Source organism: Coregonus lavaretus (assembly GCF_964263955.1).
Source record: "Coregonus lavaretus genome assembly, chromosome: 14".
Classification (NCBI taxonomy): Eukaryota; Metazoa; Chordata; class Actinopteri; order Salmoniformes; family Salmonidae; genus Coregonus; species Coregonus lavaretus.
The window spans coordinates 45,587,074-45,659,162 of record NC_140001.1 but is presented as its reverse complement, the minus strand read 5'-3'; the positions used below and the strand labels follow the sequence as shown (position 1 = coordinate 45,659,162).

The following is a 72,089-nucleotide window of genomic DNA, read 5'->3' as shown; positions in this document are numbered from 1 at the left end:
CTACACACTAGTTATTTTGCTAAAAGGCAAGAAAATATGGATTAAGTAGGTAGTCATTTCCTTTCTTTTTCGGCATCAGACCTGCCCAATTCTCACTTGCAACATCCTTTTAGTGTTTAATACATTTTGTTAACATATGACCCCAAAGTGATATGTTCTTACAATTTGTAGTCTATGACACTTCAGATTTACATTTGAGAATTTTTCATGAAGTAGTTTGGATGTAGTGAACTTCTTTTTTCATTGGATAAGTAAACTATGTTTTTCTTAAAATGATACGTCAGTATTTTCGCAATGAAGCCCTTTATGTATTTACTTAAGTCAAAAGAACACTTGGTTACAATTTGTATGTCTCTGCCTGCAGTTTGAAGGAAGTTGTTAACTAGCGTCAGCACAATGACTGAAATTCTATAGTAACTGCTAGCATGCTAGTAGATAACATATACTTCCAGTCATTGTGCTAACGCTAGTTAGCATTGGCTCGCAAAACTACTTCTAACTTCCTTCATACTGGATGCAGAGACATGAACATGGTATCCGTGAGTTCATCTAAGTCTGGGGAGGTAGATAAATCCCGAACTGGCCCTTTAAGGGTAGCTTAGGTGTAGCTAAACTTCTTCCAGTGTAAAGTAATTGGTAGCTTGGTAAACTATACTGAACAAAAATATAAACGCAACATGCAAGAATTTCATTGATTTTACTGAGTTACAGTTCATATGAGGAAATCAGTCAATTGAAATAAATTCATTACGCCCTAAGCTATGGATTTCACATGACTGGGAATACAGAAATGCATCTGTTGGTCACAGATAACTTTTTAAAAAATGGGCCTCACAATGGGCCTTAGAAATAAGCTTTTTGTGCGTATGGAAAATTTCGTTCAGTGTATCTTTTCAGAGTAGCTTCTCCAACACTGCCCAAAGGATAGTTATTTATTTCCAGTATCACTAGCTAGAGAGCAATTGAAAAAACGGTCCTATTTCATTTCAGCAATCATTTTAACAAAAGTAGCTTTGTATATATTGTATATAAGAAAAAACAAATGGATGGGGATGGCCCTACCCTAACCCTTACCTTAACCCTTAGCTAGGTAACTGTTGTTTGACTTGACATTAAACTAAACTAGAGTTTTTAATGCTAGTGCCCACCCCAGCTGAAATTACGCCCCTGCCTAGAACCACAAGCCTTTTTTCAAGAAGGTTCTGAAAAACCCTCTTGGATGAAAAGGGTTGCATATAGAATCCTTTGTGCCTGTATAGTAGAAAAAAGGGTTCTACATTGCACACCTTTCATCCAAGAGGACTCTTCGGAACCTTGTCTATGGAAAAATAGTTTCTAAAAGGCCTGCAGGCCTACTATGTGTACAGTAACAATGTAAATATGCCTACAGTATACCTGCACTGTAATTATTATGTGTACCTATACTGTAATATTATAATTACAATGTAAATACATTTTACATTGACCCCTTTTTACGCGGAAATGGCTTATCGATGAATAAGTGATGTTATACCCAGATACAAAGACTTGCTGTAGATGTTTGATTACAGTTTATCCACATTACTGTAGACCTACCTCTATGCTAGTTTGTGGTTTATATTTTAAAGGGTTCTCCACTCATGATATAGATTACTTGGCTTGTAGCTAGGCTACTCTGTGTAAAAAAAGTTGGAATATCTCTTCAGCCAAAATGTATTGGTGAAGACATCTTGACATCACTTTACAGAGAATGCTTAGAAACATGGGAGAAACATGGGAGCTCTACAGTACCTTGTCTAATCCATTGTGTCACATATCACATCAGCAGCGTGGGAGACATCTTCAAACAGGATACAAAGAGAGAAAGGGAGATAGAGAGAGAGATTTTTTGTATTGATGTCACAAAATAGGGCGACTATGCTATTAGCTAAAGATGTATAAAATTGAGTTGGATGAATTGCATCGCACAGGACTATGGGTGATTTAAGAAAACTGCGACCACATCTGTCTCTCCTCTAACTAAATGTCAGCGGTAAAAGTCATTTGCCGGGATGTAACAGGATAGGGTGACAACATTTTTTTACATCCTCAAACTAAACTGTCGCATTGAACCCTGACAGTTTGAGAGCTCAAGATAGGGCCCCACGGGACACCGTCCCCCACTCCCCGCACCCTCAACCACCCAGTCCAGAATCACTGGCAGGCTGAACGCAGGCATCGAGCTGAGACCACAACGCACTTGTCGGCCCCGCTATAATGAGCTTCTATTTACAGCAAATAAGCTGGCTAAGAGAACACAGGCCTAAATGAAGTGCCGGTGAAGCCGCCACTCCCCCGAGGGCAGGGCGAAGGGCCTGGCAGGGAGGCAGGCAGGCAGTGAGGGACTGGTTATTCCTTTCCCCGTGGACACACTTCTGAGCTTTAATGGGAGACACTCCCCAATCAATGAAATAGGTTAAAGGAGCCATTGCATTCCAATAAATGTATACTGGGCCCACCCAACTATGGCGATGGAGTGGAGTGAAGCACAGTGTGACATAAGCAATGAAAAGTGCAGCCCCGGAAACATTAGGCTACAATCTAATAGGAAAATAATACATCCAGGGCATGATAAAGAGGTTGAATAATGACTGGCTGTTAGAATAAAGAGGGTTCTCCTTCGATCATTGGGTGCACTTGCGGACATTCTTTCTTCTGTTAAACAAGAACTCATCATTCTATTTTAAAACACTAGATTACCTAGTCTGGTCCCAGATCTGTTTGTGCTATAATGTTAACTCCTTGTCATGGAGCACAAACATATCTGGGACCAGGCTATAGATTACCCTGTGTCCTAGAAACTGAATCATTTCTATTCATAAACCAAGACACAATTTTCACAATCAACTTTGGTAACGGTATATAGTAGGTCAAAGTGGGACTAGGTCAGTGGTTCGCTAACCATATTTCTTGCCACACCCAAACTGGGAGCACCCAAGAGGAATTGCCTGGCTGGCTCCTGACTGATCCAGTCCCACTTTGACCTACTACAGTATATACTGTTACCAAAGTTGATTGTGAAAATTGTGTCTTGGTTTATGAATAGAAATAATTCAGGCTCTAGGCAGCAAATAACTGTCACTTTCACAATAGTTTTTAGAAATATAAGGTGGTGGAACTGTCACCTTTCCTCCGTCAATATAACTCCTGGTTATGGTAAAGGTTGTTATGTTCGTATGCATGATATTGTGTTTGCATATAAAGAGTTGTTTTATAAAACTCAATATTGCAGGACCTCAAGGCTGCACTGCACTTGAAGTCCACTACAAAGGATAGCATTTGTAAAACTACTGGGGCCGATGTCCCGGACCCAGATTAAGCCTATAGTCCTGGATTAAAAATCATTTTCAATGGAGAATCTTCATTGAAAGTGCATTCCAGGACTAGTCTTAATCGGTGTCCGGGAAACCAGCCCTGGAAGTATATAATTAGTCATGCTTTGTTCCTTCATAACTTTTCTTTTAGAAATGGGTGTCTTTCAGGAAGTGGTAATGTAAGGAATCTGTACACACGGCAGATTGAGTCAGCGGGAAGAGTTGTCCTTCTATCTGGAACTGCTTTCATGAAATGACAACATAGAAAGGCATTTGGCTGAATAAAGTGGCTTGCAACACAAATTGAGACAGAGACAGACAGAACAGGATAGATGACAGAAATACTCTTCAAAGGCCCAGTACAGTCAAAATTCTGTTTTTCCTGTAATTTGTATCATATTATACAACAGCTGATGAAACTAAAATGTGTGAAAAATGTGATCAGTGTTATTTCCTGATAGTTGCTGGTTGAAAATACAATTTACACAGGACCTTCTAATCCGGTAGGTTTTGCATGGGTGGAGTTTTGGCTTGCCTGGTAACATCCCCAGGCAGTATAAATTAATAGACCAATAACAAAGAGAATTTGATACCTCTCTGCCAATAACAGCTCGTTATCAGGTTACATATCCCTCCCATTAGGCCCCTCCAATTAGGCCCCTCACTCAGACCACTCCCAGACCCTCCTAGCAAAATTCATGCTTGAGAAATAGACTTTTGCTAAAAAGCTATATGTGTTTATTTTTTTACAATTTGAATGGGAAAGTATAACAGTAAGGAAGGACATTGAGATAAAAACGGCTACAAAGGTTTTTGGGAAATATATATATTTTTTAAGATTGAGTTGTATTGTTTCCAGAATACCTGTCAGCTACTTGTTTGAGAAGGAGTTCTCAGGCAGGGCAAGCAGACTGACAGCAGGTCAAGGGTAATTTCTAGCAGTACAAGAACACCACTCTGTATGGACACTCAGTGGACTGACAGACAGAGGTACCATCTACAAGGAATAATTTGACAATCTCTCTGAATATGACACACCTATTGTTTTCTCTATTCTCTCTAATGGCAGCTGTTGACAGTGATATCAACCAGGTTTGCACTACCTTGGTGGTGGATGAGGTAAATCCCCCCTTACAAAGTAAAGTGCCAAACACTGAAATACACTAAATAAATCCAATCTATTGTTATCATTACAGTAATCTCGGTTAACCCTGAACTAAAGTCTTGCGTAATTGGTCAGCCGCTCGATTAAGTTCTGAGTCAATACATGTTAAGAGAAGAGATGCTAGAACAAGGAGTGGAACTGGAACGAAGAGCTCCACCCTATCTCTTTGTTAAGGGCCGAATGTCCCAATCCGCTTCCGAAATTCGAAAGCTGCTAACACCTGCAAAATCATCATTTGTCCAAATAACTAGTGACGAAAACTCCAAACACCGGAACTACTGCTGCTCGATATCCCATGCATCCCATTCCTTCTCGACATATTCTACCGGTGCCAGTTATGTTTACGTAGATATGTCCATGAGAGATTATCATTACATTATTAAAGAGATACCCACTACACACATATTTCAACACATTCTGGACTTTATACTGTGCTGCTACACAGGCTGTGTACTGTACCTACAGTGGGGGAAAAAAGTATTTAGTCAGCCACCAATTGTGCAAGTTCTCCCACTTAAAAAGATGAGAGAGGCCTGTAATTTTCATCATAGGTACACGTCAACTATGACAGACACATTGAGAGAAAAAAATCCAGAACATCACATTGTAGGATTTTTAATGAATTGATTTGCAAATTATGGTGGAAAATAAGTATTTGGTCACCTACAAACAAGCAAGATTTCTGGCTCTCACAGACCTGTAACTTCTTCTTTAAGAGGCTCCTCTGTCCTCCACTCGTTACCTGTATTAATGGCACCTGTTTGAACTTGTTATCAGTATAAAAGACACCTGTTCACAACCTCAAACAGTCACACTCCAAACTCCACTATGGCCAAGACCAAAGAGCTGTCAAAGGACACCAGAAACAAAATTGTAGACCTGCACCAGGCTGGGAAGACTGAATCTGCAAGAGGTAAGCAGCTTGGTTTGAAGAAATCAACTGTGGGAGCAATTATTAGGAAATGGAAGACATACAAGACCACTGATAATCTCCCTCGATCTGGGGCTCCACGCAAGATCTCACCCCGTGGGGTCAAAATGATCACAAGAACGGTGAGCAAAAATTCCAGAACCACACAGGGGGACCTAGTGAATGACCTGCAGGGAGCTGGGACCAAAGTAACAAAGCCTACCATCAGTAACACACTACGCCGCCAGGGACTCAAATCCTGCAGTGCAATGACGTGTCCCCCTGCTTAAGCCAGTACATGTACAGGCCTGTCTGAAGTTTGCTAGAGTGCATTTGGATGATCCAGAAGAGGATTGGGAGAATGTCATATGGTCAGATGAAACCAAAATATAACTTTTTGGTAAAAACTCAACTCATCGTGTTTGGAGGACAAAGAATGCTGAGTTGCATCCAAAGAACACCATACCTACTGTGAAGCATGGGGGTGGAAACATCATGCTTTGGGGCTGTTTTTCTGCAAAGGGACCAGGACGACTGATCCGTGTAAAGGAAAGAATGAATGGGGCCATGTATCGTGAGATTTTGAGTGAAAACCTCCTTCCATCAGCAAGGGCATTGAAGATGAAACGTGGCTGGGTCTTTCAGCATGACAATGATCCCAAACACACCGCCCGGGCAACGAAGGAGTGGCTTCGTAAGAAGCATTTCAAGGTCCTGGAGTGGCCTAGCCAGTCTCCAGATCTCAACCCCATAGAAAATCTTTGGAGGGAGTTGAAAGTCCGTGTTGCCCAGCGACAGCCCCAAAACATCACTGCTCTAGAGGAGATCTGCATGGAGGAATGGGCCAAAATACCAGCAACAGTGTGTGAAAACCTTGTGAAGACTTACAGAAAACGTTTGACCTGTGTCATTGCCAACAAAGGGTATATAACAAAGTATTGAGAAACTTTTGTTATTGACCAAATACTTATTTTCCACCATAATTTGCAAATAAATTCATTAAAAATCCTACAATGTGATTTTCTGGATTTTTTTTTCTCATTTTGTCTGTCATAGTTGACGTGTACCTATGATGAAAATTACAGGCCTCTCTCATCTTTTTAAGTGGGAGAACTTGCACAATTGGTGGCTGACTAAATACTTTTTCCCCCACTGTACATGTTTTCCTCTCTCTCTCTCTTCCAAAGGGAAAATCCTATGTTGCAACTACCAAGATATGTAAACTGCAATAAAAACCAATTAGTTTATCTTGATCTTTAACTGATGCTATTTTCACATTTCAATCTTTAATTTTTTGGGTGAGAATTATTTGCCCTCTTCTCTCCCCTTATGCTTGACTAGTATTAAAGGGGCAATCTGGGATTGGTAGATACATTTTTGGACGCATAAATTAATTATATATAGCCATAACTTATTAATGCCTCATGAGCTCAGTTCAACTGTCGTACGCCATCAGAACCTAAAATATAAGCTTGTTTTACTGAATCATTTGCAAGTAATGTGATTCAAGAGATGTCTCAATAGCTATGTTTATTCATTTGAGAGTGGTTACATTTCTCCAGCCTCATCCCATGGCTGTTTACCAAAACAAGGGGTGAGGTGCCCGCTTTGTTGTTTTTCAAATCCTGGATTGCCCCTTTGAGATTTTAAATGGAGTGTTTTACTGTTATGGGCTTTTGTCCCAAATGGCACCCTATTCCCTGTGTAGTGCACTACTTTTGACCAGGGCCCATAGGGCTCTCTACTCAAAAGTAGTGCACCATAAAGTGAATAGGGTGCCATTTGGGACAGAGACTATGTTTTGGTCTGGAGCCATCTCCGGGGACTAGGGATTAACAATGAGCTGCTGTGTCTCTAGTGGCTGTGTTGACAGACTTAATGTTGTTATGATTTACAAGGTGCTCTACAAACAAGCATCATTATTAATCCTGTAAAACAGAGAAAGATATGATTCTCTATTATCTATTTCCTCCTCACTAATGCAAATCAAAAAGTTGACATTACAATTTCATGATGTGGTCATGAGGTATTTTCAGACGGTTAAATAGTAGTTGTAATATACATCTGCCAGATGACCCCTGTTTTACAGTATATTGCTAAAACACACTTGATGCATACCAGTCTCATGCCCACATAAGTGAAATATACACTATGTAATGTCTGGTATGTTTATAAGGGGTCCATCAGGAATAACTTAAAAACCCAGGCATTCCAGTCCAAATACGGAGTGTGAATGGTGCTGCTCTCTAATTCCAAAATAGCACTCGCTTAAAAACCAAATGGACATTATTCTTTCTCCCATGAACATGACATTTAAAAAATATATTTATTTACAAAATATGTTTTCTCCTCTCTGGTTATGTATATAAAAATAGTTATAATTATTACCTTATTACAAATCACTTAATGTTTTTAGCATACAGAAATTATAAATTAGGAGGTTTTAATGAGTTTGCATCATATGATGCATCTTGCATCATCATAAAAGTTTTTGCTCTGTAATGAACATGCTCTATATTGAAAACTTGACTGCTTACATGCACATTTTTGGGGGGATTGAATTAACAGTGAACAAAATACTAAAATATACTTTTTGAGTGTAGTATTACTTTAAACATACTATAGCAATAGCAATATACCGGGAATATGTTTAATATGGCACAGAGACAATACCTAACTCGTTTTCTTTGTGGATAACCTTTCCTTAATGACTTCAATATACCAACAGAGAATTAGTCCATGTGACCTACGATTTTCAGAGCCTGATTGAAAATCACTGGACTTTCAGTTTCCACCTAATTTTTAACTTTAACTTTAATTTTAAAAAATAAAAAATAATAGCTTTGAAAAACTACCTGTAAAGATGACAGCTGTTGACAGCACAGGTAAATAATATCAGCAATTAAATGTTGAGATAAACAAAATGGCTTTGGTTTGTGAGTTACAAGATGCAAAACAGTGCTAAGAGAATGAATGCTGCTGTAATTGTGTCTTTTTGCATGTGGTACAACTTGAACAGCAATGCTTCCCTCTTCTGGCACACCGTGGAAGGAACGGTCCACCCTACTGGACACTAAGCATTTCTCTGAATTAATAAATGGCAATTTGCTATCTTAATATAACGCAACAATGAGTAACCATATAAGGTATTAAGTTGCAAATGTCTTATTGTGAGCAAATCTATAAAGATAACAAACTGCATGTAATACAACAATGAGTGAATACTGGATACTTTCATTATTACCAACAAATATTTTTACATGCAAATGTGTTTATTTGTGTATGTACAAAACTGTGTCTTACAAAAATGTGTTTTTCAATTTCAAGTTTTTTCTATGCTATGAATAAATGAATGCGTGGGGCTTTTGAGATGTATCATTGTTTACCGGCCCCCAGGTTCAACCAGCACGCATGTGAGCAATGCAATTACCTTATTTTAAAGGTTGCATTTATTAGTATCCATCATCTCTGCCTGCCATTACATCAATTAATACTGTTGACGGGTGAAAGATTGTCACAGGCCAGGCAGAAACCTTTTCCCATCCTTCACAGGGAGAAGTTTCCTCCTAGCGTTTTTTTCTACTGGCATTTACTGCTGTCATCCCAGAAACAACAGAGCCCAGTGGTGTCAATTATATTTGATTGACTGAGTAAAGCACACACAAATAAGCCAAAACAATGGACACAAAAATCTATATATGACTCCCCTTGTCAAATCAAGTGCTTGTCTCCTCCATTTTCATGTTGCACACCAAGCCTGGCGCCCCATGCTTAAACGTTTCCTCTCACACCATCACCCAATTAAACTCCCTGGGTCTTCAAAGGTGTGGAATGGCTCCCTGGGATATTGACTCAAACTGTTGTCCAATAAATGAGGTCTAATTTATCAGTTTAACTTCACTGAAAAAATTGCTCTTGTTTTTTGGAACATGAACTGCGAGCTGCTCGTGTGGTATAAATTGAAAATGTCTCTCAACCGATTCCCAAACCGATGCATTTTATGAATGTATTCAATTGACACTACTCACATCTGTGAATTATTGTTCGGCTAATTGTGTACCTATGGAAAATGTTTCATATTGTGGACTAAGATTAAAAACTACAATTAGTGAAGATCCATTAGACTCGTTTGGGATACTTACATGTAATAAATATAGGTTGATTTCCTGCAAAAACACAAAACAATTATGTTATGTATAACATTACAGTATATGTGTTTCTGGTAGCATGAAGCCACAAAATGTATAGTGACTATAACAAGCTGACCGTATTCTTGTTTTTAATATTAATTATGATGTCTGAACAAACCATATTGAAAGATTGTCTTAAGTGTCACCCCTTGAAAAATAAATGATCTTATTTAATCAGATCAGTCTGAATGATATATCTCAATAGAATGAACCAGTGATACAGTTGAAGTCGGAAGTTCTCATACACTTAGGATGGAGTCATTAAAACTCGTTTTTCAACCACTCCACAAATTTCTTGTTAACAAACTATAGTTTTGGCAAGTCGGTTAGGACATCTACTTTGTGCATGACACAAGTAATTTTTCCAACAATTGTTTACAGACAGATTATTTCACTTATAATTCACTGTATCACAATTCCGGTGGGTCAGAAGTTTACATACACTAAGTTGACTGTGCCTTTAAACAGCTTGGAAAATTCCAGAAAATGATGTCTTGGCTTTAGAAGCTTCTGATAGGCTAATTGACATCATTTGAGTCAATTGAAGGTGTACCTGTGGATGTATTTCAAGTCCTACCTTCAAACTCAGTGCCTCTTTGCTTGACATCATGGGAAAATCAAAAGAAATCAGCCAAGACCTCAGAAATAAGATTGTAGACCTCCACAAGTCTGGTTCATCCTTGGGAGCAAATTCCAAATGCCTGAAGGTACCACGTTCATCTGTACAAACAATAGTACGCAAGTATAAACACCATGGGACCACGCAGCCGTCATACCGCTCAGGAAGGAGACGCGTTCTGTCTCCTAGAGATGAACGTACTTTGGTGCGAAAAGTGCAAATCAATCCCAGAACAACAGCAAAGGACCTTGTGAAGATGCTGGAGGAAACAGGTACAAAAGTATCTATATTCACAGTAAAACGAGTCCTATATCAACATAACCTGAAAGGCCGCTCAGCAAGGAAGAAGCCACTGGTCCAAAACCGCCATAAAAAAGCCAGACTACGGTTTGCAACTGCACATTGCGACAAAGATCGTACTTTTTGGAGAAATGTACTCAGGTCTAATGAAACAACAATAGAACTGTTTGGCCATAATTACCATCGTTATGTTTGGAGTAAAAAGGGGGTCGCTTGCAAGCCGAAGAACATCATCCCAACCGTGAAGCACCGGGGTGGCAGCATCATGCTGTGGGGGTGCTTTGCTGCAGGAGGGACTGGTGCACTTCACAAAATAGATGGCATCATGAGGAAGGAAAATGATGTGGATATATTGAAGCAACATCTCAAGACATCTGTCAGGGAGTTAAAGCTTGGTTCTTCCAAATGGACAATGACCCCAAGCATACTTCCAAAGTTGTGGCAAAATGGCTTAAGGATAACAAAGTCAAGGTATTGGAGTGGCCATCACAAAGCCCTGACCTCAATCCTATAGAAAATGTGTGGGCAGCACTGACAAAGCGTGTGCGAGCAAGGAGGCCTACAAACCTGACCAAGTTACACCAGCTCTGTCAGGAGGAATGGGCCAAAATTCACCCAATTTATTGTGGGAAGCTTGTGGAATGTACCCGAAACGTTTGACCCAAGTTAAACAATTTAAAGTCAATGCTACCAAATACTAATTGAGTGTATGTAAACTTCTGACCCACTGGGAATGTGATGAAAGAAATAAAAGCTGATATAAATCATTCTCTCTACTATTATTCTGACATTTCGAATTCTTAAAATAATGTGGTGATCCTAACTGACCTAAGACAGAGAATTTTTACTAGGATTAAATGTCAGGAATTGTGAGAACTGAGTTTAAATGTATTTGGCTATGGTCTATATAAACTTACGACTTCAACTCTATATTACACTTAGATACACCCTATCTATTGGTTGAATTGGATTTTTTTTAAACAGCATAAACCCAATGTGTTGTATCTAGCTTTTTGTCAACCTTCATCAGGCTCCATTACGAATAGAGTAGTCATCTTTAACTATGCTTGCTGATAAATGATTGAATGGGCTCAATTTAATGGACTCCTTTATTTCCTGTTCTGATTATTTGTATGTACTGTGTTTTTGTTTTATGAACCCCTCCACACAAGACATTCCCTGCACAGGAAAATAAAGTTATTTGAATTGAATACTTGGCCAATGGCCACATCACTTCAAGGGCCATCAACTTATAATAATAATAATAATAAGCCATTTAGCAGACGCTTTTATCCAAAGCGACTTACAGTCATGCGTGCATACATTTTTTTGTGTATGGGTGGTCCCGGGGATCGAACCCACTACCTTTGCGTTACAAGCGCCGTGCTCTACCAGCTGAGCTACAGAGGACCACTTAAATTACAGTTGTGTAATAACTCTGTATTACCGCATCATGATGGCATTTTATCTTGATTATGGATTGTGGTGAGCCAATACTGACTCATGACTGCATTTGGACTTACATCTGAGAACGACCCAGGTAATGTTTTAAACCGTAACAATTTCAGACTTGTTTTGAATCCACAGAATCATACAGACAACCAGGAGACAGAAGACAAGTAATGGTTTATTTCAGCTCCGAGTTTGACGTAACAACGGTGTAAACAGTGGGAGGGGGCAAAGCATCATCAATATTTGGTTCATTGCGTCTTTGTGCATACAAAACCTGACAACTCTTCTACAAAATGTAAAATACACTTTAGGTTTAACACCTCACATAGACTAGAGCAACTATTGCATTTGTACTGGGGGATGTATCAAATCCATTGTTTGACATTTTGTCAAATGTGTGTTATACCAAAGAAAAAAACAACAACAAAAAAACATGATCAACCATTTATATTCCACCAGAGCCCTAACAATCCTATCATGATTAGAAAAGGACACTTGTCCTCATTCTCAAAGTGTGGGTATATCAAGTCACTTCAAATCTCTCATCAATACATGTCACTGATACAGACAGGAACTCAAATATCGGCAATAACCAATCACTGCATAGATAATGAAACTACGGATGACTAAAAGTGATGTGAATGAAGCTTAAAATATATACAGTGGTTTCAAATACACTGAACTAAAATATAAACGCAACATGTAAAGTGTTTCATGAGTCCCATGTTTCATGAGCTGAAATAAAAGATCCCAGAAATACGCACAAAAAGCGTATCGCAAAAACAAAATTCACTAATTTGTTTACATCCCTGTTAGTGAGCATTTCTCCTTTGCCAAGATTATCCATCTACCTGACAAGGGAGGCATATCAAGAAGCTGATTAAAACAGCATGCTAATTACACAGGTGCACCTTGTGCTGGGGACAATAAAAGGCCACACTAAAATGTACAGTTTTGACAAACAACACAATGCCACAGATGTTTCAAGTTCTGAGGGAGTGTACAATTTGCATGCTGACTGCATGAATGTCCACCAGAGCTGTTCCCAGATAATTTAATGTTAATTTCTCTACCATAAGGTGCCTCCAACGTTGTTTTAGAGAATTTGGCAGTACGTCAACCGGCCTCACAACCACAGACCATGTGTAACCACACCAGGACCTCCACATTCGGCTTCTTCACCTGTGGGATCTTCTGAGACCAGCCTCCCGGACAGGTTTTCTGCACTAACTGTCAGAAACCGTCTCTGGGATGCTCATCTGCGTGCTCGTCGTCCTCACCAGGGACTTGACCGGACTGCAGTTTGGTGACTTAACCGACTTCAGTGGGCAAATGCTCACCTTCGATGGCCACTGGCACACTGGAGAAGTGTGCTCTTCACGGATGATTCCCGGTTTCAACTGTACCAGGCAGATGGCAGACAGCGTGTATGGTGTTGTGTGGGCGAGCAGTTTGCTGATGTCAACGTTGTGCACAGAGTGCACCATGGTTGCGGTGGGGCTATTGTATGGGCAGGCATAAGATACGGACAACGAACACAACTGCATTTTATCGATGGCAATTAGAATGCACAGAGATAGCGTGACGAGATCCTGAGGCCCATTGTCATGTCATTCATCCACTGCCATCACCTCATGTTTCAGCATGATAATGCACGGCCCCATGTCGCAAGAATCTGTACACAATTCCTGGAAGCTGAAAATGTCCCAGTTCTTCCATGGCCTGCATACTCACCAGGCATGTCACCTATTGAGCATGTTTGGATCGACGTGTATGACAGCGTGTTCCAGGTCCCGCCAATTTCCAGCAACTTCGCACAGCCATTGAAGAGGAGTGGGACAACTTTCCACAGGCCACAATCAACTGCCTGATCAACTCTATGCGAAGGAGATGTGTCGCACTGCATGAGGCAAATTGTGGTTACACCAGATACTGACTGGTTTTCTGATCCAGGCTCTCTACCCTTTTTTTTAAAGGTATCTGTGACCAACAGATGCATATCTCTATTCCCAGTCATGTGAAATTAATAGATTAGGGCCTAATGAATTCATTTAAATTGAGTTATTTCCTTATATGAACTGTAACTCAGTAAAATCTTTGAAATTGTTGCATGTTGCGTTTATATTTATATTCAGTGTATATGTTTTGTGCTAGTACACATTGAGTGCATGTGAAAAACCACAGATTGCATTACCAATGGTATAACTGTGTGTGCATAAGTATACATATTCTCTTTTACAATTGTATTGGATACTTCAGAGGACACTTCAGTTACTTCAAAAATACTTGAGTCAAGTTGATCAAATACTGTGAGAGAAGTACAATGCTTTCTGATTTGATCCTTTAAAAAAAGGCCCCTAAACAGCACTAGCTTTGCTCTTGCCCTTGGAGTGCCCACCTGGACTGGTTTTAACCTCAGTTTTCCTGCCAGGCGAGCCCTGGGACACACCACAGCTTGACTGTTTGACAGAGGGAGACGTTTGGGCGTTATTATTATTGCTGTTCTGATTCCCACTCAGCGATTCCATTATGGAGCGGAATGTCCCGAACGGACGCTTCACCGTCTCGGACCCCGTGGGAGTCCTACCTCCTGCTCCTTCTTTACTGTGGGCACCCTTGGGCGGCTCACTCTCTGGTGGCCCCGTCTTGTGAACCACCTGCTCATCAAAGGTCACCCTCAGTTTCAGATTCTGGGAGGTCTTCCTTCGAGAGGTAGGCGATTTGAGTGCACTTTTGGGGCTCGTCGTGATCTTTTGTCCGTTGTTGTAGTCGGGGAAATCTCCACCGGCCTCTGGTTTACCGTCAGCGTCCGGCTCGCTTTTGTCTGACGTGGGCGAGGGGTATCCATCCATGGACTTGGAGGTGCTGAGGGCGAAAGCTGACTTGTGTTCGGTGGTCGAGGTGTGCTTCTTCATCCCCAGATGCAGGCTGCCGACAGGCTCCTCGCTCTCTGCGATGGACAGGTGGCTGGGTCTCTCTAGCCGCACCCCTGGGGGGGGCGCATGTTTGGCCTCTTCGGGGGGGTAGGTGTCCGAGTCGGACTCGCTGAGAGAGCGCTGCATGATCTGCTTGAGTCTGGCCAGCTTCAGCTCCCGTCTCTCCACCACCCCCATCCTGCGCAGGGGCCCGGGGTTGGCCCCGTTCAGATTAGGAGGCCCCGCTCTGGAGCCCTCCTGGAACTCCAGGGACAGCTTCTCCTTGGTGCACACCTTGTCTGAGATGTCTTTACCCAGCAGCTGGCGCAGGACAGTGTCTGAGTCAACGCTCCTCTGCCTCAGGATCCAGTGGCCATCCCCGGGGGTCCCCTCCGCTGTCAGGGTCATCTCAGGCCAAGCCTCCACAGATGGGACATGGGAGCTGATCATCAAAAAGACATAGAAATTACTGAATTGGGTAGATATAATTTACAGTTGAAGTCGGAAGTTTACATATGCCTTAGCCAAATACATTTAATCCTAGTAAAAAGTCCCTGTCTTAGGTCAGTTAGGATAACCACTTTATTTTAAGAATGTGAAATGTCAGAGTAATAGTAGAGAGAATGATTTATTTCAGCTTTTATTTATTTCATCACATTCCCAGTGGGTCAGAAGTTTACATGCACTGAATTAGTATTTGGTAGCATTGCCTTTAAGTTGTTTAACTTGGGTCAAACGTTTCAGGTTGCCTTCCACAAGCTTCCCACAATAAGTTGGGTGAATTTTGGCCCATTCCTCCTGACAGAGCTGGTGTAACTGAGTCAGGTTTGTAGGCCTCCTTGCTCGCACACGCTTTTTCAGTTCTGCCCACACATTTTCTATGGGATTGAGGTCAGGGCTTTGTGATGGCCACTCCAATACCTTGACTTTGTTGTCCTTAAGCCATTTTGCCACAACTTTGGAAGTATGCTTAGGGTCATTGTCCATTTGGAAGACCCATTTGCGACCAAGCTTTAACTTCCTGACTGATGTCTTGAGATGTTGCTTCAATATATCCACATAATTTTCCTTCCTCATGATGCCATCTATTTTGTGAAGTGCACCAGTCCCTCCTGCAGCAAAGCACCCCCACAGCATGATGCTGCCACCCCCGTGCTTCACAGTTGGGATGGTGTTCTTCGGCTTGCAAGCCTTCCCCTTTTTCCTCTCTAGGAGACAGAACGCGTCTCCTTCTTGAGCGGTATGATGGCTGCGTGGTCCCATGGTGTTTATACTTGCGTAATATTGTTTGTACAGATGAACGTGGTACCTTCAGGCGTTTGGAAATTGCTCCCAAGGATGAACCAGACATGTGGAGGTCTACAATTTTATTTCTGAGGTCTTGGCTGACTTCTTTTGATTTTCACATGATGTCAAGCAAAGAGGCACTGAGTTTGAAGGTAGGCCTTGAAATACATCCACAGGTACACCAATTGACTTAGATTATGTCAATTAGCCTATCAGAAGCTTCTAAAGCCATGACATCATTTTCTGGAATTTTCCAAGCTGTTTAAAGGCACAGTCAACTTAGTGTATGTAAACTTCTGACCCACTGGAATTGTGATATAGTGAGTTATAAGTGAAATAATCTGTCTGTAAACAATTGTTGGAAAAATTACTTGCATCATGCACAAAGTAGATGTCCTAACCGACTTACCAAAACTATAGTTTGTTAACAAGAAATTTGTGGAGTGGTTGAAAAACGAGTTTTAATGACTCCAACCTAAGTGTATGTAAACTTCCGACTTCAACTGTACATACACATTTACATGAACATGTTTGTAATCAATGTGTAGACGGTGAATTATACGTTTCTTTGAATGGTGTAGAGTACAGTGGTGGAAGATCAGACCTGGGCGATCGCGACGATGTTCCCTCTGCTTTTGAGGGATCCAGGAGTAGCTGGACTTGATTCTGTACAGCTATCGTCTTTGTTGCTTGTCTGAAAATGTTTTGCACAATATATAATGATAACACTGACATGCAGGCAAGGTAAATTGACCAGCTATGGAAATCTTCATTGTTAACACATTGATTCATTAAAATGTTCCTCCTGAAAATCCTCAGCGCATCTCCATTTCCAAAATGCTACAAAGAAGGGTATTACACCATTTGCATGCTAAAAATTTACATTTTCTGAAATACTGCGGTTATTACACCCTTTTAAATAAAATATTATTTATTTTTATCCACATTGGTGTAAAGACTAGGTTAATATGCATCTGAAATGGCACCCTATTCCCCATGTAGTGCACTACTTTTGGCAAGAGAAGAAGTGCACTAATAGCCAGAGGTTGGACCAAGTCATTATTATTCAAGTCACAAGCATTGTAACATTTATACACTATCGTTCAAAGGTTTGGGGTCACTTAGAAATGTCCTTGTTTTCAAAGGAAAAGCCATTTTTTTGTCCATTAAAATAACATCTAATTGACCAGAAATACAGTGTAGACATTGTTCATGTTGTAAATGGCTATTGTAGCTGGAAACGATTTTTAATGGAATATCTACATAGGCGTACAGAGGCCCATTATCAGCAACCATCAGTCCTGTGTTCCAATGGCACGTTGTGTTTGCTAATCCAATTTTATCATTTTAAAAGGCTAATTGATCATTAGAAAACCGTTTTCATGTTAGCACAGCTGATTAAAGAAGCAATAAAACTGGCCATCTTGAGACTAGTTGAGTATCTGGAGCATCAGCAATTGTGGGTTCGATTACAGGCTCAAAATGGCCAGAAACAAATAACTTTCTTCTGAAACTCGTCAGTCTATTCTTGTTCTGAGAAATGAAGAAATATGCCATATCTTAGACTGGACAATAAAAAGAAAAGATTAAGATGGGCAGTCTGAGTCGCCTCTTCACTGTTGACGTTGAGACTGGTGTTTTGCGGGTACTATTTAATGAAGCTGCCAGTTGAGGACCTGTGAGGCGTCTGTTTCTCAAAACTAGACACTAATGTATTTGTCCTCTTGCTCAGTTGTGCACCGGGGCCTCCCACTCCTCTTTCTATTCTGGTTAGAGCCAGTTTGCGCTGTTCTGTGAAGGGAGTAGTACACAGCGTTGTACGAGATCTTCAGTTTCTTGGCAATTTCTCGCATTGAATAGCCTTCATTTACATTTACGTAATTTAGCAGACGCTCTTATCCAGAGCGACTTACAAATTGGTGCATTCAATTTATGATAGCCAGTGGGACAACCACTTTTATACTATTCCAGGTATTCCTTAAAGAGGTAGGGTTTCAAGTGTCTCCGGAAGATGGTCAGTGACTCCGCTGTCCTGGTGTCGTGGGGGAGCTTGTTCCAATTCTCAGAACAAGACTAGACTGACGAGTTTCAGAAGAAAGTTTTTGTTTCTGGCCATTTTGAGCCTGTAATCGAACCCACAATTGCTGATGCTCCAGATACTCAACTAGTCTCAAGAAGGCCAGTTTTATTGCTTCTTTAATCAGCACAACAATTTTCAGCTGTGCTAACATAATTGCAAAAAGGTTTTCTAATGATCAATTAGCCATTTTAAATGATAAACTTGGATTAGCAAACACAACGTGCCATTGGAACACAGGACTGATGGTTGCTGATACTGGGCCTCTGTACGCCTATGTAGATATTCCATTAAAAATCAGCTGTTTCCAGCTACAATAGCCATTTACAACATTAATGTCTACACTGTATTTCTGATCAATTTGATGTTATTTTAAATGGACACATTTCTTTTTTGCTTTTCTTTCGAAAACAAGGACATTTCTAAGTGACCCCAAACTTTTGAACGGTAGTGTACGTCTTCATCAGACAATGATTATTAATATTTGTTTTATCACCATTCATACATAGAACAATAATCTTCTCTTATGAAACGTACTGACTCCAAAGTATGGCGCGTAGTCCATGTAGCCTAGAATGCGCTCTGAGGTGGGCGCGCTCCTATTACGCACAACCAGAATGACAGAGACATAGGACACAGACACAAGGAACTCCGACATAAACCGTGAAATATGAACAAAGGAAACCATACATTGAATAAAATCAACAGAACATCTACCAGATGAGACTCACAAACATTCATGTGAACAATAAACATCGTGCCCATTCAGAGGCTAAGAAATGGTAAATGAAAATGTATCATATCAAACATGAAACAGAAATGTCCAAGTGTTGCAATAAACAGTACGAGGATGGAATGATGAAACGCTAGCAATTATTGTAGAATTAGATGGAATATAGATTTATGCATTTTAAACATGTGAAAGCAACAGCAAGGAAGCAAAGCGCTCTACACTGGCGAGAATTTCGCCACAGTAATAATTAATTTTAACATAAAATTCCAAATGCAAGATTCATAAGTAAATGATAAATTTCAAGCAATTTTGACATACCAGAAGACCAGTAGGCCTATGCTATTAATTGTTGCTTGATGCCCCATTGCTGGTGAGCTTTCATTTACATTTTAATTACTTAACAGATGCTCTTATCCAGAGCGACTTATGGGAGCAATTTGGGTTAAGTGCCTTGCTCAAGGGCACAGACAGATTTTTCACCTAGTCAACTCGAGGATTCAAACCAGCAACCTTTCTGTTACTGGCCCAATGTTCTTAACCACTAGCCTGCCTGCAGTTAATATTCTTGATTACAATATTTTTTTGGAGCTGCATATTTATTTATTATGGCAAACCTCTCTCACTATTTCACGTTTGCGCTGCACCCGATCCTATAGCTGTACAGCAAATCAGCAATCTGTTCGCTAGCTCACCCGACATGTGTTGATTGACAGTTTGCTGATCCAATCAGAGGGCCGAGTGTTCATTTCACTAGCCAATCTGTTGCACGCTTTTTTTGCAAGGGCGATGCCGCGGCTACTGTCTCTGGCTGCGTGGAGAGTAATCCACGGAGACTCTGTGCCACAAAATGAGTGACAAAACGTTACAAAACCTGGCCAGATAATTTCAAGTCATCAGTCTCAAGTCAAAGTCGAGTCCCGTGTCTTGAGGCTCCAAATCAAGTATTAAGTTATTTTATTTTCTATTACGTTGAGTCTCAAGCCATCAAATTTGAGACTCGAGTCCAAGTCATGACTCAAATCCACAACTCTGCTAATAGTACTATATAAGGAACAGGGAGTAATTTCAGACACAACACAAGCAATCTGAGGTAAGTCAAAGGCTGCGTCACGGATGACACCCTAATCAATATATAGTGCATTACTTTTGACCAGGACCCATAGGCCTCTGGTCAAAGGTAGTGCACTATGTACGTAATAGGATGCTTTTTGGGACAGATCAAAATAGTCAGACAGGAGCCTCCCACTCACTCATTGAGCTGCTTGGTGAGCTTGACCACCTGGGATGCCAGCGACATGCACGTCTCCACCACCACCAGGTAGCGGGCGCAGGTGGTGTGGCCCTGCCGCTCGGCACTCTGGGAAGGCCTCTCGCCGCTCTGGTTCTGCACGGTGACGTTGGAGCCGTACTCCACCAGGGTCTGAGGGAAAGAAAGACCAGGGACATGCTACTCTGTCAGTTCAATCGTTTTCAAATCATGTGGTAGGAGCTTCAAACAAAGACCTATAGACTATGTTAGTAGTGTCTGAAATGGAATTGAAGCCTTACAAAAATAATCAATAGATGTTTAAGAAAATGTTACAGAAAGCATTTTGTGCAAACTGATGGGCAAACATCCACAAACTAAATTCACAAATGTCCTTATCATCCAGTATTCTTCCTCTAAAACAACTTTGTTTTTTATGTTTAACGACAAAACAGGCAAATTAAATCTGTATTCTCTAGCGTACATAGAAGTGCAGAAACAAAGTAAAACAGAGTAGTTTGAATGTTTCCTAGGCCCGCTTGTCTCTCTCAAACATACAGTGCCTTGCAAAAGTATTCATCCCCCTTGGCGTTTTTAAAATTTTGTTGCATTACAACCTGTAATTTAAATATTTTTATTTGGATTTCATGTAATGAACATACACAAAATAGTCCAAATTGGTGAAGTGAAATGAAAAAAATTACTTATTTCAAAAAATTCTCAAAAATAAATAACGGAAAATTGGTGCTATGAAGTCCCTAAATAAGATCTGGTGCAACCAATTACCTTCAGAAATCACATAATTAGTTAAATAAAGTCCACCTGTGTGCAATCTAAGTGTCACATGATCTCATATATATATATATATATATATATATATATATATATATACACACACACACACACACTGCTCAAAAAAATTAAGGGAACACTTAAACAACACAATGTAACTCCAAGTCAATCACACTTCTGTGAAATCAAACTGTCCACTTAGGAAGCAACACTGATTGACAATTAATGTCACATGCTGTTGTGCAAATGGAATAGACAACAGGTGGAAAAAATAGGCAATTAGCAAGTGACCACAGACCACTTCTCAGTTCCTATGCTTCCTGGCTGATGTTTTGGTCACTTTTGAATGCTGGCGGTGCTTTCACTCTAGTGGTAGCATGAGACGGAGTCTACAACCCTCACAAGTGGCTCAGGTAGTGCAGCTCATCCAGGATGGCACATCAATGCGAGCTGTGGCAAGAAGGTTTGCTGTGTCTGTCAGCGTAGTGTCCAGAATATGGAGGCGCTACCAGGAGACAGGCCAGTACATCAGGAGACGTGGAGGAGGCCGTAGGAGGGCAACAACCCAGCAGCAGGACTGCTACCTCCGCCTTTGTGCAAGGAGGAGCAGGAGGAGCACTGCCAGAGCCCTGCAAAATGACCTCCAGCAGGCCACAAATGTGCATGTGTCTGCTCAAACGGTCAGAAACAGACTCCATGAGGGTGGTATGAGGGCCCGACGTCCACAGGTGGGGGTTGTGCTTACAGCCCAACACCGTGCAGGACGTTTGGCATTTGCCAGAGAACACCAAGATTGGCAAATTCGCCACTGGCGCCCTGTGCTCTTCACAGATGAAAGCAGGTTCACACTGAGCACATGTGACAGACGTGACAGAGTCTGGAGACGCCGTGGAGAACGTTCTGCTGCCTGCAACATCCTCCAGCATGACTGGTTTGGCGGTGGGTCAGTCATGGTGTGGGGTGGCATTTCTTTGGGGGGCCGCACAGCCCTCCATGTGCTCGCCAGAGGTAACCTGACTGCCATTAGGTACCGAGATGAGATCCTCAGACCCCTTGTGAGACCATATGCTGGTGCGGTTGGCCCTGGGTTCCTCCTAATGCAAGACAATGCTAGACCTCATGTGGCTGGAGTGTGTCAGCAGTTCCTGCAAGAGGAAGGCATTGATGCTATGGACTGGCCCGCCCGTTCCCCAGACCTGAATCCAATTGAGCACATCTGGGACATCATGTCTCGCTCCATCCACCAACGCCACGTTGCACCACAGACTGTCCAGGAGTTGGCGGATGCTTTAGTCCGCCACCTCATCAGGAGCATGCCCAGGCGTTGTAGGGAGGTCATACAGGCACGTGGAGGCCACACACACTACTGAGCCTCATTTTGACTTGTTTTAAGGACATTACATCAAAGTTGGATCAGCCTGTAGTGTGGTTTTCCACTTTAATTTTGAGGGTGACTCCAAATCCAGACCTCCATGGGTTGATACATTTGATTTCCATTGATAATTTTTGTGTGATTTTGTTGTCAGCACATTCAACTATATAAAGAAAATAGTATTTAATAAGATTATTTCATTCATTCAGATCTAGGATGTGTTATTTTAGTGTTCCCTTAATTTTTTTGAGCAGTGTGTGTGTGTGTGTATATATATACATACACACACACACACACACACACATATACACACACACACACACACACACACACACACCTGTTCTGAAAGGCCCCAGAGTCTGCAGCAACACTAAGCAAGGGGCACCACCAAGCAAGCGGCACCATGAAGACCAAGGAGCTCTCCAAACAGGTCAGGGACAAAGTCGTGGAGCAGTACAGATCAGGGTTGGGTTATAAAAAAAATATCAGAAACTTTGAACATCCCACGGAGCACCATTAAATCCATTATTAAAAAATTGGAACAAACCTGCCAAGAGAGGGCCGCCCATCAAAACTCACAGCAGAGATTGGAGTATCTGTCCATAGGACCACTTTAAGCCGTACACTCCACAGAGCTGGGCTTTACAGAAGAGTGGCCAGAAAAAAGCCATTGCTTAAAGAAAAAAATAAGCAAACACTTTTGGTGTTCACCAAAAGGCATGTGGGAGACTCCCCAAACATATGGAAGAAGGTACTCTCGTCAGATGAGACTAAAATTTAGCTTTTTGGCCATCAAGGAAAATGCTATGTCTGGCGCAAACCCAACAGCTCTCATCACCCCGAGAACACCATCCCCACAGTGAAGCATGGTGGTGGAAGCATCATGCTGTGGGGATGTTTTTCCATTGGCAGGGACTGGGAAACTGGTCAGAATTGAAGGAATGATGGATGGCGCTAAATACAGGGAAATTCTTGAGGGAAACCTGTTTCAGTCTTCCAGAGATTTGAGACTGGGACAGAGGTTCACCTTCCAGCAGGACAATGACCCTAAGCATACTGCTAAAGCAACACTCGAGTGATTTAAGGGGAAACATTTAAATGTCTTGGAATGGCCTAGTCAAAGCCCAGACCTCAATCCAATTGAGAATCTGTGGTATGACTTAAAGATTGCTGTACAACAGCGGAACCCATCCAACTTGAAGGAGCTGGAGCAGGTTTGCCTTGAAGAATGGGCAAAAATCCCAGTGGCTAGATGTGCCAAGCTTATAGAGACAAAGCCGAAGAGACTTGCAGCTGTAATTGCTGCAAAAGGTAGCTCTACAAAAGTGTTGACTTTGGGGGGGTGAATAGTTATGGTTTGTTGTCTTATTACTTCTTTGTTTCTCAAAAAATATATATATATATATATTTTGCATCTTCAAAGTGGTAGGCATGTTGTGTAAATCAAATGATACAAACCCCCCAAAAATCCATTTTAATTCTAGGGTGTAAGGCAACAAAAAAGGATAAATGCCAAGGGGTGTGAATACTTTCACATACCACTATATACAGTGAGGGAAAAAAGTATTTGATCCCCTGCTGATTTTGTACATTTGCTCACTGACAAAGAAATGATCAGTCTATAATTTTAATGGTAGGTTTATTTGAACAGTGAGAGACAGAATAACAACAAAATTATCCAGAAAAACGCATGTAAAAAATGTTATAAATTGATTTGCATTTTAATGAGGGAAATAAGTATTTGACTCCCTCTCAATCACAATGATTTCTGGCTCCCAGGTGTCTTTTATACAGGTATAGAGCTGAGATTAGGAGCACACTCTTAAAGGGAGTGCTCCTAATCTCAGTTTGTTACCTGTATAAAAGACACCTGTCCACAGAAGCAATCAATCAATCAAATTCCAAACTCTCCACCATGATCAAGACCAAAGAGCTCTCCAAGGATGTCAGGGAAAAGATTGTAGACCTACACAAGGCTGGAATGGGCTACAAGACCATTGCCAAGCAGCTTGGCGAGAAGGTGACAACAGTTGGTGTGATTATTCGCAAATGGAAGAAACACAAAAGAACTGTCAATCTCCCTCGGCCTGGGGCTCCATGCATGATCTCACCTCGTGGAGTTGCAACGATCATGAGAACGGTGAGGAATCAGCCCAGAACTACATGGGAGGATCTTGTCAATGATCAAGGCAGCTGGGACCATAGTCACCAAGAAAACAATTGGTAACACACTACGCCGTGAAGGACTGAAATCCTGCAGCGCCCGCAAGGCCCGCAAGGCCCGTCTGAAGTTTGCCAATGAACATCTGAATGATTCAGAGGATAACTGGGTGAGTGTTGTGGTCAGATGAGACCAAAATGGAGCTCTTTGGCATCAACTCAACTCGCCGTGTTTGGAGGAGGAGGAATGCTGCCTATGACCCCAAGAACACCATCCCCACCGTCAAACATGGAGGTGGAAACATTATGCTTTGGGGGTGTTTTTCTGCTAAGGGGACAGGACAACTACACTGCATCAAAGGGACGATGGACGGGGCCATGTACCGTCAAATCTTGGGTGAGAACCTCCTTCCCTCAGCCAGGGCATTGAAAATGGGTCGTGGATGGGTATTCCAGCATGACAATGACCCAAAACACACGGCCAAGGCAACAAAGGAGTGGCTCAAGAAGAAGCACATTAAGATCCTGGAGTGGCCTATCCAGTCTCCAGACCTTATTCCCATAGAAAATCTGTGGAGGGAGCTGAAGGTTTGAGTTGCCAAACGTCAGCCTTGAAACCTTAATGACTTGGAGAAGATCTGCAAAGAGGAGTGGGACAAAATCCCTCCTGAGATGTGTGCAAACCTGGTGGCCAACGACAAGGAACGTCTGATTGCCAACAAGGGTTTTGCCACCAAGTACTAAGTCATGTTTTGCAGTGGGGTCAAATACTTATTTCCCTCAATAAAATGCAAATCAATTTATAACATTTTTGACATGCGTTTTTCAGGATTTTTTGATGTTATTCTGTCTCACTGTTCAAATAAACCTACCATTAAAATTATAGACTGATCATTTCTTTGTCAGTGGGCAAAAGTACAAAAATCAGCAGGGGATCAAATACTTTTTTCCCCTCACTGTACTTCATGTGGTCACTGACCATTCAAAACATACTTTTGATACATCTGGCTTGCTGAATCAACATCAGGAAACAATCAGGAGTAATATATCCGTCCCGCCTCCTTATTATAAGTGTGTTAAAGCACAGTCTAAAGTCCAGTACGGATCCTCTCTTTTATAGAGAAGTGCACAATATATATATATATATATATATATATATATATATATATATATATATATATATATATATATATATATATATATATATATATATATATATATATATATATTTGGGCTGGGAATTGACAGGTACCTCACAATACAACATTGGCACAATACTACTGTGCCCTCCTGAATTATTGGCACCCTAGGTAAATATGAACAAAATGGCTTTGAAAAAATGTAATTGTTGTTTATCAGCTTGATCTTACACTCAAAATATCATATGAATCTTTAAATTAGTGAAAATTATTTTATTCAAAAACATGTGTGCCACAATTATTGGCACCCCTAGAAATTCTTATGAACAAAATCTAATTGATGTACAGTACCAGCCAAAGTTTGGACACACCTACTCATTCAAGGGTTTTTCTTTATATGTACTATTTTCTACATTGTAGTAACCAAAAAAAGTATTAAACTTATCAAAATATATTTTATATTTGAGATTCTTCAAAGTAACCACCCTTTGCCTTGATGACAACTTTGCACACTCTTGGCATTCTCTCAACCAGCTTCACCTGGAATGCTTTTCCAACAGTCTTGAAGGAGTTTCCACATATGCTGAGCACTTGTTGGCTGCTTTTCCTTCACTCTGCGGTCCAACTCATCCCAAACCATCTCAATTGGGTTGAGGTCGGGTGACTGTGGAGGCCAGGACATCTGATGCAGCACTCCATCACTCTCCATCTTGGTCAAATAGCCCTTACACAGCTTGGAGGTATGTTGGGTCATTGTCCTGTTGAAAAACAAATGATAGTCCCTTAGCGCAAACCAGATTTGTTGGCGTAACACTGCAGAATGCGGTGGTAGCCATGCTGGTTAAGTGTGCCTTGAATTCTAAATAAAATCACAGACAGTGTCACCAACAAAGCACCCCCACACCTCTTCCTCCATGCTTCACGGTTGGAACCACACATGCGGAAATCATCATCTCTCAAATTTGGACTCATCAGACCAAAGGACAGATTTCCACAGGTCTAATGTCCATTGCTCGTGTTTCTTGGCCCAAGCAAGTCTCTTCTTCTTATTGGTGTCCTTTAGTAGTGGTTTCTTTGCAGCAATTCGACAATGAAGGCCTGATTCACGCAGTCTCCTCTGAACAGTTGATGTTGAGATGTGACTGTTACTTGAACTCTGTGAAGCATTTATTTGGGCTGCAATTTCTGAGGCTGGTAACTCTAATTAACTTATCCTCTGCAGCAGAGGTAACTCTGGGTCTTCCTTTCCAGTGGCGGTCCTCATGAGAGCCAATTTCATCATAGCGCTTGATGGTTTTCGCGACTGCACTTGAAGAAACTTTCAAAGTTCTTGACATTTTACGGATTGACTGACCTTCATGTCTTAAAGTAATGATGGACTGTCATTTCTCTTTGCTTATTTGAGCTGTTCTTGCCATAATATGGACTTGATCTTTTACCAAATAGGGCTATCTTCTGTATACCACCCCTACCTTGTCAGAACACAACTGATTGGCTCAAACGCATTAAGAAGGAAAGAAATTCCACAAATTAACTTTTAACAAGGCAAACCTGTTAATTAAAATGCATTCCAGGTGACTACCTCTTGAAGCTGGTTGAGAGAATGCCAAGAGTGTGCAAAGCTGTCATCAAGGCAAAGGTTGGATATTTAAAGAATCTTAGATATAAAATATATTTTGATTTGTTTAACACTTTTTTGGTTACTACATGATTCCATATGTGTTATTTAATAGTTTAGATGTCTCCACTATTATTCTACAATGTAGAAAATAGTAAAGATTAAAGAAAAACCCTGGAATGAGTAGGTGTGTCCAAACTTTTGACTGGTACTATATATTCCGATTAAGATTGTACTTTTAAAAGTTCAGCTGAGTCTTTGGGACCTCTTAAGTGGTCATCCATGACTTCCTGTTTCACTGGGGTATAAATATGAGGTGACACAGGCTAAACTCCCTTAGTCATCCATAGGGCTGTGCCAGACACAAAATTTTGTCAGCCGGTGATTGTCAAGCAAATAACTGCCGGTCTCACGGTAATGGACCTTTCATTAACATAAACACATTTAGCATCTCCTGGCTTCCACACATAGCCTACAAGCCACTGATGCAGACCTTTGGAACATCTACATTTAAAAAAGTTTAATAAATCCATGTAATATAGGCTACACCTCCACAATAAATCCATTATTTATTTTAGACAGGTCTAAAGAAACATGATATGAATATAGTCTATTTCAGAAGAACAGAATAGCATACTCTGAGTTGTCCTTAAGTTAGGTCCTGATCTGGCTATGGCATATGGCTGTGGGCTACACTAGTTCATTTAGCAGACAAGATTTGCTTAGAATTCCGTGGCATTATTTTATAGTATGAAGAATACAATTGAATAGAACTGATTAAATAGAAAGGATATTTTCTCCAAACGATGAGGGAGTGCGCACATGTGGCTATTCTGTGTTGAGCAGTTAACAAAGAAACAGGTACTCCTATATGCTTAATTTAGAGTTATTTATGTAACTTTAGTTGTGATATATGTTTTGATTTTTAATACATTCTAAGGCTGCATGATGCGACTAATGATGATTTGAAAAAAGTTTGCATGAAAGGCATGAGCTCTGCTTTGATTTTTGTGCAGGCTGTACACACTTCATCAGTCTCTCATTCACAATTTGACAAGCAAATTATAATGCCTCGAATTTACCGACGGCATCCCCTTTGTGTGGCCGTAATGCCCCCCCACCCAAAAAAAATGCATGCCTTTTGCGGCCAGCAGCCGTTGTGCCCTTGGGCTGAATATAATAATTATAATTCCATTCTCCATGCGTGCTTCGAAGCACCTCTCACTCAAATGGCTCTCCGTCACATGATCGGGTCTTTCTCACAGGCTACAAGTGAAGACAGACACATCATGGACGCAACTGCGTGCATCCATATCCAATTCTGAGGCGGATATTGAAGATATTGGAAGAACTTCCACATTTACTTTCGTCAACCAACAAGATGAGTAGGCCTGGCCTATGTAAATCTACTACCCCCCATAGTACAAAAGTTGACCTATTCTATTCTGTGTGAGAAATAAATATTCCAAACAGTCTGGGACAGCTGTGGGACGCGATAGATCCCAAATTAATATAACCACTAGCATCAAAATAACTTTTTTACGCAATGAGGCTGACGCAACAGATCAGAACGTTTAGCTTAAAATGTTAATAAACTATTCAGCTATTTCTTCACATTATAAGCGTAGCAATGCGCGCACGGCAGTAGGCTATTAGCGCGAAAACACCATTATCAAAAGTGACCGTAAATGTGATTATGCATTTAATGCTTTTAAGGTGCAATTTTATGGTGAAAATTATCTTCCCCAAACTTGAAACTCACATAATAATAATAATAATAATAATAATAATAATAATAATAATAATAATAATAATAATATGCCATTTAGCAGACGCTTTTATCCAAAGCGACTTAGTCATGTGTGCATAAATTTTTACGTATGGGTGGTCCCGGGGATCGAACCCACTACCCTGGCGTTACAAGCGCCATGCTCTACCAATTGAGCTACAGAGGACATGCTGCATATGTATGCCAGTTAGTCTACACCCGCTGTAAAGTGGATTAATGTGCTTAATTTTAAATAGTTATTTGGCCACTTTAGTTGTGATACAAACCTTATTAAAACATATAGGCTAGGCTACATGAGGTGTGCAACTATGATTTGAAAAAGTCACACATACAAAAAAAGGCATGCATTGTTTCTTGCCTTATGTTGGGCATCATTCACAAGTGATAATGTATAATTCACCAGTCATAGGCTAATATTGTCACCCATCAGACTATTCTTGATTTAATCTCGTCTTTACATATACTAAATAATATATGTGTGAAATTTGTTTTGATTTAGAACGGACCATTAACGGGCAGGGTAAAAAATACATGCAATCCATGTACTTAAGTAGCGAATGGAGGACGCTTTTCCCGTGGTTCATTTTCATGCCAGCCAGGTAGGCTATACTCCTGTTGTATAATATTAATATTAGGAAAGTTGAGAAATAAATATAGTAGGCCTAGCCTACAGAAAGCTGATGGGGTCCTCTTTTTAATAGAGGCCATCACTCTGTTTTAACGCAATTGCATAGCCTATAGAAATGTTGCGCAAAATGAGCTCATGGGCTCTCATGAAGTGTTTGATTAGATTTCCGATAACATTTGCATTGATGTCAGAGTGATTAGAGGGACAATAGAGTGCTGAGTACCAGGCAGTTAGCAAGTTTGGTAGGCTACTAATGACCATCAGCAGCATCAGAGCTTGGAGCAGCCTAATTACCGTGACTAAACGGTCACGTGGTATTTGGCTGTCTTAATTACTAGTGATCCCCGGTGTGGCGGTAATACGGTCACTGTAACAGCCGTAGTCATCCATCAACATGGGAAAGGCCAGAGAACACACAAATAAAATGAGACAAAAGGTTTTTGACCATCACAAATCAGACAATGGCTATAAATAAATAGCTACACGTCTGAAAATATCCCTCCATTATAAGGGCAATAATAAAGAAATGTAAAATAGCTAGAGCTGTGATGAACCTACCTGGAAGAGGACGCAAGTGTACTTTGCCTGAACGCACAGTGAGACGGATGGTTCAGGTGGCAAAACAATCTCCAAGGATCACAGTTGGAGAATTGCAGAAGTTGGTTACATCTTGGGGTCACCAAGTCTCCAAAACTACAATTAGACGCCGTCTAAAAGCCAACAGATTATTTGGAAGGGTTGCCAGAAGAAAGCCTCTGCTGTCACCAAACCACAAATGTAAGCGCCTGGAGTTTGCTAAATGTCATTTGAACTTTGATTGGAACCAGGTTCTATGGTCTGATGAGACTAAAATATAGCTTTTTGGCAACAACACCAGAGGTGGGTTTGGCGTAAAAAGAGCCATGGTCATGCAGAAAATAACCTAATCCCAACTGTGAAGTATGGTGGTAGATCTGTGATGTTGTGAGGCTGTTTGTTAGGCCCTGTGAACTTTGTTAGGATACATGGCATCGTGGACTCCATCAAGACCCAGGAGATTTTAGGCCAAAACCTGTCTGCCTCTGCCAGTAGGCTAAAACTGGGTCATCGTTGGAGCTTCCAGCAGGACAAAGATCGAAAGCATACTGTACCTCCAAATCAACAAGAAAATGGTTCACTGACCATAGAATCAAGCTTTTGCGATGGCCATCCCAGTCCCCTGACCTAAACCCGTTGAAAACCTGTGGGGTGAGCTGAAGAGGACAGTCCACAACCGAGGACCAAGGAATCTGAAGGATCTGGAGAAATGGTCTCAAATCCCTTCCTATGTGTTCTCCTACCTCATCAAACATTATAATAATAATAATATAATATGCCATTTAGCAGACGCTTTTATCCAAAGCGACTTACAGTCATGCGTGCATACATTTTTGTGTATGGGTGGTCCCGGGGATTGAACCCACAACCTTGGCGTTACAAGCGCCGTGCTCTACCAGCTGAGCTACAGAGGACCACAGGAGACATTATAGGAGACAACTCACAGCTGTTATCTTGGCAAAGGGAGGGTGCAAAAAGAACTAAATGCAGATAATTGTGACATGCATGTTTTTGAATAAAGTAATTATTTCATGATGACGATTTTATTTTCTTTGAACAATTTTAACTCAATTAAAAGGTTAGATATTATATTTTGATTGTACAATTTTTTCACAGCCTTTTTTGTTCACATTTACCTAGAGTGCAATTAGTTCAGGAGGGCAATGTAGGTGCCGATATGACATGTATCACGATTATATATGTGTTGCGATTCTATACTGCGATTTTATTGCGATTCGATGTTCCAAACATATTGCTCACTACATATCTGCTGCAGAGAGACACGAGAGAGCCATGAGTTTGGATCAATCATGGAAAGAAAGGTGCTGAAGCATGTTGGCTCACTAAAAAGAATACGGAGAACAAGCTATAGGATTAATTAAAGCACTCAGAGTTTCAGCGCAGGTACAGCAGACTAGTGCTAGCTAACGCTACCTAAAAAAATATACACTGAACAAAAGTATAAATGCAACATGTAAAGTGTTGGTCCCATGTTTCATGAGCTGAAATAAAAGATCCCATAAATGTTCCATATGCACAAAAAGCTTATTTCTCTCAAATTGTGCACAAATTTGTTTACATCCTTGTTAGTGAGTATTTCTCCTTTGCAAAGATAAACCATCCACCTGACAGGTGTGGCATATCAAGAAGCTGATTAAACAGCATGATCATTACACAGGTGCACCTTGTGCTGGGGACAATACAATCGTTGAAATTGTTGCATGTTGCGTTTATAATTTTGTTCAGAATGTATATACAGTGGGGGAAAAAAGTATTTAGTCAGCCACCAATTGTGCAAGTTCTCCCACTTAAAAAGATGAGAGAGGCCTGTAATTTTCATCATAGGTACACGTCAACTATGACAGACAAAATGAGGAAAAAAAATCCAGAAAATCACATTGTAGGATTTTTAATGAATTTATTTGCAAATTATGGTGGAAAATAAGTATTTGGTCAATAACAAAAGTTTCTCAATACTTTGTTATATAACCTTTGTTAGCAATGACACAGGTCAAACGTTTTCTGTAAGTCTTCACAAGGTTTTCACACACTGTTGCTGGTATTTTGGCCCATTCCTCCATGCAGATCTCCTCTAGAGCAGTGATGTTTTGGGGCTGTCGCTGGGCAACACGGACTTTCAACTCCCTCCAAAGATTTTCTATGGGGTTGAGATCTGGAGACTGGCTAGGCCACTGCAGGACCTTGAAATGCTTCTTACGAAGCCACTCCTTCGTTGCCCGGGCGGTGTGTTTGGGATCATTGTCATGCTGAAAGACCCAGACACGTTTCATCTTCAATGCCCTTGCTGATGGAAGGAGGTTTTCACTCAAAATCTCACGATACATGGCCCCATTCATTCTTTCCTTTACACGGATCAGTCGTCCTGGTCCCTTTGCAGAAAAACAGCCCCAAAGCATGATGTTTCCACCCCCATGCTTCACAGTAGGTATGGTGTTCTTTGAATGCAACTCCGCATTCTTTGTCCTCCAAACACGACGAGTTGAGTTTTTACCAAAAAGTTATATTTTGGTTTCATCTGACCATATGACATTCTCCCAATCCTCTTCTGGATCATCCAAATGCACTCTAGCAAACTTCAGACGGGCCTGGACATGTACTGGCTTAAGCAGGGGGACACGTCTGGCACTGCAGGATTTGAGTCCCTGGCGGCGTAGTGTGTTACTGATGGTAGGCTTTGTTACTTTGGTCCCAGCTCTCTGCAGGTCATTCACTAGGTCCCTCCGTGTGGTTCTGGGATTTTTGCTCACCGTTCTTGTGATCATTTTGACCCCACGGGGTGAGATCTTGCGTGGAGCCCTAGATCGAGGGAGATTATCAGTGGTCTTGTATGTATTCCATTTCCTAATAATTGCTCCCACAGTTGATTTCTTCAAACCAAGCTGCTTACCTATTGCAGATTCAGTCTTCCCAGCCTGGTGCAGGTCTACAATTTTGTTTCTGGTGTCCTTTGACAGCTCTTTGGTCTTGGCCATAGTGGAGTTTGGAGTGTGACTGTTTGAGGTTGTGGACAGGTGTCTTTTATACTGATAAGTTCAAACAGGTGCCATTAATACAGGTAACGAGTGGAGGACAGAGGAGCCTCTTAAAGAAGAAGTTACAGGTCTGTGAGAGCCAGAAATCTTGCTTGTTTGTAGGTGACCAAATACTTATTTTCCACCATAATTTGCAAATAAATTCATAAAAAATCCTACAATGTGATTTTCTGGAAAAAATTCTCAATTTGTCTGTCATAGTTGACGTGTACCTATGATGAAAATTACAGGCCTCTCATCTTTTTAAGTGGGAGAACTTGCACAATTGGTGGCTGACTAAATACTTTTTTCCCCCACTGTATTACATATATTTTGGGGAGTCAAAGAATCAATATCTCCAATACTTCCCACGTGTGTCAAGTTGGCTGGTTGTCCTATGGCGGGTGAACCATTTTTGATACACACGGGAAACTGTTGAGCGTACAAAACCCGGCAGCATTGCAGTTCTTGACATAAACCGGTTCGCCTAGCAGAGGACCACATACCTGAATGCAAGTGAGATGGCCGTACTGAGCGGCTACATGCACTGCACTGTTTCCGTACTGGTCCACTTCGTCCAGAGAAATGGCTTGCTCTTGCATGAATTGGAGCAGCCACAGCAGAACCTTTTCCTAAAAGAGAGATCATAAACATCCAAAAGGACAAAAAAATAAAATAAAATAAAAAAGACGAAAGAAAATGGGATTCAATAGTCATACTACACAATATTAAGTGTGGATAGATATTGCGGTGACAGAAATGCTGCAGTGGTGACCATACTGCAATATACTGTATATATTTCCACACTTAAAGATGCACTACACAGAAATCGCTCCGCCATTTCCTGCTTGCTAAAATTCTGAGTTAGCTTCCTAGCCTAATTTCAATTTATATTTTACAAAACAAGCAAGTGTAGAGAATCATTACACCATCTAAACAGCTGTGAAATAACTTTTCCATAACCAAAAATATTGTATTTTCAGCTGGTGTACAAAACAGAAAGTAACTCAAAAACTAAACTTAAGCACAGGAAGCATTGAAATAGTGCACATAGAACAGATCTACCACTTCTTAGACTTGCTTTCAATAAGAATGACAGATCTATAACCCACATTTCTATGTGAATTGCTCGGGTCGCCCAAAAAGTTACATATTACAGAATTAATATTGTGTATATATATAGCTCTTATCATGTGTAATTGTTTTGTTTTTACTGTATCTATGTTGTATATACTGTATGTCTAGATTCTGTCTGTATTTTCGGTTATAGCACCAATCCACCAGGTCAAATTCCTGGTACATGTAAATGTACTTGTCGAATAAAGGTGACCGTTGCAGATTTTCCCAATGACAGGGTTATAAGATGGTGTGTGTCTCCCTCACCTGTCCATAGCGGGCTGCGTAGTGGATGAGACTGGGGTGCTCTCGGCTACAGCTCAGCTCTGCGATTGCCTCCGTCTCACTCACCATCCAGCGCACACACTCCAAATGGCCGTTCTGCACGCACACAAACACATGCAAGCACGCAAACACCCACAGGTTATTCTGTAGATCAGTTTGATGCAGACACTGTCCTGATGCTCTTTTATTGAAGACAGGGAATGAAAGAGGGTAAACGTGACTAATACAGCTAAGTATCCAAAACCCAGACTTGCACAGCCAGAGACATGGTGTCATCTTTCCCCACAGGAATATCAAGATCTTAACTAACAACCAACTCTAGTAGGCATGCGTTCCAAATAGCACCCTATTCACTATATAGTGCACTACCTTTGACCAGGGCCCATAGGGTGCCATTTAGAATTAAACCTAGACGTCTGCCTTGGTTGACATGGCAGGTGGACATGATTGGACACGGTTGATTCGCCATGTCCACAAAGTTACGTTTTCTAGAGGCCCTGACCCAACCTCTCACCCCATCACCTACCTTCACCCCGAGCCCAGCAGGTGTAAGCTGGTGGTTGTTGCGCTCGTTGAGGCAGTCCTCTCCCATGAGGGAGGTGAGGTGCTGCAGGCAGTCAGCGTGGCCCTGGGCCGCAGAGATGTGGAGCAGGTTGTTCCCCTCCTCGTCCTGGATCAGCTCCAGGTTATCAGCCGCCAGGTGAGGCTGTGGCCAGAGAACACCAGGAAAAACACTCAGTGACTTGTTGATGCAAAATGGTATTGTTCATATAGCCTACTACTATATTGTTATGGCTAGGTACAGTGAGGGAAAACGGTATTTGATCCCCTGCTGATTTTGTACGTTTGCCCACTGACAAAGACATGATCAGTCTATAATTATAATGGTAGGTTTATTTGAACAGTGAGAGACAGAATAACAACAAAAAAATCCAGAAAAACGCATGTCAAAAATGTTATACATTTATTTGCATTTTAATGAGGGAAATAAGTATTTGACCCCCTCACAATCAGAAAGATTTCTGGCTCCCAGGTGTCTTTTATACAGGTAACGAGCTGAGATTAGGAGCACACTCTTAAAGGGAGTGCTCCTAATCAGCTTGTTACCTGTATAAAAGACACCTGTCCACCGACGCAATCAATCAGATTCCAAACTCTCCACCATGGCCAAGACCAAAGAGCTCTCCAAGGATGTCAGGGAAAAGATTGTAGACCTACACAAGGCTGGAATGGGCTACAAGACCATTGCCAAGCAGCTTGGTGAGAAGGTGACAGTAGTTGGTGTGATTATTTGCAAATGGAAGAAACACCAAAGAATTGTCAATCTCCCTCGGCCTGGGGCTCCCTGCAAGATCTCACCTCGTGGAGTTGCAATGATCATGAGAACGGTGAGGAATCAGCCCAGAACTACACGGGAGGATCTTGTCAATGATCTCAAGGCAGCTGGGACCATAGTCACCAAGAAAACAATTGGTAACACACTACGCCGTGAAGGACTGAAATCCTGCAGCGCCCGCAAGGTCCCCCTGCTCACGAAAGCACATATACAGGGCCGTCTGAAGTTTGCCAATGAACATCTGAATGATTCAGAGGAGAACTGGGTGAAAGTGTTGTGGTCAGATGAGACCAAAATCAAGCTCTTTGGCATCAACTCAACTCGCCGTGTTCGGAGGAGGAGGAATGCTGCCTATGACCCCAAGAACACCATCCCCACCATCAAACATGGAGGAGGAAACATCATGCTTTGGGGGTGTTTTTCTGCTAAGGGGAAAGGACAACTTCACTGCATCAAAGGGACGATGGACGGGGCCATGTACCGTCAAATCTTGGGTGAGAACCTCCTTCCCTCAGCCAGGGCATTGAAAATGGGTTGTGGATGGGTATTCCAGCATGACAATGACCCAAAACACACGGCCAAGGCAACAAAGGAGTGGCTCAAGAAGAAGCACATTAAGGTCCTGGAGTGGCCTAGCCAGTCTCCAAACCTTAATCCCATAGAAAATCTGTGGAGGGAGCTGAAGGTTCGAGTTGCCAAACATCAGCCTCAAAACCTTAATGACTTGGAGAAGATCTGCAAAGAGCAGTGGAACAAAATCCCTCCTGAGATGTGTGCAAACCTGGTGGCCAACTACAAGAAACGTCTGACCTCTGATTGCCAACAAGGGTTTTGCCACCAAGTACTAAGTCATGTTTTGCAGAGGGGTTAAATACTTATTTCCCTCATTAAAATGCAAATCAATTTATAACATTTTTGACATGCGTTTTTCTGGATTTTTTTGTTGTTATTCTGTCTCTCACTGTTCAAGTAAACCTACCATTAAAATTATAGACTGATCATGTCTTTGTCAGTGGGCAAACGTACAAAATCAGCAGGGGATCAAATACTGTTTTCCCCCTCACTGTATATTTTCCCCATACTGTTGACTTACCAACAGAGAAATCTGCCCCTCTCGGATGATATTGATGATGTTCTGGGATTTCTTGGTCTCCTCATCACACTCTCCCTGCAGTCTTGTACTGCTCCAGGTCTTACTGTTGTCCTGCCTGGCCCCAGCGCAGCCCTGGAGGGGGGACATCATAGCCTGGCTGCTCCCAGGGGTGTCACCTCCGGTCTTGTGTGCCTGTGGCTCTGGGTAGGCCCTATTGGCTAAAGGTTTATCCACGTCCGAGGCAGAGGAACAGCTAAGTGAGCTTGGTGTGGAGTGGTCATAGCCCCCAGTTGGTGGCCGGTGATTGTCCGGGTCCAGAGATTTCAACTTCCTCATATCAGACCACTTGACGGGCGAAAGCACACAGTACTGGGTGACACTTGCAAGGCTCTCAGGGTGGGGAAGTGTTGAGGTCTTAACGCTCTGGCACCTGTCAGTGGCACTGCCACCGCCGCCCACCATCCTTTTGTCAGGGGGAACTCTGGGAAGAGTAGAGACATGTTGGCTGGATTTAATGTAAGGCACGTCCAGTATCTCATCCATGTCCAGGTCGTAGTGCTCCAGCTCCCCAAAAAGAGCTCCTCCGGTGCCCAGGCTCTTGGCTTTAAATCCCTGGCCTTCGCAGGCCGCAGGTGTTTTGTCTGAGGCCTCCTCTTTGCTGCTGCCTTCCCCATTGTGAGCCTGAGCCTTGCTGTCGCTCTCATTGTCAGAGGTCTCCGGTTGATGTTTGAGTGGCGAGACCCTCTTCACAGGTCGGAATTTGCTGTGGACGTCGGCGATGCCGGTTGGCTTGATTCCACCGCCACTATGTGACGACACACCACGGCTCCAGTTGATGGCTGGGGCTAAAGATAGGAACGTTTTTTGTTTTATTTAGGCTACCTATAGTGCTACAAAATAATAAGGGCTTCATTTTCATAATGTTTTACATTTGTATATATATATTTTTTACAATAATAGCCTAGACCGGCCACACACACACACACACACACACACCTTGTCTTTCTTCTCCCTGACCATCGTTTCTTCTGGACAGCTCTGGAATGTTCTTCAAGGATGTCACAGAATACTTTTACAGGGAAAAGACCATCAACGTTTGTTTATAAGCGCTTATTACATTGAAATATTCATTTACCCAACTGTAGCCTAGAAAGTACTTCATATAGGGGTGGTTTCCCCAGACTCAGATTAAGACTAGTCCTGGACTAAAAAGCAAATTTACTGGAGAATCTTAAATGATTTTTTGTCCAGGATTAGCCTTAATCTGTGTCCGGGAAACTGCCCCATAGACTATATTACATCCCCTGGCATAGCCAGATGGTGTGACACCATTTCTGGTACAACAACCTGAGTTTTGGACTTCTACTCACCACTGAATCATCAGTGAAGTCAATCTCATCCAAATCCAAGTACTCAGGAGCATCCATCTTCAGTCAGCATTATTCTTGAGACCCTAGTGAGACGCAACCTGTATGATAAAGCCTGATATTAGCATTCCACATTAATTTATAGCCTAAGTAAAGACAACTTTGTGATTTATAGATCTGGACTGTGTCTTAAATAGCACCCTACTCCATATTGAGTGCACTACTTTTGACCAGGGCCCATAGTGCTCTGGTCAAAAGTAGTGTACTATACAGGCAATAGGCTGCCATTTGGGACAGACCCATTGACTATAGGTCACTTCCTGCAAATCTGTGATGACCAAGTTTCTATGACCTGGAGTGGCTGGTTGAAATGGCTTGATCCAAAAGTCACCCAACAAAGCTGATCAATGTCTATTAGCTAATTCCTTTATGTGACTCATTTGGAATGTTCAACGTAATGTGATTAGCTGTGCAGTGTTTAAGGCTGACCCCATTTAGTTGACTGGTCGATTGTTTGGTCAATAGGCTGTTGGTCGACCGAGATTTCTTTAGTCCAGCAGTCGCAATGATAAAAAATGTTTCATGTTGCATAAGACACCCGTCTGATTCGCGCCCATCTCAGTGGACTAATCCATTGGTGAGGCCGCGGGGATGGCACAGTCCATCACTGTACGACATTTGATACTGAAATTGTATATGGTTATATTATGTCAAAATACGGGGCAACACTAATAAATTGAATATTATTTTGGATACGGTCGCTGTCTGCGGTTCTGAAACATAATATTCAGTGCGCCGTAGAATTGCCGCCTTTCCCTATGTTGCTATGTGCATAATAGTAAAGTTGACCAGCATATTGGGATTGAGAACAATGCGGTGGAGGCAGCAGCAGCAGAGACGAGGAAACAGCCCTTCCTTAGCCTAATTGTCTAAGAAAATTGAGGAGAGAGGAAACCAACTTACTTAGGTCTATAATCAATAGCATACCTGTTAAATGTGCCTGGCTTTATAAATCATCCATTTATAGACAGAAATAAGACAGATCTTGCATCTGTTGCCTGTTTGAGTGTTTGTTTAATAGCCTACTGATTCCATGAGCACCAAGCCTCACGCAACGGCAAAATGTTGGATTGAAAGCAATTTCATAGATTCAGCTGTTTTTAATCTGTGCTATGCAGTAATAAAGGCTTTACAATTTGTTTTCGTTAGAACAGACTGGTATTACTTATGATTTATTTTGTGTTGTTAACACTGTTGCAAACAGGCAGAAAAATATGATTGTAATCTAACAGCACCTGTTTGTCACACATAATATGGACACAGCTCTCGCTTCTACAGTGGGGGGAAAAAGTATTTAGTCAGCCACCAATTGTGCAAGTTCTCCCACTTAAAAAGATGAGAGAGGCCTGTAATTTTCATCATAGGTACACGTCAACTATGACAGACAAATTGAGAATTTTTTTTCCAGAAAATCACATTGTAGGATTTTTAATGATTTTTTTTTGCAAATTATGGTGGAAAATAAGTATTTGGTCACCTACAAACAAGCAAGATTTCTGGCTCTCACAGACCTGTAACAACGTCTTTAAGAGGCTCCTCTGTCCTCCACTCGTTACCTGTATTAATGGCACCTGTTTGAACTTGTTATCAGTATAAAAGACACCTGTCCACAACCTCAAACAGTCACACTCCAAACTCCACTATGGCCAAGACCAAAGAGCTGTCAAAGGACACCAGAAACAAAATTGTAGACCTGCACCAGGCTGGGAAGACTGAATCTGCAATAGGTAAGCAGCTTGGTTTGAAGAAATCAACTGTGGGAGCAATTATTAGGAAATGGAAGACATACAAGACCACTGATAATCTCCCTCGATCTGGGGCTCCACGCAAGATCTCACCCCGTAGGGTCAAAATGATCACAAGAACGGTGAGCAAAAATCCCAGAACCACACGGGGGGACCTAGTGAATGACCTGCAGAGAGCTGGGACCAAAGTAACAAAGCCTACCATCAGTAACACACTACGCCGCCAGGGACTCAAATCCTGCAGTGCCAGACGTGTCCCCCTGCTTAAGCCAGTACATGTCCAGGCCCGTCTGAAGTTTGCTAGAGTGCATTTGGATGATCCAGAAGAGGATTGGGAGAATGTCATATGGTCAGATGAAACCAAAATATAACTTTTTGGTAAAAACTCAACTCGTCGTGTTTGAAGGACAAAGAATGCTGAGTTGCATCCAAAGAACACCATACCTACTGTGAAGCATGGGGGTGGAAACATCATGCTTTGGGGCTGTTTTTCTGCAAAGGGACCAGGACGACTGATCTGTGTAAAGGAAAGAATGAATGTGGCCATGTATCGTGAGATTTTGAGTGAAAACCTCCTTCCATCAGCAAGGGCATTGAAGATGAAACGTGGCTGGGTCTTTCAGCATGACAATGATCCCAAACACACTGCCCGGGCAACGAAGGAGTGGCTTCGTAAGAAGCATTTCAAGGTCCTGGAGTGGCCTAGCCAGTCTCCAGATCTCAACCCCATAGAAAATCTTTGGAGGGAGTTGAAAGTCTGTGTTGCCCAGCGACAGCCCCAAAACATCACTGCTCTAGAGGAGATCTGCATGGAGGAATGGGCCAAAATACCAGCAACAGTGTGTGAAAACCTTGTGAAGACTTACAGAAAACGTTTGACCTGTGTCATTGCCAACAAAGGGTATATAACAAAGTATTGAGAAACTTTTGTTATTGACCAAATACTTATTTTCCACCATAATTTGCAAATAAATTCATTAAAAATCCTACAATGTGATTTTCTGGAATTTTTTTTCTCATTTTGTCTGTCATAGTTGATGTGTACCTATGATGAAAATTACAGGCCTCTCTCATCTTTTTAAGTGGGAGAACTTGCACAATTGGTGGCTGACTAAATACTTTTTTTCCCCACTGTATATCCTCCTTTTCCTTGATCTCCTTCTTATTGTTATTATTACAATTATTATTATGATCATCATTATAATCATAATTAATGTTGTTAATGTCATTATCATTAGTAGGCTTTGTATAGTAGCCTTGTATAACCACCATCGAGCTGTAGGCACTACATAGGCTCGGGAATAGGGTGCCATTTGGAATGCAGCTATTGAGGGAAGAATGAACAGCCGCCTTTCCTGTGGAAACTGTATGATTGCCAATATTGTGTCAGGAGCTGCATAATCTGAGAATGTAGGTCTAGAATTATAGTTCATTGGCTGTCGGGAAATCTATAAATAATAGGCTGCCTTTTCATTCGCTACAAGATTAGCCTGTTATCTAAATTAATTTAAAATGAAAATATAGGCTAGATCATGTACAAACTGAAAAGCTTTCTAAAGTCAGTAGCTAGTTAAAGCTACAATCCACCTGTGGTAAAGTCACTTCATTGGACATCATTTGGAAAGGCACACACCTGTCTATATAAAAGGTCCTACAGTTGACAGTGCATGTCAGAGCAAAAACCAAGCCATGAGGTCGAAGGAATTGTCTGTAGAGCTCCGAGACAGGATTGTGTCGAGGCACAGATCTGGGGAAGGGTACCAAAAACAAGAACACAGTGGCCTCCATCATTCTTAAATGGAAGAAGTTTGGAACCACCAAGACTCTTCCTAGAGCTGGCCGCCCGGCCAAACTGAGCAATTGGGGGAGAAGGGCCTTGGTCAGGGAGGTGACCAAGAACCCGATGGTCACTCTGACCTCTGTGGAGATGGGAGAAACTTCCAGAAGGTCAACCATCTTGGCCTGAATGCCAAGCATCACGTCTGGAGGAAACCTGGCACCATCCCTACGGTGAAGGATGGTGTTGGCAGCATCACGCTGTGGGGATGTTTTTCAGCGGCAGGGACTGGGAGACTAGTCAGGATCGAGGGAAAGATGAACGGAGCAAAGTACAGAGAGATCTTTGATGAAAACCTGCTCCAGAGCGCTCTGGACCTCAGACTGGGGCGAAGGTTCACCTTACAACAGGACAACGACCCTAAGCACATAGCCAAGACAATGCAGGAGTGGCTTCGGGACAAGTCTTTGAATGTCCTTGAGTGGCCCAGTCAGAGTCCGGACTTGAACCCGATCGAACATGAAAATAGCTATGCAGCGACGCTCCCCATCCAACCTGACAGAGCTTGAGAGGATCTGCAGAGAAGAATGGGAGAAACTCCCCAAATACAGGTCTACCAACCTTGTAGCGTCATACCCAAGCAGACGAGGCTGTAATCGCTGGTGTTACGGATAAAAAAAAAATATATATGATTGTCATAGCCAGAGGGACATGCCATTAACATTAATTCCCTTTAGTACCTACATTGTATATAACTTACAAGTAATACATATTGTAACCTGGATTCACCTGGTCAGTCTATGTCATGGAAAGAGTAGGTGTTCTTAATTTTTTGTATACTCAGTGTATGTACTATTATTATTACTTGTTACGGATACAGGTATCCTGTGTCTGTATTTGTTTTTCCTCTCCTTCTGCCCTAATCACAGGTGTCCCTTGTTTTCCTGATTGGTGGTCGTTGGTGTGTCCGACATCCGTTCGTCTACTGATTGCCGAGGTGGACCAATCAGTGGACACTCCTCTGTATTGCACCATCTGTTTCTGGTTTTACATTACCATATCACATCCCCTGGTTTTAAAAAGCCAGTCAGTTGTGTTTTCTGGAGAGACTCTTTTTGTTTGGGAGTATGGATACTGTGGTGTCTTGTTTTTTTGTGTACTCACTCATTTGCTGTTTACTCCATATGGTAACTATGTTGTTTGTTTGTTCCTGGGAAAAGGGGATTTTTAGCAAGTTGCCCTTGAACATACACTACCCGTAGGAAAACTTTGTCTAAAAACACTAGTTAGACCTGAGCGGACCACCCACTGTATTTTTGTGTAGTTAGTAGTAAGCTTAGCGGTTCTTGAGGCAGGCAAGATCAGTTTAGGGGTTTTTGACATTATTGTTTCATTCCTTGGGTCCTGCTCAGCCCCTTTTCCCCAAACCTTTACCGTGCGTTTATAATTTTAAAAAATGTGTTTGACGGTAGCTTTTTGGTTGTTGGCGTATTTTTGTTCTCACTGTTCGTTGGCAATATTCTAATTAGCATGAGTTATGTTACAGGTCTCTTTTCCATCCACCCTAGACTTAAAGCCACGGGGTTCGTAACAGCTGGCAAAGGTGCTTCAACAAAGTACTGAGTAAAGAGTCTGAATACTTATGTAAATGTGATATTTTAGTGTTTGTTTATATAAATTAGTTAAAACTTCTAAAAACATGTTTTTGCTTTGTCATTATGAGGTATTGTGTGTAGATTGATGAGGGGGAAAAAACAATTTAATCCATTTTAGAATAAGGCTGTAACGTACAAAATGTGGAAAAAGTCAAGGGGTCTGAATACTTTCCGAATACACTGTATATCAAGAATTTAAAAGATCACTGAATATGAACCCCAGATTGCGCCTTTTATACTTACATTCAATTATGTTTTTTTTTCCTTAACCCAATTAGCAACAATAAATAGCTAGTTTTATGGGCTACAAGCCTCTGATGAGTCCCCAACAATCAGATGTTCCAGGTTTCAGGGGAAATGGAAAGCAAGCCTGTGATGAAACTTCCGTTTTTGGACATTAACAAGGCGACACTCCATCTTAACTCCTCCTCCACATTTACTGGATTGGTTGAACAGTGCAGAAGAGAACCTCCCCTGACAGTTTTTCCCCCTTCTAGTCAAGACCAGTATGTAGGGCATCTAGATTCAGGCGTTTATTTTATGCCTGTTACTTTAGGTTAATGGGCTACAGATACTATACCTAGGCTAGTAGCCTGGGCAGCCGCTAATAGACGCTATGGATCTCCACTATCTATAGCGCACACTAGCGGCTGCTCAGGCTACTACGTTAGCTTGGCTAAGTCTGGTCGTCACTAGTTACCACAGCTACAAAGTCATAATCCCGGTCTATTTCTAAAATGTTGCCTCTTAAAATCGGATTTTAAACCTAACCTTAACCACACTGTTAACTGTATGCCTAACCCTAACTTTAAATTAAGACCAAAAACCTAACGTTTGTTTTTATGAATTTTTACAATATAGCCAATTTTGACTTTGTGGCTGTGGTAACTAGTAATAACCGCAAAGTCCCGCTCCTTAGCTGGAACAGCCTAAAAACACGCCACTTCGATACAGCTATGACCGAAAGCGACTTTTTCATAGCAGGTTAGCAGAGCACACGCAGCAGGTTAGGAGAATTTACGTAGCAGGTTAGGAGAATTAGGCTAAGGTTAGGAAAAAGGGTCACGGAGTGTTGCAATGTTTTTTGTCACAAAAGAGGCGGCTCCTTGTAACACGCTCCGGCATTCAACATACTTTTTTACTAGCTGAAAATTGAGACACGCCATTCCTTCCGCAGCTGCCATTCCTTCTGCAGCTGTGGGGGCAGTGTTGTCGCTTGGTTCCTTGATCTGATCTATAGGCTATTCATCAAAGTAGCCTGTTTTGCATTACTAACCAAATATAATCTCAGAGACTGTTCAAACAGTATACCAAACAACAAGAATCCACCCAAAAAGGTGATTACAGGCTATTGTAAAATGGTAGAACCTGTTGTAGACAACTAGCTAGCCATGTGCCTTTTTCACTCTGTGACCAAAACATGATTACGTTCTATTTTTAGTTGATATAGGAATGAATACACAAGCAGCGAATCAAACTGGGATCATATTTTAGGTTAGCCTAGGAAGCCGATATTGGAGATCTAGCACCCATGCACTATCGTCTCGGCTCGATGTGTATTCCCAGTAATACACTCGTGTCCCCCGTGGGGCATCATATTCCTCGTTAACTAGCTTTAAAAACGGGGAGAATGCAGAGATAAACTGGGAAAATATGCATACTTTCTTTATGAAACACTATTTTCCACCACCATGCTAGTGGCTAATGTCTAGGAATGCTACCTCCTGATGTTGCGCCTTACGTTCAGCCAGGGGTAAACAGAATGTGCGACCTGATTGGCTCAACGCGATATGCAACATCTGGGACTATCATATCTAAGCATTAGCCACTAGAAAGGTGGTGGAAATGGTATCTCGTAAAGAAAGTACACATATTTTCCCCGTTTTTCCCCCGCCTTATCAGAAAATGATGCCTTATCAGCCTGAATGGAGGATGCTTTACGTACAAGACGGTCCACGGGGACACGAGTGTATTACTGGGAATGCAAATCAAAACTAGATGATAGTGCAAATACAGAACCCACCAGATACAGAGCCCACCATCGGCTGCCTAGGCTAGTTTTCGATTACACCGGCAAGTATATGAATATTTTCCAGGGCATATTTTTTCAATTATAAAGCTGATTATTTCACATGTAGATGTGGGAAGCTAAAAAGGCTAGCTAGCTTGCTCTGTTTTTAGCCAGGCTAAAGCCAGCTACCAGGCTGCCAGCTAGCTATTACCAAGCAAGGAGTTTTGTATGGAGGTCAATGAGTGTCGATTTTGGTCAACAAAAAATGTAATGGCTTATTCGCTACGTGAGGTTTATTTGATTGAATATACGTTTTGTAATGGTTAGGTTGTTACGAGTGTACTGATATTAGTAGGTCCCATGACATCCCGGCAACTATGAGAAAAAACCCTATATATATACAGTGGGGAGAACAAGTATTTGATACACTGCCGATTTTGCAGGTTTTCCTACTTGCAAAGCATGTCTGTAATTTTTATCATAGGTACACTTCAACTGTGAGAGACGGAATCTAAAACAAAAATCCAGAAAATCACATTGTACGATTTTTAAGTAATTAATTTGCATTTTATTGCATGACATAAGTATTTGATACATCAGAAAAGCAAAACTTAATATTTGGTACAGAAACCTTTGTTTGCAATTACAGAGATCATACGTTTCCTGTAGGTCTTGACCAGGTTTGCACACACTGCAGCAGGGATTTTGGCCCACTCCTCCATACAGACCTTCTCCAGATCCTTCAGGTTTCGGGGCTGTCGCTGGGCAATACGGACTTTCAGCTCCCTCCAAAGATGTTCTATTGGGTTCAGTTCTGGAGACTGGCTAGGCCACTCCAGGACCTTGACATGCTTCTTATGGAGCCACTCCTTAGTTGCCCTGGCTGTGTGTTTCGGGTCGTTGTCATGCTGGAAGACCCAGCCACGACCCATCTTCAATGCTCTTACTGAGGGAAGGAGGTTGTTGGCCAAGATCTCGCGATACATGGCCCCTTCCATCCTCCCCTCAATACGGTGCAGTCGTCCTGTCCCCTTTGCAGAAAAGCATCCCCAATGATGTTTCCACCTCCATGCTTCACGGTTGGGATGGTGTTCTTGGGGTTGTACTCATCCTTCTTCTTCCTCCAAACACGGCGAGTGGAGTTTAGACCAAAATGCTCTATTTTTGTCTCATCAGACCACATGACCTTCTCCCATTCCTCCTCTGGATCATCCAGATGGTCATTGTCAAACTTCAGACGGGCCTGGACATGCGCTGGCTTTTAATCCATGACGGCGTAGTGTGTTACTAATGGTTTTCTTTGAGACTGTGGTTCCAGCTCTCTTCAGGTCATTGACCAGGTCCTGCCGTGTAGTTCCGGGCTGATCCCTCACCTTCCTCATGATCATTGATGCCCCACGAGGTGAGATCTTGCATGGAGCCCCAGACCGAGGGTGATTGACCGTCATCTTGAACTTCTTCCATTTTCTAATAATTGCGCCAACAGTTGTTGCCTTCTCACCAAGCTGCTTGCCTATTGTCCTGTAGCCCATCCCAGCCTTGTGCAGGTCTACAATTTTATCCCTGATGTCCTTACACAGCTCTCTGGTCTTGGCCATTGTGGAGAGGTTGGTGTCTGTTTGATTGAGTGTGTGGACAGGTGTCTTTTATACAGGTAACGAGTTCAAACAGGTGCAGTTAATACAGGTAATGAGTGGAGAACAGGAGGGCTTCTTAAAGAAAAACTAACAGGTCTGTGAGAGCCGGAATTCTTACTGGTTGGTAGGTGATCAAATACTTATGTCATGCAATAAAATGCAAATTAATTACTTAAAAATCATAGAATGTGATTTTCTGGATTTTTGTGTATCAAATACTTGTTCTCCCCACTGTAGGTGTTCCTCTTGTCCAGGTGGGAAAGGGCAGTGTGGAGCGCAATAGAGATTGCATCATATGTGGATCTGTTGGGGCAGTATGCAAATTGGAGTGGGTCTAGGGTTTCTGGGATAATGGTGCTGATGTGAGCCATGACCAGCCTTTCAAAGTACTTCATGGCTACAGACGTGAGTGCTACGGGTCGGTAGTCATTAAGGCAGGTTATCTTAGTGTCCTTGGGCACAGGGACTATGGTGGTCTGCTTGAAACATGTTGGTATTACAGACTCAGTCAGGGACATGTTGAAAATGTCAGTGAAGACACTTGCCAGTTGGTCAGCACATGCTCGGAGTACACGTCCTGGTAATCCGTCTGGCCCTGCGGCCTTGTGAATGTTGACCTGCTTAAAAAGTCTTACTCACATCGGCTACGGAGAGCGTGATCACATAGTCATCCGGAACAGCTGATGCTTTCATGCATGCTTCAGGTGTTGCTTGCCTCGAAGCGAGCATAGAAGTGATTTAGCTCATCTGGTAGGCATGTGTCACTGGGCAGCTCGCAGCTGTGCTTCCCTTTGTAGTCTGTAATAGTTTTCAAGCCCTGCCACATCCGACGAGCGTCAGAGCCGGTGTAGTACGATTTAATCTTAGTCATGTATTGACTCTTTGCCTGTTTGATGGTTCGTCGGAGGGCACAGCGGGATTTCTTATAAGCATCCGAGTTAGACTCCCGCTCCTTGAAAGCGGCAGCTCTACCCTTTAGCTCAGTGCGGATGTTGCCTATAATCCATGGCTTCTGGTTGGGGTATGTACGTACGGTCACTGTGGGGACGACGTCATCGATGCACTTATTGATGAAGCCAGTGACCGATGTGGTGTACTCCTCAATGCTATCGGAAGAATACCGGAACATATTCCAGTCTGTGCTAGCAAAACAGTCCTGTAGCTTAGCATCTGCGTCATCTGACCACTTTTTTATTAACCGAGTCACTGGTGCTTCCTGCTTTAGTTTTTGCTTATAAGCAGGAATCAGGAGGACAGAGATATGGTCAGATTTGACAAATGGAGGGCGAGGGAGAGCTTTGCAGCGTCTCTGTGTGTGGAGTCAAGATGGTCTAGAGTTGGCTGACGAAAAGTAAATGTGGACAGTTCTTCCAATATCTTCAATATGCACCTTGGAATTGGATAAGGATGCGCGCAGTTGCGTCCCAGATGTGTCCGTCTTCACTTGTAGCCTGTGAGAAAGACCCGATCACATGATGGAGAGCCCTGTGAGTGAGGTGCTACCGAGCGCGCAGCACTCAGGGAGAAGGGCACAACGGCCAATGGGTGCAAAAGGCATGTATTTTTTTTTTTTATAGCCGCATGTGCGCACTCCCTCAAATCGTTTGGAGAAAATATCCTTTCTATTTTATTCAGCTTCGTTCAATTGTATTCTTCATACTATAAAATAATGCCATGGAATTCTAAGCAAATCTTGTCTGCTAAATTAACTAGTTTAGCCCACAGCCATTTGGCATAGCCAGATCAGGACCTAACATAAGGACCACTCATAGTATGCTATTCTGTTCTTATGAAATAGACTACATTTTCTTCATATCATGCTTCTTTAGACCTGTCTAAAATTAATAATGGAAAATGTGTGAAGGTGTAGGCTATATTGCATGGATTTATTAGACTTGTTAAAATGTAGATGTTCCAAAGGTCTTCATCAGTGGCTTGTAGGCTATGTGTGGAAACCAGGAGATGCTAAATTTGTTTATGTTAATTAACCGTCAATTACCTTAAGACTGACAGTTATTTGCTTGACAATCATCGGCTGACTAAATTTAGTGACCGCCACAGCCCTAGGCGGGGGCGCTCCTGTACAGTAGGTGGCGTCAATGCACAATAACAATGGATGCCAGCCGCCGATAAACCCTACATAAGAAGGGGCGGGGGCGACAACTGTAGCTAGCAAGCCATACACCGGTAGACAGTGTCCTTACATGCTGACCAGACCGCACGCGCATCAGCGTGCGCCATCGCGCGCATGTTGATTTTTTCCTCCCACACCAGACACGATCAGGACACGCAGGTTGAAATATCAAAACGAACTCTGAACCAACTATATTAACTTGGGGACAGGTCGAAAAGCATTAAACATTTATGGCAATTTAGCTAGCTAGCTTCCTGTTGCTAGCTAATTTGTCCTGGGATATAAACTTTGGGTTGTTATTTTACCTGAAATGCACAAGGTCCTCTACTCCAACAATTAATTCACAGATAAAATGGTAAACCAAGTTCAGGCTTCCTTCAGGCTGCTTCTTCTTCTTTGGACGTTATATGTCGTTTGGCAACCAACTTTAAGATGCATTACCACCACCAACTGGACTGGAGTGTGGACCTCAGTTAATCTTTCATTCACCCACGTGGGTTTATGCTCCTAAAAACCAATGAGGAGATGGGAGAGGCAGGACTTGCAGCGTGTCGAGCGCCACAAATAGAACCAAGGTCAGCAGCAGTGTGGGTGCAATGATTGAATAACATGTGTAAATCTATTTTGCAACGCTTGTGACGCGTCCGGTCTGGTCAGCATGTTAGGGTGTGGTAGAAGTTAGGGATTTATTTGGTTTAGAATTATATTTTCATGGTAGTACAGAATTGGGCAGATCATGATTGATCGTACATTCCAGCACAGTAGGTGAAGGCATGCACTTAAATTATTATTTGTGGACCGCCATTATAATCATAGAAGAAGGAGTGTAGCCACAGTTATAAACTGTACAGCACAAGTCTCAAAGAAGTCTAAGAAACTGGACATTATTGTGGCTGCGGCAGAAAAGTTTTTGAACTTTAGGATTTTACATCTGAAGACTTGCAAAGGGTACTGGCGCCAGATGACCCACCCTCCCAGGTTCCCCTTGAGCCTGTTTTCTTTTTAACAGAAAACATTTACATTTTAGTCATTTAGCAGACGCTCTTATCCAGAGCAAATTACAGGAGCAATTAGGGTTAAGTGCCTTGCTCAAGGATTTTTCACCTAGTCGGCTCGGGGATTACAACCAGCAACCTTTCGGTTACTGGCACAACGCTCTTAACCACTAAGCTACCTGTCGAAAAGTTGTTTGATTATTTTTTGGGTAGTTTTTTGGTAGTTTGTTACGTTTTGGGGGGGAATCCTGTTTCCCGCATAGTAGGTGGTGGGATGCACATTAAATTGTGTGATCGCCAATATACTATAGAAGAAGAAGACAGTGTCATTCGCCCCCACCTTTCGGTCACTGTTTTCTGTAAACGACAGTGAGGGCAGGTACAGTCCTAGTCTGCTGTGCTAGCGGGAGGCGGAGACGACCGGTAGATAGTGTCCTTCGCCCCAGCCTATTGGGCACGGTTTTCTCTGGTACACAGCAGGCGGGGACTAGTAAGCTAGCACACAGTGTCGCTAATTAGTAAGCTAGCTAATTAGCCCCCCACACACACAAAAAAAAGCTACTAGCACATGGTGTCGCCCTAGCCTCCTGGCATTCATGGAGGAACCAATGGGGTGCTCAATGGTGGGTGTTCATGAAGGAACCAATGGGATGCTCGGGGGGGGCATTCCTGCACATGCAGGAACGCCCCGAATTGCAGGCTGCAGTTGCACACTACCAAAAGGTGTCTGCTACTCCAAAAACCCCACTCCACCCACGCACGTAGATCCAAGTAAGCGAAAACGTTTTCCTAACTTGCTACGAAAATCTCTTCGTGCCAAGTGGCGTGTTTTTAGGGAGTCCCTAGCTAGCTAGCTAGATAGCTAGCTAGATAGCTAGCTTGATGGCTGGCTGGTCCTTGGAAAACAAATAGCTAGCTAGTTACATCAAACGTTAAATGTCTAACTAGCAAGCTAATTAACATGCAGTATATAGGCAGTGAAAATTGGACATGGCGAAGAAAGCTTTCATGAGCGGGTGGGAAAAAAGGTCTGACTGCTAGTTAATTGAGGTTAGCTAGCTAGCTAAGGAGCAAGTATCACCATTCTGTGGTATGACCATCGACCCAAGCATCTCAAGGCAAGCAGGTTAGCCTTTTAGCTAACGTTAGCTAGCGAGCAGTTGGAAACGAATCAGGTCATCAAAAAGAGGGATGCAGATAGCTACACAAGTATTCAACAAACACAACGCTATCTCATATAGCTTAATATATAATATTATAAAAAATAATTGTTTTCGTTTACAATACCGTTTAGCTCAGTTAGCTAATGCCCAGGTTTTGTCTTCGACTGTTTTCTAGGCTCAGTTCCAGATTCCAGCTGTTTTTGAGGTCCCAGACTGGACCAGCGTCTCATCAGCAACATTAAAAAAGTACTTCCGTTCACGGAATTTCGGAAACGTTAAAAATAAAAGTCCCCCACTTAATAATAGAAAAGTGTCATTAACCTGTATTTATTCATGATACTGTATATGAAAAATAATTGTCTAAACATCAACAGTAATTCATATTTGTTCATATTTAAGTGACATTTGCATTAAATGTGGGTTTCAAACCATTTTCCAAAGTTCAATAAATGCCCCCAATGCAATACACTGTGTGTGAAATACATATTGGTTTACAGAGAAACAATTATTCTATGTGCCGATGTAAAAGTGGGATTTGGGAATACCCAGTAGGGTCTGTAGAATCTATACATGGTGTTATTTCATAGGAGACTCTGGTCTAAATACCCAGCAACTCTTTCTACTCCACCCACTCTATAGTGATGGGGGAAAAAAGTAATTTTTCCAACAATTGTTTACAGACAGATTATTTCACTTATAATTCACTGTATCACAATTCCAGTGGGTCAGAAGTTAACATACACTAAGTTGACTGTGACTTTAAACAGCTTGGTATATTCCAGAAAATGATGTCATGGCTTTAGAAGCTTCTGATAAGCTAATTGACATCATTTTAGTCAATTGGAGCTGTGCCTGTGGATGTATTTCAAGGCCTACCTTCAAACTCAGTGCCTCTTTGCTTGACATCATGGGAAAATCAAAAGAAATCAACCAAGACCACAGAAAACAAATTGTAGACCTCCACAAGTCTGGTTCATCCTTGGGAGCAATTTCCAAACGCCTGAAGGTACCACGTTCATCTGTACAAACAATAGTACGCAAGTATAAACACCATGGGACCACACAGCCGTCATACCGCTCAGGAAGGAGACGCGTTCTGTCTCCTAGAGATGAACGTACTTTGGTGCGAAAAGTGCAAATCAATCCCAGAACAACAGCAAAGGACCTTGTGAAGATGCTGGAGGAAACAGGTACAAATGTATCTATATCCACAGTAAAACAAGTCCTATATCGACATAACCTGAAAGGCTGCTCAGCAAGGAAGAAGCCACTGCTCGAAAACCGCCATAAAAAAGCCAGACTATGGTTTGCAACTGCACATGGGGACAAAGATCGTACTTTTTGGAGAAATGTCCTCTGGTCTGATAAAACAAAAATTGAAATGTTTAGCCATAATGACCATCGTTATGTTTGGAGGAAAAAGGGGAATGCTTGCAAGCCGAAGATCACCATCCCAACCGTGAAGCACGGGGGTGGCAGCATCATGCTGTGGGGGTGCTTTGCTGCAGGAGGGACTGGTGCACTTCACAAAATAGATGGCATCATGAGGAAGGAAAATTAGGTGGATATATTGAAGCAACATCTCAAGACATCAGTCAGGAAGTTAAAGCTTGGTCGCAAATGGGTCTTCCAAATGGACAATGACCCCAAGCATACTTCCAAAGTTGTGGCAAAATGGCTTAAGGACAACAAAGTCAAGGTATTGGAGTGGCCATCACAAAGCCCTGACCTCAATCCTATAGAAAATGTGTGGGCAGAACTGAAAAAGCGTATGCAAGCAAGGAGGCCTACAAACCTGACTCAGTTACACCAGCTCTGTCAGGAGGAATGGGCCTAAATTCACCCAACTTATTGTGGGAAGCTTGTGGAAGGCTACCCGAAACGTTTGACCCAAGTTAAACAATTTAAAGGCGATGCTACCAAATACAAATTGAGTGTATGTAAACTTCTGACCCACTGGGAATGTGATGAAATAAATAAAACCTGAAAAGAATCATTCTCTCTTCTATTATTCTGACATTTCACATTCTTAAAATAAAGTGGTGATCCTAACTGACCTAAAACAGGGAATTTTTACTAGGATTAAATGTTTGTGAAAAACTGAGTTTAAATGTATTTGGCTACGGTGTATGTAAACTTCCGACTTCAACTGTATCTGTGCGAGCGGTAATCGGATGTCCTGCTCAGTTTGAGAGGGTAAGCGTGAAGATGAGAAGGAGGACCGGAGGTAAACTTTGATAGTTTGCTACTGATATCATTTATTTTAATTAAAACAATATGTTTCATTGCCCATGGTGAAGCTATTTGTCAGAGTTATTGATCTCACAATAAGCCAGATTCGAGTAGGCCTGACTTACATAACTTACATTTGGCTACATTGAAGCGGTAGCCCTGGCACAATCCATCAGAGATGGACAGTGCATGGGTGCTGAAAGTAGACTAATTTGAGAACGCCTAATTCATTTAAACTTCTCTTCATTTTAATTCGACTTTATAAGAAGAGGGCTTTGTGTTGGAGCCTATTTCTTCCTATTTAAAGGGGAACTGCGCCTGCTGATTTGGCCTAATCTTTGGGCTTGCTCCTCAAGAAATGCTGTTGGCCATGACAGAAGCCAAACGAGAGTTGGCTTGGCGGTGTGGTTTGATGTGGGTGTTTCTTGGGTTTGTCCTTGCCACCACCAAGACACACCCATCTGTCAGAACCTTTCCCGCAGCTGTTTCCCCTCACTCAATCACAACAAATAAACCTCCTTTGTTGTTCTTTTTCTCACACATCTACACACAATACCCCATAATGACAGTGAAAACATGTTTTTAGAAATGTTAGCACATTTATTGAAAATGAAATACAGAAATATTTCATTTACCTAATTATTCACACCCGAGTCAATACATGTTAGAATCACATTTGGCAGCGATTACAGCTGTGAGTCTTTCTAGGTAAGATCTAAGAGCTTTGCACACCTGGATTGTCCAATATTTGCACATTATTCTTTTTTAAATTATTCAAGCTCTGTGAAGTTTGTTTTTGATCATTGCTAGACAGATATGTTCAAGTCTTGCCATAGATTTTCTAGATGATTTAAGTCAAAACTGTAACTAGGCCACTCAGGAACATTTAATGATGTCTTGGTAAGCAACCCCAGTGTATATTTGATCTTGTGTTTTAGGTTATTGTCCTGCTGAAAGGTGAATTTGTCTCCCAGTATCAGTTGGAAAGCAAACTGAACAAGGTTTTTCTCAGGGATTTTGCCTGTGCCTTTAGCTCTATTCTGTTTATTTTTATCCTTAAAAACTCCCCTAGTCCTTGCCGATGACAAGCATACCAATAACATGATGCAGCCACCACCACACTTGGAAAACATGAAGAGTGGTACTCAGTGATGTGTTGTGTTGGATTTGCCCCAAACATAACGCTTTGTATTCAGGACATAAATATTATTTGCCGCATGTGTTGCTGTTTTACTTTAGTGCCTTATTGCAAATAGGATGCATGTTTTGGAATATTTTTATTCTGTACAGGCTTCCTTCTTTTCACTCTGTCATTTAGGTTAGTATTGTGGAGTAACTGCAAAGTTGTTTATCCATTAAACTCTGTAACTGTTTTAAAGTCACCATTGGTCTCATGGTGAAACCCTGAGCAGTTTCCTTCCTCTCCGGCAACTGACTTAGGAAGGATGCCTGTATCTTTGTAGTGACTGGGTGTATTGATACACCATCCAAAGTGTAATTAATTACTTCACCATGCTCAAAGGGATTTTCAATGTCTGCTTTTTAAATTTGTACGCATCTACCATTTGGAAAACCTCCCTGGTCTTTGTGGTTAAATCTGCGTTTGAAATTCACTGCTCGACTACCTAACAGATAATTGTATGTGTGGGGTACAGAAATGAGATAGTCATTCAAAAATAATGTTTAAACACTATTATTGCACACTGAGTGAGTCCATGCAACTTATTATGTGACTTTTAAGCACAATTTTACTCCTGTCTAGGCTTGCCATAACAAAGGGATTGAATACTTATTGAATCAAGACATTCATCTTTTAATTTTTAATTAACTTGTAAAAATGTCTACAAACATAATTAATTTACATTTTTACATTTACGTAATTTAGCAGCCGCTCTTATCCAGAGCGACTTACAAATTGGTGCATTCACCTTATAGCCAGTGGGATAACCACTTTACAATATTTTTTATTTTATTTTTTTTTGGGGGGGGGGGGGTAGAAGGATTACTTTATCCTATCCCAGGTATTCCTTAAAGAGGTGGGGTTTCAAGTGTCTCCGGAAGGTGGTGAGTGACTCCGCTGTCCTGGCGTCGTGAGGGAGCTTGTTCCACAATTGGGGTGCCAGAGCAGCGAACAGTTTTGACTGGGCTGAGCGGGAACTGTGCTTCCGCAGAGGTAGGGGGGCCGCAGAGGTGGATGAACGCAATGCCCTCGTTTGGGTGTAGGGACTGATCAGAGCCTGAAGGTACGGAGGTGCCGTTCCCCTCACAGCTCCGTAGGCAAGCACCATGGTCTTGCACCATGGTCACTTTGACATTATGTGGTATTGTTTGTGGGCCAGTGACACAAAATCTCAATTTAATAAAATGTTTATTCAGGTTATAACACAACAAAATGTGGAAAAAGTCAAGGGGTGTGAATAGTTTCTGAAGGCACTGTACTTGTGTTGACTGGGAGGGCCTGTGACAGGGTGATACAATAGACAGCCAAGTAGTACATTGCATTTAGTTATAAAGAAAGGACAAAGCTTTTTGAAAATGCACTTCACAACCAACATTACTACTACTTGTATCTGCTTGGCTGGGTAATTGACCTACTAGTTTATCAAACAAAGTATTTTTTAATACAACTTTTCCAGAACACACATTACCGTTGTTGGTGAAGCCGTCGGTGTCATCAGGGCAGTAACTCGGGTAAAGCTCATAAAGATCGCCTATTTCTACAATTTATGTGATTTTAAACCTAACCCTAACCACACTGCTAACCTTATGCCTAAACCTAACGTTAAATTAGGACCAAAAAGCTAATTTTAGTTTTCATTAATTTTTACGATATAGCCTATTTAAATTTGTGGCTATGGTAACTAGTGGAAACCCTAATTCTATGCTTTACAGATGTAGACTGACTGTAGCTCCAGATTGGATTAGATTCGGGCTGGTGACATCATTAAGGTTTGTTGCTCCTAGTTCACTGTATTAGTCAGACTCACTCAGACATGAGTTAGCTACCACCATAACTGTAAATGTTGTAATGAGGTAGCTAGCAAGCTAGTTACGCTAACATTAGCTAAAATGTTAGCTAGCCTGCCTCGCTTTATCAAAAGATAGCTACCAACATAATAACAACAATAACGTTATCTAAGGTCGTTAGCTAAATTATACCAGAGAGGTCATTATATTCCAATATCTCTGGTTATACTCACCACCACCGGTCGTTGCACACCAAGCTAGCGTTATTGGTGCAGACTTGAGGACTGACGAACTCCAAGCAGCTATTCCTTTTTTGTTTATTTTTTATAATTCTACACCAGATGCAAACATACACATACGAACAACAACTTACAGATGCACACAAACAACGACTACATCTCATCTGCCCAGACCGGCATGCTCACACCCCCATCCCTAGTGCCTGCTTTTATGTTTTCCACATGGCCTTAAATTGTACCAATTTTAATAAATCATTCAATTTTTCCATTGTGTTAATGATGGCAGATTGATTGATTTCCAAGTTTTTAGTATATGTTTTTTGAAGATGAGTGATGAGAAGAGAATAGTCCAGCCCATTGGGTATCTCACTACACCCCCATATGCCATGTCTTGAAATATACAGACAGATGGATTAAAAGTAAGTTTACATTGTAATACTTCTGACAGACAATTTTCTAGCTCCGCCCATAACTTTTGGACGTTATAGCATTTCCAGAAAGCATGGATTATTGAGTCATTGTTAGTTTTACACTTAAGACATGACTCTGCGGTTGTGCTGTAGAATTTGTGAATTTTGTCTCTTGTATAATACATTCTATACATTAGTTTATACTGAATTAAGTGTACATTTTTGCTAACTGTAATTTCGTTAGTTATGCTCCAACATTCCCTCCATCTTGTGCCAACATCAGTTCTTTTTAAGTCATGGTTCCAATAGTTTATATGTTTTTCTAAGTGATTGCCAGTTGGATATGCTCTCTGCAAGGTTTTGTATATTTTACCTATCATTTGAACATCATTTTTTGACTCAAATTAGATTCCCTCAAGGTTGCTCTGATGTCCAAAAGATTTCAAATCCAAATTCCGTGATATGTAACTTTTAAGTTGCATGTATTTGAAAATATCTACATTGGTCAGTCCAAAATTGCTTTCTAATTCTGTCATGGAAATAAATGTATTTCCAGTTACCAAGTCATTTACGGTTTCTATGCCTTTAGTTTTCCATGTGGACCAATTTATCGGTGAATTCTGAAAAGCTATCCAAGGATTGTGTTTTTAGGGAGTGATATTGGTTCTTGTAGAGTACGTTTCATTTTCTTCCATATTAAATATGAAGTTGTTAATGTTCTTACCTTTATCCTTAGAAAATAGACCTGTAAAAGATTCTGGGGATGAGCATGCACATCTTCAATATGTACCCATTGTTCCTCTATAGTTCATTCAACTACAGCATATGTTGCAAGTAAAAGCCTTGGGTAGCGAGTTGATACAATTCCAAGTCTGGAAGGTTAAAACAACCCTCAGACTTAGGAAGATGTAAAACTTTCCTTTTTATTCTATGAATTTTATTTGGACATATAAAGTCTGTTATGACCGAGTATACTTTTTAAAATAATGTCTTTGGTGTGTTAATTAGCATTACCGAAAATAAATACAAAAACTTTGGGAGCCATGCCATTCTGAAGAGGTTTATTCTATCTGGAAGATTTATGGGAAGATTTTTCCATTTAATTAGATCTGCTTTCATTTTGTTGAGTAATGGAATAAAGTTATCTTTATATATTTGTTGTTTATTGTCACTTATTATGCATTCTATGTATACATTTTTTTTTGTGGTCCACTTAAAGGATTGCTGTAGATTGTGAGTTATTCTTTTCCCTTTTCCTATTGGCATTATTTCGTTTTTTCCACGTAAATGTTATATCCTGAAATTTTAGAGTATTCTGAAAATATTTTTAGCAATATTTTTCAATATTGGTCAGGTATATCAGGAGAACATCTGCAAATAAGTTTAGTTTATATTCATGTTTACAAATACTGATACCTGTTACGTTTGGATCCTATCAATTGCCAGTGCAAATTTGAGGGGGAAGAGGGGGCATCCCTGTCTTGTGCCCCTTTCTAAAGCAATTTCATCAGATACTGTATTATTAGTTTATATTTTTGCTTTACGACATTTATATAATATTTTTATAAAATGTATTATTTCAGCTGGAAAGTTGAAAGCTTCCAACGTTTTGAATAGAAAAGGCCATTCAAGACAGTCCCAAAAAAAAATCAGCATCAACAGGCAATATTGATAAATCTATATTTAGTTTTTTTGCGTATTGTATTAAACTGAAACATGTTCTTGTATTTGTCAGCAACTGGAATAACTGTTTGATACATGGAACTAGGAAGTACTGAACTGAGTGACATGTATGTTGTCATCTGTAAATATGGGCGCTACTTTCCGCAAAATGTTGAATACGGGAAAGCCATCCATTCCTGTTGTTTTTCTCCACGCAAATGTTTTAACAGTATCTAATATTTATTTTTTGGGTGATCTCTGTTTTTAGTGATTATTTTTTGTCTGCTGATAATTGCTTCAGGGTTGTTGAATCTAAGAAGGCAGTTTAATTCTGATTTATATAGATTTTCATAGAAGCTTTTAAAATGGTCATTAATCGCGTTGTTGTTTCTAATTACTGCATTTGTATCTTTATCTTTTAAAATTATAACTGGTTTAGCGTGTATTTGTTTTTTGAGACCTGCGAGATATTTACCAGGTTTATTTGCCATTAAGTAGTTTGCTTTATTGGCTCTCTTCAAAAAGTAAAAGGTGGTATTCCTGCTCATGTTTTTTTTATGGGCTTTTTCTAAGATAGTGATTTATTTTTCTTGAAATTGAATTTCCAAATCAGATTTTTTGCCCAAACGGTCCTTCGTGGCACATTTTTTCATCAAACTTCCTCATCAAAGTCTGGCATTCTCTGGATTTATAGTGTTATCAAGACCACTGGGAACTCTGAAAAAAACAAGGTCGAATCATGACGTTAGTGATCTTCAGGTCGGAGCTCTAGAAAGAGGCCCGAGTTCCCGACTTGAAATTCCGAGTTGGATGACCGTTCAAAACTTATTTTCCCAGTCGGAGCTTGTTTTTTCTGAGTTCCCAGTTGTCTTGAACTCACTTAAGTCTGAGATTTCCCAGTTCTGAGTTTCCAGTTGTTTTGAAAGCGGGAGAAGTCATGCTGGATTGGCAACATGGCCAATGTTGAATGTTTATCCTTTTAAGATTGGAAAAAATACCCTCTGCCCCACCTGCCCTGAATGACGGGTCACCACTGGGAGTACCTATTTCTTTGTTAACCGCTTAACACAGAATAGCCGCATGTGCGCATTCCCTCAAATCGTTTGGAGAAAATATAATTTATATTTTATTCAGCTTTGTTCAATTGTATTCTTCATACTATAAAATAATATCAAATAATGCCACTGAATTCTAAGCAAATCTTGTCTGTTAAATGAACTAGTGTAGCCCACAGCCATATGACATAGCCAGATCAGGACCTAACATAAGGACAACTCAGAGTATGCTATTAAGTTCTTCTGAAATAGACTACATTTTCTTCATATCATGTTTCTTTAGACCTGTCAAAAATAAATAATGGATTCATTGTGAAGGTGTAGGCTATATTACATGGATTTATTATTATTACTCCCCCAGAGTGTCCGGTGGGGCGGACGTACGTTCCGCTCGAGGTTCGTGACCGCCTTATTTATTGGGCTCATACATCACCCTCCTCTGGACATCCAGGTATTGGCCGGACAGTGCACTGCCTTAGCGTGAAATACTGGTGGCCAACGTTAGCTAAGGATGTGAGGGTTTATGTCTCCTCCTGCTCGGTGTGCGCCCAGTGTAAGGCGCCTAGACATTTGCCCAGGGGAAAATTACATCCCCTGCCCGTTCTACAACGACCATGGTCCCACCTCTCGGTGGATTTTGTGACCGACCTTCCCCCCTCCCAGGGGAATACCACCATTTTGGTCGTTGTGGATCGGTTTTCCAAGGCCTGTCGTCTCCTCCCAATGCCGGGTCTCCCTACTGCCCTACAGACCGCTGAGGCCCTATTTACCCACGTGTTCCGGCACTATGGGGTCCCCGAGGATATTGTGTCTGACCGAGGTCCCCAGTTCACCTCCAGAGTCTGGGGGGCGTTCATGGAACGCTTGGGGGTCTCGGTGAGACTTACCTCGGGGTACCACCCAGAGAGCAATGGGCAGGTTGAACGAGTCAACCAGGATGTGGGTAGGTTTCTGAGGTCCTATTGCCAGGGCCGGCCGGAGGAGTGGTCTAGGTATATCCCCTGGGCAGAGATGGCCCAGAACTCTCTCCGCCACTCCTCCACCAATTTAACACCTTTCCAGTGTGTTTTAGGGTATCAGCCGGTCCTGGCACCATGGCACGAGAGCCAGATCGAGGCCCCTGCGGTGGATGAGTGGATTCGGCGCTCGGAGGAGACGTGGGACGCTGCCCATGTCCATCTGCAGCGGGCCATCCGTCGACAAAAGGCGAGCGCCGATCGCCACCGCAGTGAGGGACCGGTATACGCACCGGGAGATCGAGTCTGGCTCTCGACTCGAAACCTGCCCCTCCGCTTGCCCTGCCGGAAGCTGGGTCGGCGGTTTGTGGGGCCCTTTAAAGTCCTGAGAAGATTGAACGAGGTGTGTTACAGGTTAGAACTGCCTATTGATTACAAGAATAGTAACCCCTCGTTCCATGTGTCTCTTCTCAGGCCGGTGGTAGCTGGCCCACTCCGAGAAGATGAGATAGGAGAGACCCCTCCGCCCCCTTTGGACATCGAGGGGGCCCCGGCGTACAGGGTCCGGACCATCTTGGACTCGAGGCGCCGGATGAGTGGCCTCCAGTATCTCGTGGAGTGGGAGGGGTACGGTCCGGAGGAACGGTGCTGGGTGCCTAGGAGGGACATCCTAGATCCATCCCTCCTGACTGAGTTCCACCGTGGGCATCCCACGCGCCCGGGTCCGCGTCCTCCTGGCCGTCCCCGAGGCCGGGGTCGGCGCACGGCTGGAGCCGCGCGTCAAGGGGGGGGGTACTGTCACGGATTCTGCCGAGGCTGCTCCTCCTCCTTGTTCGGGCAGGCCTCGGCATTCGCCGTCCCCGGAGTACTAGCTGCCACCGTTGAATGTTTCTATGTTTGATTGCTTTTGTCTGTCTATTACACCTGTGTCCGTTTGTGTCTGATTACGTGTTCTATAAGTTGCCTGTTTTGTATTGGTTAGGTTGTGTGTTGTTTTTCGCCTGTCCGTAGTGCTGCGTGTTTGCTCTGTTTGTTGTTTTATTGTTTTACGCACAGTTTGCGTAATTGCTCGCCTCTGTTTTTGTTGGGGCCGTTCTATGTATCTTTGCCTTGTGTTTTACAAGTAAACCTTGTTGGACTAAGCTTCGGTGTCCTGCGCCTGACTCCCACACCACATTCACCTCAGCCTTGACACCCACACATTTTCTATAGGATTGAGGTCAGGGCTTTGTGATGGCCACTCCAATACCTTGACTTTGTTGTCCTTAAGCCATTTTGCCACAACTTTGGAAGTATGCTTGGGGTCATTGTCCATTTGGAAGACCTATTTGCTACCAAGCTTAAACTTCCTGACTGATGTCTTGAGATGTTGCTTCAATATATCCACCTAATTTTCCTTCCTCATGATGCCATCTATTTTGTGAAGTGCACCAGTCCCTCCTGCAGCAAAGCACCCCCACAGCATGATGCTGCCACCCCTGTGCTTCACGGTTGGGATGTTGTTCTTCGGCTTGCAAGCGTTCCCCTTTTTTCTCCAAACATAACGATGGTCATTATGGCCAAACAGTTCAATTTTTGTTTTATCAGACCAGAGGACATTTCTCTAAAAAGTACGATCTTTGTCCCCATGTGCAGTTGCAAACCGTAGTCTGGCTTTTTTATGGCGGTTTTGGAGCAGTGGCTTCTTCCTTGCTGAGCGGCCTTTCAGGTTATGTCGATATAGGACTCATTTTACTGTGTATATAGATACTTTTGTACATGTTTCCTCCAGCATCTTTACAAGGTCCTTTGCTGTTGTTCTGGGATTGATTTGCACTTTTCGCACCAAAGTACGTTCATCTCTAGGAGACAGAATGCGTCTCCTTCCTGAGCGGTATGATGGCTGCGTGGTCCCATGGTGTTTATACTTGCGTACTATTGTTTGTACAGATGAACGTGGTATCTTCAGGCATTGAAAATTGCTCCCAAGGATGAACCAGACTTGTGGAGGTCCACAATTTGTTTTCTGAGGTCTTGGCTGATTTCTTTTGATTTTCCCATGATGTCAAGCAAAGAGGGACTGAGTTTGAAGGTAGGCCTTGCAATACATCCACAGGTACACCTCCAATTGACTCAAATTATGTAAATTAGCCTATCAGAAGCTTCTAAAGCCATGACATCATTTTCTGGAATTTTCCAAGCTGTTTAAAGGCACAGTCAACTTAGTGTATATAAACTTCTGACCCACTGGAATTGTGATACAGTGAATTATATGTGAAATAATCTGTCTGTAAACAATTGTTGGAAAAATTACTTGTGTCATGCACAAAGTTGATGTCCTATCCGACTTGCCAAAACTATAGTTGTTAAGAAGTCATTTGTGGAGTGGTTGAAAAACGAGTTTTAATTACTCCAACCTAAGTGTATGTAAACTTCTGACTTCAACTGTACCTTGAAAATAAGACATTTACTCAATTTGGTGCTTGAAAAGTTATTGTAATTACTGTAGCCAATTTATAAGTTATCCTGCTCCCTTACACACTGCTCAAAAAAATAAAGGGAACACTAAAATAACACATCCTAGATCTGAATGAATTAAATAATCTTATTAAATACTTTTTTCTTTACATAGTTGAATGTGCTGACAACAAAATCACACAAAAATTATCAATGGAAATCAAATGTATCAACCCATGGAGGTCTGGATTTGGAGTCACCCTCAAAATTAAAGTGGAAAACCACACTACAGGCTGATCCAACTTTTATGTAATGTCCTTAAAACAAGTCAAAATGAGGCTCAGTAGTGTGTGTGGCCTCCACGTGCCTGTATGACCTCCCTACAACGCCTGGGCATGCTCCTGATGAGGTGGCGGATGGTCTCCTGAGGGATCTCCTCCCAGACCTGGACTAAAGCATCCGCCAACTCCTGGACAGTCTGTGGTGCAACGTGGCGTTGGTAGATGGAGCGAGACATGATGTCCCAGATGTGCTCAATTGGATTCAGGTCTGGGGAACGGGCGGGCCAGTCCATAGCATCAATGCCTTCCTCTTGCAGGAACTGCTGACACACTCCAACCACATGAAGCCTAGCATTGTCTTGCATTAGGAGGAACCCAGGGCCAACCGCACCAGCATATGGTCTCACAAGGGGTCTGAGGATCTCATATCGGTACCTAATGGCAGTCAGGCTATCTCTGGCGAGCACATGGAGGGCTGTGCGGCCCCCCAAAGAAATGCCACCCCACACCATGACTGACCCACTGCCAAACCGGTCATGTTGGAGGATGTTGCAGGCAGCAAAAAGTTCTCCACGGCGTCTCCAGACTCTGTCACGTCTGTCACATGTGCTCAGTGTGAACCTGCTTTCATCTGTGAAGAGCACAGGGCGCCAGTGGCGAATTTGCCAATCTTGGTGTTCTCTGGCAAATACCAAACGTCCTGCACGGTGTTGGGCTGTAAGCACAACCCCCACCTGTGGACGTCGGGCCCTCATACCACCCTCATGGAGTCTGTTTCTGACCGTTTGAGCAGACACATGCACATTTGTGGCCTGCTGGAGGTCATTTTGCAGGGCTCTGGCAGTGCTCCTCCTGCTCCTCCTTGCACAAAGGCGGAGGTAGCAGTCCTGCTGCTGGGTTGTTGCCCTCCTACGGCCTCCTCCACGTCTCCTGATGTACTGGCCTGTCTCCTGGTAGCGCCTCCATGCTCTGGACACTACGCTGACATACACAGCAAACCTTCTTGCCACAGCTCGCATTGATGTGCCATCCTGGATGAGCTGCACTACCTGAGCCACTTGTGTGGGTTGTAGACTCCGTCTCATGCTACCACTAGAGTGAAAGCACCGCCAGCATTCAAAAGTGACCAAAACATCAGCCAGGAAGCATAGGAACTGAGAAGTGGTCTGGGGTCACCACCTGCAAAACCAGTCCTTTATTGGGTGTGTCTTGCTAATTGCCTATAATTTCCACCTGTTGTCTATTCCATTTGCACAACAGCATGTGAAATGTATTGTCAATCAGTGTTGCTTCCTAAGTGGACAGTTTGATTTCACAGAAGTGTGATTGACTTGGAGTTACATTGTGTTGTTTAAGTGTTCCCTTTATTTTTTTGAGCAGTGTAATTATCAGCTATACATTTATTATCCGTTTTTGAGACATTTTTGTTTGTTTCCTTCCGCTTCATTTGAAGGGTGTTGCGCTACTCTGTTGCGGTAAAACCACGTGCGGTTATTATGAGGACGACATTGAATGTTGGCTTCAACTTGGCTTTCCATACAAATCCTTCCATTAAAAAGGAACCTGGTTTTTGGTCACTTTCTCATTATAAAAATAGTGATGGTGAGATTTAAATGGTGAGATAATGCTACTGCTTTTCATGGCTTTATTATGTGTACCTGCGTAGGCCACATAGTTTACAGAAAAATCTCCATGCATGCATCCAATCTATTTAGTCAGGCAATGTCCACATTATTCTCACATATTTTAGAATGTAATAATAATTTGAATATCAATGCGTTGACAAGGCCTAAAAAATGCATTTTTCTTAAAGTGGTAATGGCTTACTTATTATTTAATTTTTTTACACGTTTTGCTATATGTACAGTTATATAAATTGTCTAGTTGTATAACATTTAAGTCCTTGAAAATTACCATGAAGGGCTTGAAAACTTCCCTGAAAGTCCTTGAAAGTGATTTGTCAATGTCTGTATGAACCCTGCTTAAAGGATGTATAGTCCTAGGCCTATGTTGTTGTATAGGTGGAGTAATGGGGATAATTTGCATATATGAACTTATATACCTCTAAGTACACATGTGGAACAGCATGAAAATCCTTTTTATTTTTGTTTCAAACCATTTTGAAATTTTGATCCCATTGGCCCCATTATTTATAGAAAGATCCATCTCTACAGCACCTACTCATTCAAGGGTTTTTGTTTATTTTGACTATGTTTTACATTGTAGAATAATAGTGAAGACATCAAAACTATGAAATAACACATATGGAATCATGTAGTAACCAAAAAGTGTTAAACAAATCAAAATATATTTTCTATTTGAGATTCTTCAAATAGCCACTCTTTGCCTTGATGACAGCTTTGCACACTAATGGCATTCTCTCAACCAGTTTCACCTGGAATGCTTTTCCAACAGTCTTGAAGGAGTTGGCTGCTTTTCCTTCACTCTGCCGTCCGACTCATCCCAAACCATCTCCATTGGGTTGAGGTCGGGGGATTGTGGAGGCCAGGTCATCTGATGCAGCACTCCATCACTCTCCTTCTTGGTAAAATATCCCTTACACAGCCTGGAGGTTTGTTGGGTCATTGTCCTGTTGAAAAACAAATGATAGTCCCACTAAGCCCAAACCAGATGGGATGGCGTATCACTGCAGAATGCTGTGGTAGCCATGCTGGTTAAGTGTGCCTTGAATTCTAAATAAATCACAGACAGTCTCACCAGCAAAGCACCCACTGTGATGAGTGTGATAGAAGGAGTCAGGCGCAGGAGGGTAATTCACCGAATACAGAGTTTATTCCGTCGTACACAATAGCGCTGGATAGCGACACACGAAAACAGGCACAGGGGAAACGATCTACCCTGACAATACACGGTACGGGATACTCCAACAATATACAGGCACAGGGGAAATATCTACCCCGGCAATACACAGTGCGAGTAGCTCCACCGAGCTACACTACTCTCACAAACAACAGTCACCCACAAAGACAAGGGGGGCAGAGGGAACACTTATACACAGACTAATGAGGGGATAAGAACCTGGTGTGTGTAATATACAAGACAAGACAAATGGAATGATGATATATGGAGCGGCAGTGGCTAGTAAGCCGGTGACAACGAACGCCGAAGCCTGCCCGAACAAGGAGGGGAGGCAGCCTCGGCGGAAGTCGTGACAGTGCCCTTGACACGCAGCTCCAGCAGCGCGCCGACCCCGGCCTCGGGGACGGCCAGGAAGACGCGGAGCAGGGCGAGCTGGATGGCGACGGTGGAAATCCTGCAACAGGGAGGGATCGAGGATATCCCTCACTGGGACCCAGCACCGTTCCTCCGGACCATACCCCTCCCACTCCACAAGGTACTGAAGGCCCCCCACCCGACGCCTCGAATCCAGGATGGAACGGACAGAGTACGCCGGGGCCCCCTCGTTGTCCAGAGGAGGTGGAGGAACCTCCAGCACCTCAGACTCCTGGAGCGGATCAACCACCACCAGCCTGAGGAGAGACACATGAAACGAGGGGTTAATACGGTAATCAGGGGGAAGTAATAACCTATAAATGACCTCGTTGATTCTCCTCAGGACTTTGAACGGCCCCACAAACCGCGGGCTCAGCTCCGGCAGGGCAGGCGGAGGGGCAGATTCCAGATCGAGAGCCAGACATGATCCCCCTGTACGAAGACCGGGGCCTCACTGCAGTGGTGGTCAGCGTTGGCCTTCTGACGACTCACGGCGTGCTGGAGGTGAATGTGGGCAGCGTCCCACGTCTCCTCCGCGAGCTGAAACCAGTCATCCACCGCAGGAGCCTCGGTCTGGCTCTGGTGCCACGGTGCCAGAACCGGTTGGTAACCTAAAACACATTGGAATGGCATTAGGTTAGTAGAGGAGTGGCGGAGAGAGCTCTGGGCATATTCTGCCCATGGCAAGAACACCGACCACTCCCCCGGCCGGTCCTGGCAGTAGGACCGCAGGAACCTACCCACATCCTGATTTACCCATTCCACCTGCCCATTTGACTCGGGGTGGAACTCAGAGGTCAGGCTGACCGAGACCCCCAGACGTTCCATAAACGCCTTCCAGACCTTGGACGTGAACTGGGGACCTTGGTCGGACACTATATCCTCTGGTACCCCGTAGTACCGGAAGACGTGAGTAAACAGGGCCTCCGCAGTTTGCAGGGCCTTGGGGAGACCGGGCAGAGGAAGGAGGCGGCAGGACTTGGAAAAGCGGTCCACAACGACCAGGATGGTGGTGTTACCTTGGGAGAGGGGAAGATCAGTCAAAAAATTAACACTTAGGTGAGACCATGGTCGTTGTGGAACTGGTAAGTAGGACCGCAGGAACGCCGAAGCCTGCCTGAACAAGGAGGGGAGGCAGCCTCGGCGGAAGTCGTGACACCCACACACCATAACATCTCCTCCTCCATGCTTTACGGTGGGAACTACACATGCGGAGATCATCCATTCACCCACACCGCGTCTCACAAAGACACAGCGGTTTGAACCAAATATCTCCAATTTGGACTCCAGACCAAAGGACACATTTCCACCGCTCTAATGTCCATTGCTCGTGTTTCTTGGCCCAAGCAGGTCTCTTCTTCTTATTGATGTCCTTTAGTGCTGGTTTCTTTGCAGCAATTCGACCATGAAGGCCTGATTCACACAGTCCCCTCTGAACAGTTGATGTTGAGATGTGTATGTTACTTGAACTGTTACTTGGGCTGCAATTTCTGAGGCTAGTAACACTAATGAACTTATCCTCTGCAGTAGAGGTAACTCTGGGTCTTCCATTCCTGTGGCGGTCCTCATGAGAGCCAGTTTCATCATAGCACTTGATGGTTTTTGCGACTGCACTTGAAGAAACTTTCAAAGTTCTTGAAATGTCAGTATTGACTGACCTTCATATCTTAAAGTAATGATGGACTGACGTTTCTCTTTGCTTATTTGAGCTGTTCTTGCCATAATATGGACTTGGTCTTTTATCAAATAGGGCTATCTTCTGTAAACCCCCCCCCCCCCCCCTATCTTGTCACAACACAACTGATTGGCTCAAACGCATTAAGAAGGAAAGAAATTCCACAAATTAACTTTTAAGACGGCACACCTGTCAACTGTAATGCGTTCCAGGTGACTACCTCATGAAGCTGGTTGAGAGAATGCCAAGAGTGTGCAAAGCTGTCATCAAGGCAAAGGGTGGCTATTTGAGGAATCTCAAATATAAAATATAATTGGATTTGTTTAACACTTTTTTGGTTACTACATGATTCCATATGTGTTACATCATAGTTTTGATGTCTTCACTATTATTCTACAATATAAAACATTGTAAAAAAGAAAGAATAACCCTTGAATGCCCTCCTGTAGCTCAGTTGGTAGAGCATGGCGCTTGCAACGCAAGGGTTGTGGGTTCGTTTCCCACAGGGGGCCAGTATGAAAAATGTATGCACTCACTAATTGGAAGTCGCTCTGGATAAGAGCATCTGCTAAATGACTAAAATGTAAATGTAAAATGAATGAGTAGGTGTGTCCAAACTTTTGACTGGTAGTGTATATCTGACATGATACTCTATTTTCGTTTCGAGCAAATCTACTTTTTTAACAACATATTGTAACAGTTTGTTTGTTTTGGTAGGCATTGAGAGCATTTTAGATATTTTTTCTTGGATATCCGTCAGCTGTTTGTTGCTCTCATTTGCATCTCCAAGTTGTTCTTTGTCTTTTTCTCTAAGGGAAGCCATGGCTTGTTGGGTTCAGGTCGCAGCGCTTCTCTACCCACAGATTGGTTCGCTGTTGTATATAATGCTCTCCCGGTTGCTAGGGGATATATTGATCTATTGATTTTAGATGTTTAATTTAAACTATGTTCTCTGTCTTCTACATATAATCACAGTGTTGTAGGTACAAAACGGAGCTACTCACTCCCCATGCATCCTATCGGTATGTGAATGCGCCTCTGCCAAAGGTGATTCTAAAGCACCTATTCCAACCGCATACTAGGGTGCTTCGGCAGGGCATGCAAACAATAGAACTTTAGCGTTTGGGGAGATGAAATGCGTTTGGGGGCGTTCTCGAAAGGTATTTGTTGCTTTTTAGGGGCAGTCGCTCTTTAAGAAATAAGAGGTATTCTTACCTGTTTGATAGATAATATTATAGGCTATGCTATCCATAGATTGACTGGTTAAGACTCACAAAAAATGGGGGGGAAAGTAAATACATTTTGTGATTATTATGCTATTTTAATGGCAATACATTCTGTTATGCAGCATAATGAAAATGTTAATTTCAAATTTGGGGGGAAGTTGCCAAAACTTTGCCAATTGGAAAACCCATTCCCCCTGGGAACACGTTTGAATCAACATTGTTTCCATGTAATTTTAATGAAATTCCGTTAATGGTTTACAGGGAGGATCTTCTGGGTGTGATTTTCAATGTGGGTCCTGATTTTTGTTACACATCCATGGGCTTATCAACACTAAAGATAACAATTATATCATTAATATAAGATTCCTTTCTGAAAAACAATGGCAACACTAGCTATACTCTCTTGGAATTTGAAAGGGCTAAATGTTCCTATTAAAAGTTTCAGCTGTCTTGATATCCTAGCAAGACACCATATTGATATAGCAATGTTCCAAGAAACCCACCTGCTCCAAAAGGCTGCACATAGAATAGAGAACCATTTGTACAAACTGGCTGCTTTTTCATCAATCCCAAACAAAACTAAAGGTGTAATCATAATGATACATAAGAAACTCAAACACCCCATCTTGGGTAAAGGAGAAGACCAAGAAGGCAGAATCACTTTCCTTAAATGTATCCATAATGGAAAGAAAATTCCCTTTATTCATGTATACGCTCCAAATTCATATGATCCTATGACTTTTGATTTTCTGAACAGCATATTATTAAAATTAACTGAATTCCATCTGGTTATTGGGACAGACATGAATGCCATTTTGGACATGAGAGACAAATCTAATAAGACCAACTACAATCCACACGCAACCAAGCATATACTCTCCGATTTCTACCTCATTGATGCCTGGCGAGCACATAATCCTAAAGCAAAAGAGTACACTTTCTACTCAAAAAGGCATAAAAAATTCTCATGAATCGATGTCATACTATGATCTACACCTCTATTTTCTTTAATCAAGAAAACAGAAATTCGACATATGAGCTTGTCTGACACTGCCTACTGCTAACTTCAAATCTTAGAAACTACTAAAAGAGCCAGAAGATGGTGTTTCAGTGTTTCATTACTACAAAATCCTACATTCTGTGATCAATTTGAAATGGAACAAAATGAGTATATAATGATCAATAGAAATTCAGTCAATGACCCCCGGATTCTATGGGATGCCATCAAAGGTTTTATAAAAAATAATGCAACTGCATTTGGATTGAATAAATCACATTTTTACATTAATACATTTTTATAATTTAGCAGACGCTCTTATCCAGAGCGACTTACAGTTAGTGATTGCATACATTATTATTTAATTTTTCATACTGGCCCCCCGTGGGAATCGAACCCACAACCCTGGCGTTGCAAACGCCACGCTCTACCAACTGTACTACATCCCTGCCGGCCATTCCCTCCCCGCCATTCCCTCAGCTAGCACTGCGATGCAGTGCCTTAGACCACTGCGCCACTCGGGAGGGCAATTAAATCAATTAAATCACAATTAAAGATGTCAGAATTGGAAATGTTGTTAACCTTTTGACGCGTAAGTTCTAAATATTAATAACGGCCCTTACAGCGTGAGTTCTTTTTGCATGAGGTACCAGAATTCTATGCTGCTGTTCTAGAATTTGATTGTTGCATTTTGCCGCTATTCTCTGCACCACTCACTGCATTAAGACCATTTTCTGCTTCATATTAGGCTTTACAAAACTGTATTTTTTAACCACTCAATCTCTTATCCTTTCTGCCTATAGTAGTAGCAGTGAGTATCTATAGTATTATTGATAATTATATAATTATTATTATCATCTATATAACATGTATTATTATCTGAAAGAGGCTTTGGTATTAGCCTGTCTGAGCGGCTGCACGTGTTAGACAGGGTGGGAAACCTGAGGTGCTAAGTCCGGTGTATTTGATACAATAGTGGCGAACAAACAAAGTGAGAGTGGGGTATGCACATC

General features: G+C 42.1%; 1 protein-coding gene across 1 annotated transcript; it reads right to left on the bottom strand.

The window, feature by feature from the left end:
• Positions 1-12,130: 12,130 nt before the first annotated feature.
• sncaip (synuclein, alpha interacting protein) lies at positions 12,131-51,900 on the bottom strand. The gene is made up of 10 exons (XM_084177013.1): positions 51,831-51,900; positions 38,533-38,630; positions 38,159-38,231; positions 37,163-38,007; positions 35,260-35,439; positions 34,716-34,829; positions 33,839-33,964; positions 20,231-20,400; positions 16,775-16,864; positions 12,131-15,325 (listed from the first exon to the last, which is right to left on the bottom strand). Exons 2-10 carry the CDS (start codon positions 38,587-38,589, stop codon positions 14,326-14,328), a joined length of 2,655 nt encoding a protein of 884 aa, XP_084033139.1. The 5' UTR covers positions 38,590-38,630; positions 51,831-51,900; the 3' UTR covers positions 12,131-14,325.
• Between the last annotated feature and the right edge of the window lie 20,189 nt (positions 51,901-72,089).

Bases quoted from the DNA above. Each gene is read 5' to 3' on its own strand.
- sncaip (XM_084177013.1), bottom strand. From the start codon at position 38,589: ATGGATGCTCCTGAGTACTTGGATTTGGATGAGATTGACTTCACTGAT. The intron at 38,008-38,158 runs GTGTGTGTGTGT...TCCTATCTTTAG, and splicing joins TCAGGGAGAAGAAAGACAAG to CCCCAGCCATCAACTGGAGC. The intron at 33,965-34,715 runs GTGAGGGAGACA...TCTCTCTTTTAG, and splicing joins ACGCAGCCCGCTATGGACAG to GAAAAGGTTCTGCTGTGGCT.